Source organism: Cyprinus carpio, chromosome A7, assembly GCF_018340385.1.
Source record: "Cyprinus carpio isolate SPL01 chromosome A7, ASM1834038v1, whole genome shotgun sequence".
In the NCBI taxonomy this organism is placed as follows: Eukaryota; Metazoa; Chordata; class Actinopteri; order Cypriniformes; family Cyprinidae; genus Cyprinus; species Cyprinus carpio.
Genome location: NC_056578.1, coordinates 36928693 through 37000781, shown reverse-complemented (window position 1 = coordinate 37000781; position 72089 = coordinate 36928693). Strand labels below are relative to the sequence as shown.

At 36.2% G+C, this 72089-nt stretch overlaps 3 protein-coding genes across 5 annotated transcripts; 2 read left to right on the top strand and 1 right to left on the bottom strand.

Moving 5' to 3' along the window:
* Window positions 1-25831: 25831 nt before the first annotated feature.
* LOC122145687 (7-dehydrocholesterol reductase-like) lies at window positions 25832-31757 on the bottom strand. Its single transcript, XM_042761032.1, is given in 9 exon segments — window positions 25832-26768; window positions 26917-27049; window positions 27224-27427; window positions 28438-28651; window positions 28766-28856; window positions 28959-29091; window positions 29093-29179; window positions 30083-30194; window positions 31609-31757. Coding segments are annotated over 9 exon segments (1557 nt in total). The 5' UTR covers window positions 31727-31757; the 3' UTR covers window positions 25832-26303.
* A 633-nt stretch (window positions 31758-32390) lies between these two features.
* On the top strand, window positions 32391-45213 carry LOC109103435 (glutamine-dependent NAD(+) synthetase). 3 transcript variants are annotated; one of them, XR_006160511.1, is made up of 21 exons: window positions 32391-32558; window positions 32659-32719; window positions 32919-33035; window positions 33135-33188; window positions 33363-33452; window positions 33563-33614; window positions 34188-34276; window positions 34498-34615; window positions 34873-35004; window positions 35111-35185; window positions 35258-35382; window positions 36652-36700; window positions 36905-37007; window positions 37159-37327; window positions 39445-39580; window positions 40892-40998; window positions 41087-41218; window positions 41551-41620; window positions 43159-43287; window positions 43467-43614; window positions 44910-45213. XR_006160511.1 is itself a non-coding variant. In XM_019116849.2 (21 exons), the coding sequence occupies exons 1-21, from the start codon at window positions 32474-32476 to the stop codon at window positions 44925-44927; spliced, it is 2088 nt and encodes a 695-aa protein (XP_018972394.2). In that variant the 5' UTR covers window positions 32393-32473; the 3' UTR covers window positions 44928-45213. The 3 variants fall into 3 exon arrangements, 2 of the variants coding, with proteins under 2 accessions (XP_018972394.2, XP_042616965.1); XM_019116849.2 differs by having other exon boundaries at window positions 32393-32558; window positions 43438-43614; XM_042761031.1 differs by having other exon boundaries at window positions 32421-32558; window positions 32636-32719; window positions 43438-43614.
* A 1785-nt stretch (window positions 45214-46998) lies between these two features.
* On the top strand, window positions 46999-65185 carry LOC109069066 (two pore calcium channel protein 2). Its single transcript, XM_042761030.1, has 25 exons — window positions 46999-47421; window positions 48959-49017; window positions 49100-49177; window positions 53773-53949; window positions 54222-54338; window positions 55023-55129; window positions 55302-55374; window positions 57457-57556; window positions 57872-57937; window positions 58304-58368; window positions 58830-58939; window positions 59028-59109; window positions 59193-59279; window positions 60066-60185; window positions 60799-60858; window positions 61073-61201; window positions 61291-61340; window positions 61424-61523; window positions 61663-61734; window positions 61818-61891; window positions 62173-62281; window positions 62588-62670; window positions 62824-62905; window positions 63332-63423; window positions 64347-65185. Exons 1-25 carry the CDS (start codon window positions 47268-47270, stop codon window positions 64423-64425), a joined length of 2325 nt encoding a protein of 774 aa, XP_042616964.1. The 5' UTR covers window positions 46999-47267; the 3' UTR covers window positions 64426-65185.
* Window positions 65186-72089: the final 6904 nt, after the last annotated feature.

Sequence of the window (72089 nt, the reverse complement as noted above, 5' to 3'; positions counted from 1 at the left end):
TTTTTTTAATTAAAGTTGCCGGAACGCCCTGCTTGTCTTCAGGGAACTGTAATGAAGTATTAAAACTAAAGTTACACTATTGACCCTGTCACTGTTTTGTGACCTCATGTTTCACAGAGTAATTTTTCCCTGCTGGTCAGTAAGATTCAGCTTGACAGTGACAGACTGAGCAAAGTTTCAGGCTTTGATTAGATTTCCATGCTACAGTGACACCAGATGGCCTAAGTTTTACAGTTACTGAGTGTTTTCTATGCAAGTTTACAATGACATCAAAACGTCTAGCTCCATGTTACACATCTCATTCTGTCAGCAGCTGTGTAAATGCTGACCACCCTGTCTGCTTTTTTGGCTATGTAATATGGCAAAAGTTGTATGTATGACACTCTTTCTTCCATGGAACACAAACGCAGGTATTTTGAAGAACGTTCATGCTGTTGTTTTTGAAATTTTGAACAAAAAGGTTGAATCAGTTTTACTTTATTGGTGAGCTGTTTCTTTAAGACTTATTTCTGGTAACTCTCTGGTGTCTTGTCCAGCGTTTGACTTGTGTGGTATGTATCTGATGTGTGCATGTGTTTAGGAATAAACAGTATGTAGGAGTTCCAGATAGAAGAACAGAAAATGAATGGACTTCATTGCAGCCTGAGTCTCAGCTGGCTGTGGGGGTCCCTGGCATAGACCACAAAAGCCTCTCTTGTCTTACTGACAAAAACTCCAGTGGCGAGGAAATCAGCCTGATCGACTGAAGGGAACAAATATAAAGTAAAGGACAGTCTTACACACTGCTGGTGACTGATGAATGTGATCATTACTGAACTGAGGCTACTGTAGACATGGAGAGTAGTTGCATCTGATTTAGTCACTTGTCTCCCTAATATAACATTAATATTACATGAACACCGTTTTTACTATTATAAAAACTGATTTGTGAACTTTAGTGATGTTGGAATAAACATGAAACACAATCTGCGAAGTGCAAGTCGAACACATCTAATATTTCTGCAAAACTATCTGGTGACATTAGTGACAAAAAATACAGATATATAAGGTTTAATATATTTTATGTTAATATACAATTATTTTAATATATATTTAGGCATAATATATTTTCATATGTCCAGTGCATGAAAATGAAAATCTTTATTTATTTATTTAGCTTAGAAATGTTGAGAAAACCCTTTCTAGAGACTGTGTTATTCTAAGATAATCTAACAAATCAGTGGCACAGTGTCTGTTCTGTGTCTCCCCTGGTGGGCCACTAGAGGTCTCACTTCCCCCTGATTGTCACCCCTTCTGAACTAAATTTCCCACTAGCCTTATCTGTTCATCACTGTTCATTGTGTTCAGCTGTCACCACTTACCTTGTTTGCACCTGTCTTTAAATACCCTTGTTTGTTTCTGACATTGTTACGGAGTCCTTGTTGAATGTCACCCTGCGGTTTCCTGGTTCCCTGGTGGATGTTCGTGTTTCATGTTTTGGACTGTTTATGTTTGGTTTTGACCCCTGCCTGGACTGTTTATGATTTTGATTTCCCTAATAAAACATACTGCATTTGGATCTACCTGTCTGTGGGCGTTACGTGACAGAAGGACTCCGTCACACCTAGATCCAGCAGTATATTTTTTGAGGTTTCTCCCCCTGCCATCGAGCGGGAGAGAAGGAGTGGGTTCGAGGGAACCCGCCTGGTCGTTTTCCGTGGGACCCGGGGAGGTCGCAGAGGAGTGAGTGGTCGAGAGGAGGTCCGGCATCGCTCTCCACCAGGGCCCCCCTTCGACCCTGGGCTCATGAGGGACGGATCGGAACTGCCGTCTCTCCATCACGGACAGAGAAGGGGGAGGAAGCACACCGTCTGTCGTTCCTGAGACCGTTTCACGTTACGTCTGCCGAGCCTGTGTCTTCGGACAAGACGGCCGCGGAAACATTCTTGGACTATTTTTCTGTGCTGTCCAAGATCCTAGAGATTCCCAACAGTGTTCATGTCACGGCTGCTGAGCCAGCACCACAGTCCAGGATGGTAGCCAGCCCAGCGCCACAGCACAAGATGGCCGCCAGCCCAGCGCCACAGCACAAGATGGCCGCCAGCCCCCAGCGCCACAGCACAAGATGGCCGCCAGCCCAGCGCCACAGCACAAGATGGCCGCCAGCCCAGCGCCACAGCACAAGATGGCTGCCAGCCCAGCGCCACAGCACAAGATGGCCACCAGCCCAGCGCCACAGCCCAAGATGGCCGCGGAGACAGTATTAACTTACTTTTCCAGGATGTGCCAGATCCCAGAGTTTCCCAGGAGTGTTCACATCACGGCCGCTGAGCCAGCGCCAATGCCCAAGATGGCCACCAGTTCAGCACCACAGCACAAAATGGCCACCAGTGCAGCGCCACAGCACAAGATGGCCGCCAGCCCAGCACCACAAGCATGAGATGACCGCCAGCCCAGCACCACTGCACAAGATGGTCGAATCTACACCTGTGTTGGCAGACAAGATGGTTGACTCAACGCCTGAGTCTTCCGTCAAGGAGCCACCGGCACGCCATCATAGAGGCCGCAGGAGGAGGAGACAGGCGTCAGCTGTTCCTCGAAGCCCGGAGGATGTTCCCGAGCAGGCCGCTGCCGTCCAGGAGGACGTTCCCGATGCAATGTCCGATGCCGAGGCGGTGCCCGATGCCGAGGCGGTGCCCGAGGCCCCTCAGGCGGTGCCAGATGCCGAGGCGGTCCCCGATGCCGAGGCGGTGCCCGATGCCGAGGCGGTGCCCGAGGCGGTGGCCGAGGTGGTTCCCGATGCAATGTCCCATGCCGAGGCGGTGGTGCCGATGCCGAGGCGGTGCCCGAGGCGGTGCCTGATGCGGTGGCCGAGGCGGTTACCGATGCAATGTCCGATGCCGAGGCGGTGCCCCCGAGGCGGTGCCCGTTGCCGAGGCGGTGCCCGTTGCCAAGGCGGTGCCCGATGCCCGAGGCGGTGCCCCCGATGCCGAGGCGGTGCCCGCCGATGCCGAGGCGGTGCCTGATGCGGTGGCCGAGGTGGTTCCCGATGCAATGTCCGATGCCGAGGCGGTGCACGATGCCGAGGCGGTGCCTGATGCGGTGGCCAAGGCGGTTCCCGATGCAATGTCCGATGCCGAGGCGGTGCCCGATACCGAGGGCGTGCCCGATGCCGAGGCGGTGCCCGATGCGGTTCCCGAGGCGGTCCCCGATGCAATGACCGAGGCGGTGCCCGAGGCGGTGGTCGAGGCAGTTCCCGATGCAATGCCCGATGCCGAGGCGGTGCCCGATGCCGAGGCGGTGCCCGATGCCGAGACGGTGCCCGATGCCGAGACGGTGCCCGATGCGGTGCCAGAGACGGTGCCAGAGAGACGGTTCCCGATGTAATGCCCGAGACGGAGGCGGTGCCCGAGGTCGAGGGCGGTGCCCGATGCAATGCCCGAGGCGGTGCCCGATGCGGAGGCCATTCCCGATGCGGTGCCCGAGGCAGGGTCCAAGGCCATTCCCCGATGCGGTGCCCGAGGCGCTGTCCGTTGCGGTGGGCCCGAGATGGTTCCCGAGGTCGAGGTACTTCACGTCTCCACAGGCCGTCCAGAACACACCTTCACGTCTCCACAGGCCGTCCAGAACACCTTCACGTCTCCACAGGCCGTCCAGAGCACCTTAACGTCTCCACAGGCCTTCCAGAGCACCTTCACGTCTCCACTGGGACACCGAAGGGCAGGTTCCGCTCTGGTCGCTCAAGTGGCGAGTTCCTCCCCTGGCCGTCTGCACAACTAAGATGGACTGATCCTCCGTGGCCACCTGAAACTGCCGGGTCCCTCGTGGTCCCCTGAACTTTCGGGTCCACCCTGGCCACCTGAACTGCCTGGTCCCTCGTGGTCCCCTGAACTTTCGGGTCCACCCTGGCCACCTGAAGTGTCTGGTCCCTCGTGGTCCCCTGAACCTTTTGGGTCAACCCTGGCCCCCTGAACTGTCTGATCCACCTTGGCTGCCGGTGGAGCCATTACGGCCGGTCCCTGTTCTCCTACACGGGCCTGGCCCGCCATCCCTCCCCCTGTTCTACCTCCACCAGTCCACCTCCCTCCTGGTCTTTTTGATTTGTTTTTTTTTTGATCTGGGGAGCATCTGGAAGCTGCTCCTTAGAGGGGAGGCTAATGTCACAGTGTCTGTTCTGTGTCTCCCTGGGTGGCCACTAGAGGTCTCACTTCCCCTGATTGTCACCCCCTTCTGAACTACATTTCCCACTAGCCTTATCTGTTCATCACTGTTCATTGTGTTCAGCTGTCACCACTTACCTTGTTTGCACCTGTCTTTAAATACCCTGGTTGTTTCTGTCATTGTTACGGAGTCCTTGTTGAATGTCACCCTGCGTTTTCCTGGTTCCCTGGTGGATGTTCGTGTTTCCATGTTTTGGACTGTTTATGTTTGGTTTTGACCCCTGCCTGGACTGTTTATGATTTTGGATTGCCCTAATAAAACATACTGCATTTGGATCTACCTGTCTGTGTGCGTTACGTGACAATCAGTGGTTCCTGATTAGTTATAATGAAAGGGTCATAGGTCATGCACGTCCACCACCTTTTTCTTAGGCAACAGAACATTATCAAATCGCGACGTGCTTTTCAATGACCACTCTGATCTGGTATGCTGAAGTATGACGGTTATTTCAAGTTCTCTTCAGACTAGAAGGACCCTGAAACTCAATGAATAAATAAATGATTTGAAAACAAAGGTGTGTTCTGCATTTGTGCATACAGGCTTTGAGGGTGTCAGAGTTGGGTGGGTTCTTCTTGGTTAAACTTGGCTTGCTGACATCAATACTTTGGTTAGGGTAATTTGGCTTAAGTGTGTGAAGCACCCAGAACAATGGACTTCCTGTGCCTGCTCGAACGGTCACACATCTCATGCCCTCAAGAAAGGGGGGAAAGGAAAGGGGATTACAATTGACAGATTCGCATTTCCTTGTGGAAGACTTGTAGATGACATCACTTCTGGCATAGCAGGGTGTGAGAAGGTAATGTGACTGAGAGAAAGTTAGGGTCTGGATAGAAGGTGTGCTTTTTTCTGTTATGTAAAACGTTTGTTTTACTTTATTTTACTTTATTTTACTTTACTTTATTTTGATATTTATTTATTTTTTAAATTATTTTATTTTTGAGCATTCTTTTCTTTACACACACACACACACACACACACACAATGTTTTTCAAATGATGTTTATAGCATAGCCCAGATAAATTGGTCTTGGAAAGAAAGTGATGAGAATTGTTTGAATTCATATTTAACCCTATAAAGCCTAAGTGTCATATTTGAGTTCCATATTTCTAAATTATTAACATGAAAAACTTGTTGTACATAATCTACTGTACTACAAGCATTTTAGGTAGTCTGTTATACTGATATAAAAAACTACTACATGCATTTTATGGAGCTATAAATACCATATAAATACCAGTAACTGCTCCTATACAGTAATATCATATTTTTGCTTGATTTGAGCTTCTGAAGAAAACTCCTACACAGTAAGCGATAAAAACCTGATGTATCAAATATGATGATCAAAATAAATAAATAAACACAACGCGTTTTTTTTAATAATATTTTTGTGTAAAATTTAAACTCTTCCAAAAAAATATTATTTTATTATGACAACTATTTAATTTGTTTACAGGGTTAAGTCTCAGTTGTTAGTATTTATTTTGGAAAATGTGAGCAGAAAATAAAGGCATTTTAACTGTTACTGCTGGTCAAAATATGAGACCATAGTCCATGTCCATCCCCTGTTGTCTTCTTACATCAAAATCCACGGTTTATAAACTGTTTTGGAACATTTTGCTTGTAAAGGGTGGTGTACATCAACCATGAGAATCCCTCTTCTATAAAGCTGACATCTTCTTTCTTTTTCAAGTTAATGTTGTTAACTATAAAGAATGAGGTGAGAAGAACATTTTGTTTTTAATGTGAGTATTTTTGACCTTCGGCTTGCCAGCAATAACAGCTTGCGTGTAAGCACCAGTGTGCGGTGATTGAGCAATAACACAGATTCCATGCTTTGCCTATGAGGTCAGGACCATTGGAATAGATCTTCATTCAAGCCTGCTGTGTCCCTCTCTCTGATCCTGCCTTCAAAAACGTCAGTCCTCCCTGAGATCCCTATCGCTAGAAGCTAAAGCTAACCCACCCATTGTAAAACGCCCTTGATAAACCATGCTGAAACTAAAAAAATCACTTTGGTGTTTTAATGAATAACCCAAGAGCTTGGCTTGCTCTGTTTGCATGAACCGGCTCTGGTATTGTTTACATGCTTCTACGCATTTCGGTGACCATGAACGGGCAGGTTTTCCCATGGCGTACCATAAAATTAGGTTAAAGTATCAGAAGTGTGGGAGAGAGGTTCAAAGTTAGGTGACAGCTCTTAAAGGTCTGATCCCAATAAGTTACAGTACATGATGTCACCAACAACTTCTCGGTTGTCCTTGAATCTTGGATTTGAACATAGATATTGAGGACATTCTAAGGGGCTCAAGCAGGCTCTCCTTTAAGGATTGCATGTATGAGAAGATGAATAGCTTTTCTGGTGTGCACACCCAATTGTGAGATACAACGTATAAATCATTGATTGGCGCTCCCTCAGATTCATTAAGTCTCCCTTTTCAACAGTATTCCCAGGGAAGCTATATTGCTCAGTGGTTGCTCTGTCCATAGCTCAAGAGACTTAATCAAAAGTCTCATTTCATTTCAGTAACAACTTTGACTAAGCTTTTGACCCACGGGTTTATATAAATTAATATACTTTAAAAGAATACACAAGTGCAAACTGAATGTAATGATTCAATACACTTAAAATCAATATAATTGCAAATAAATGTAAATGTGGTAGCACTTTAGTTTGGGGACCAATTCTAACTCTTAAATAACTATTAACATCGATTTTTGCCTTATTAAACTGAGTTTAAGTCAAAGTAATTCCTAATTTTGCTGCTTATTACCTTGTTAGTAAGATGATACGTTTAGGTATGTGGGTTTGGTTTTAGGGATGTAAAATATGGTCATGAAGAATAAGGCATTAATATGTGCTTTATAAGTACTAATAAACAGCCAATATGCATTCTAATTAACAGCTAGTTAATAGTGAGAATTTGTTTCTATAAAGTGTTACCGAAAATGTATTATAGGTAAAATTTTATTAAAGGCAATTAGCTGAATTATAGAGTGCTTTTTTGGTAAAAAAAAAAAAAAAAAAAAAAAAAAAAAAAAAACTACATAAAAAAACTAAAAAAAAAGGCACTCTATAATTAATACCTTATAATATAATATACCTTATTATATACCATATTGTAATTTATACATGTATAATGATGAAGTTGCAATTTTATATGGTTAAAATATATTACCTTTAAATATTAATATTGAATAAAGTAAAAATTATGATCAAATACTTTACATGTGCTTTAGTATATAACAACAGATCAAAATAAATGTACTTCTTTCAAGCACAACAAAAGATTAATAAAACAATTATATAAAATGTATTTTAAAGTATGTTTAATTTGACATCATTGCAAAGTCCACATTTATATTATATTATATGCAAGTGCATTTTTTATTTTTATTTTCTATATATATATGGACCACAGACACCAACATCAGCTGTCCGTGAGCGAGGGTCTGATGTTATTCTTCCTGCTGCTGCTGCTTTGTTGTCTGATGATAAAGGAATAGTGGCATCCAAAAAAGGTCTGACATGCAGACTCACTTAATTCTCTCCTGAATTACACAGCCTTATAACAATAGGGGTAAATTCTTGTCAAAAATGTCCTGATTTACATGAGTAGCCTCTCTTCCACATTTTCAGAGTCCTTGTGTCTGAGCCAACTATTTTCTCTCAGATTAACTGTTTTCTCCTTTTTTTCTTGCTCTCTGTTTACAAAATGTTCATTATATTGGTTTTCCCAGTTGAGGAATCTCTTTACAAAATGGCACATATAAATAAGTGGACTGCGGTGTGGTGGTTCTTAAAAGCATTGCTGAGTATCTGTGCATGCATGAGTATGAAAGGGGTCTCATAAAAGCAGCCCACTCTCAGATTTCTTCTTGCACATTCAGTTGCGCAGTGGAATTGAAATAATAGTTTACTGTAGGCTATCTGCATATTGGACCTCTTTTGCCTACATAGTAGGAAAAAATAAAAATAAAATCTGTAGAAGAATGGAAAAGGTACTGTTAATTTTCTGCCAGAACAATTTTTGTTAATTTTAGGGATCCTAAAACACAACTCAATGAAGTGTTGCAGTGAAGACATATTTTTGTAGGCCAACCTCGAAGTTTGCATCAGCCAAACAACCCAACAGGATTTTTCCATTGGCTTTTGTATTATTAAGGAAAATAAGCTCCGTGACCGAGGTTTATGATTCTTACACATTTTATCAATAAAAAAAATCTTAACAAATGAACACAGATTAATTTTGAAGTGTAAATCCAATTGCAAGACGTAAACAGCAAATGTAGTCTATAAACAAACTACACCATGGTAGGATGAAGTTACGCTTAAGGCAACCTTTTCAGTATTTATTTAAAAATGTTCCTTTCCTTAAAAGTTTGAGTTAGAATAGCTTACATGGACATGGGAATAAAGACAATAAGGCTGTGAAAGTGAATAGTGAGTAGATGACCTGTACATCATAATGTCATTTAACATTGACTTCAGGACAATGGAATTGGAAATGCTAAATGCTAATTCCTTTTTTTTCCCCTACAAAAATATATCATGCCTGCAGCACTAAACAACCGTAAAAAAATCAGTACGGAAAATTATTTAAAATTAACACAGTATATTCAACCCTAATTTATGGAATGTTTTAAACTGTACTTTTATGTAAAAATGCTAAATGAAACAGTAGGCAACAGGCATTATTCAGCATTGAAAGATTCAGCCATTAAAGATTGTTTTGATTTTTTTTTTTTTTATTATACTTTTTTAAATCCACTTTTATATAAAAAAAAATGTCTTAACATTTGGAAGTCAGAGTAAAAAAACAAACAAACAAACAAAAAAATCTGGCTATAATGTTATGTATTACTGATAATGGAAGGTTGAGTATGTGTATTGCATTGTGGGATAAAATACCCAGTGCATTGTAGCAAATAATAGGTCTTTCAGATATTTTATGAATATAGAAAATGTGCATAATACAGTGAAAGTAGTATGTTAGTGTGCTATTCTGTACATAGTCAAACTCACAGCTCACACCTGCTGACAACAATATGGAGTTCAGAATGAATTCATCTAATTTAGAAATTCCTTTTGGCAGGCAGCAAACTGTAGCATGCTGTCGCTTTGCCACATGGCGATAAATTGCCGTCCTTGCCACCCATCCCTTCTACCCCTTCAGTGTTTTCTTCATCTCCTCTATATGTCCCTATTTATGAGACCTTGTTTTTTCTTGCTCATAGTGGACTGACCCGCCCCATCTGCTTTCGCAAATGAAATAAGGACTCTAATGTGATTGAGTGAGCTGCTCTCTCTCTCTCTCTCTCTCTCTCTTCTCACCAGCTCACCAGCTCTTCTCTCTTCTCTCTCTTTCTCACTCACTATCTCCCTCTCTCTTTGTGTCCTGGTGGAAGAGGAGGTATCTATAGACTGCCTTAGCTAATTTAATAAAAACCCCATCAGGCTAATGGAGTCATGTGGTCTGAGCACCTTCCCCTCCCCCTTCTCTCCACCTCACTCTACTAGCTCCAGTGCATTGTGGGAATCCATTCACATTTATCAGCCTTTACTCTCTGCAAACTTATCAAACATGCCAGAACAGAGAGGGATGGAGAGAGTAAGCTGAGAATAATCACACACAATGGCAATGTTTCATAAGCATAGTACCATACTACTCTGTTTAGTATACTATACAGTATACTGTGCATAGTATGTGAATTATCAGTATGCTGCCCACATGCCCAGAATGATCGTATTTATGAGATGGCCATACATGAATACCATCCGTTAGCATTCCCAATTCATCTCAATGGCAGTTGCTTGGCTGGTGCATGCAACTCTAGAATTATACATATGGTGCCCTCTGCTTCATGGACATTTAGTGGACATTAATTCCCAGACAACATTTTTTTAAGCCTGAACTGCAACTACCAATCTACCAAAAGCTTACCAGTCAAACATTCACTCTTAAAAATAAAGGTTCTTTATTGCTATCTGGTTCTATGAAGAACCTTAGATAACAGTGTAATAGTTAACCCATAAATAAAATATTTATAAAAAAATTTTTACTTATCCTCAGGCCACCCAAGATTTAGATGGGTTTGTTTATATATCAAAACAGATTTGCTGAAATGTAGTGTTACATCACTTGCTCACTTATGGATCCACTGAAGTGAATGGGTGCCATCAGACTCCAAACAGCTGATAAAAACATTACAATAACCTAGTAATCCACACCACTCCAGTCCATTAATTAACATTAGACTGTTAATTAACAGAATTGCTTTAGAATGATAGTATTAGTATTCCAAAAACAAAATAATAAAAGGGAACACTGTGTTACATGAGCTTTCGGAGTTAATTTATCCAACACAATTTAAAGAAAACAAACAAGTCTCACAAGAAACCATAGCTATTTCACATTTGGTGTATTGGTGTAGAATATGTATGATTCATATTATTCATTGCATTTGATTCATTGTATTTGATACACAAATCTTCTCTACTTCTGTACTTTCACAATCACATGGTAAAAAGATGTGGTGAAATTTGAGCAACTGCAAATTAAACTGTGAATTAAGGACATCTCGTTGAACAGCTTTATGCTGTTGTTTCAGGTTTCAGTTTTCCTCTTTAGCATCAGAGTCTCTCAACTCACAAGAATGTGTATCTTATTTTGGTTTCCTTCCTTGGTCTACACTTTGTACCCTGACAATTTTCTGCAGTTCTTTGCATGAAATTTTGCAATCTTTACTGTATCTAGGCTATGACAAATATGTGTGGAAAACAAAAAAAAAAAAACTTGTTGACTTTTGACCTTCCGCTGTTCAAATTTTTCCGTATATTCCAAAAATTGCCAAAACTACTCAGTGCCATTTTTGGATACAGCACCACTAACATGTACAGTTTCATTGAAACCACAATCAAAATGACCTTCCGCTGTCCCTGACATTTTGGAGTGACCAAATCCATACTCAGATTTTACACACACCTTGAAATAATTTCTTGTTGGTCTTATGGAATTAAACCCACTGTTTAAGATTATGTGGAAAGAGCTGAGTGAGCCATGCTTAACAAAGATTATATACAATGAGGAGAACACAAATCAACATGGAGAAAGTGAACGCCGGCCACACAGAGGTGACAGACAGACAGACTCCCCTGCTGCTTGTTACCAGAGCAACATCCAACTGTATCTCCACCCTGCAGTCCATTGCCTTTTTGTGCCTGAGAGTCTTAAGAGCCTCTTCACTGGTCATTATGGCACAGATGTGTTTGTTAGGATGTGAGTGACCCTGGGTAACAATCTGCCCTGGTCACAGCAAACTTGCTGCCAGGATTTGAGCAAACTAAGCAGCACACAGACAGTTGCTTAGCATATCATATGCTTTGCTCATGAAATGTCCTAGATTCTGTCTAGGATATACTGTACCTTAATCATACATCGATTTTTATTGTTTTATATACCCTTGCAAAAAAGAAGTACACTTTAGTATAGACTAAGAGTAATTATTAGGGAAATGATGAATGTGAATGGCGAAAGTGTGAACGGAATGTAATGTTTTCAGATGCATAATAGCATTTTAATTGCAATGTCTTATAGTTTGAATTATATTAGATTCAAAAAGCTGAACTTAAGAGTGCTTTTTTGACTTACATAAGTAGGTCTTAAGTGCATCCTTCATTATTTTAAATGCAATTTAATTATTTTATTGTCTTTGAAATATAGTTAAAGTGTACTTCTTAATGTGTTGACAAGCATTTACAGCGTATTCAACTAAATATACTTTAAACATTATTTTTTATATTTTTTCTATTTAAACTTGTATGTCATATATTTAAATATATTTGCAATTACAATTTAGTACACTTAAAATATATTAACTTTAAATGTAATATCAGATAACATACTATAGTTAAAATCATAATTTAGTGCTTTACATGCGCTTTAGTATTTTAGTCCACACATCAAAATAAGTGTACTTATTTAAAGCATTACAAAATATTGTTAAAACAATTATTTAAAATATACACTAAAAATCACCAAATAAGCGCCCTTATATCACAATATTATACTATAATATCCACATACACATTTTTAAAAAATATATATATATATTACAAAAAATAAATGAAGTACACTATAAGTGCACATTCAATATAATTAAGTAAACTTTTTTTAACAAGGGCAAAGCTATTATATTGTAATATGTAATTTCTATAGGCTAAAAGGGGGGAAAAATAAGATTTGTTTTTCCAAATGATCATTTAATTGAATTTCAAACAAAATATAAACAAACACATAACAAAAACAAACACACACACCTCCCTACCCTCCCTGCATGGCTTATTGTTGTTAATAGCGGTAACTAGTAAACAGACTGAGAGATGCCACAATAGCAACTGTCAGAGCCTCACGCGGATCACATTTTACAGCAATAAAAATACTCCATTGGAAGTCAGAGTGATGGAACATAAAACTTATAGCTCCCACACTGCCTGTCTCTCATAAGCAGTGATGAGAGGATGGGAAAGGAAAAAGTTATTCTAAAACTTTCCCGAGGTTAGGACATCATCCCAGAGCTTTTAGCTCCATACACACATAAGGGCTTTTAACACTGCACTTAACCACAGCTAAAAGGGATAGTTCACCCACAAATTAAAATTTTATGTTTATCTGCTTACCTCCAGGGCATCCAAGATGTAGGTGATTTTGTTTCTTCTGTAGAACACAAACAAATATTTTTAACACAAACCATTGTGGTCTGTCAGTCTTATAACGGATGTGGATGGTAATCACGGCTAAAAACGTACAAAGAATACATACACCTATCTTTCAAGTGGACCACTGACACTATCTACAATCTCAATTAGGAGCGTCAATGGTCCACTTGAGAGATAAGTGCCGGTAATGCACTTATAAGTCTGTGATCCGCCATAAAGCAAGAAGAAGACGCCTCACATGCCTGCTGCTGAGAACGCGTTCAGGAGGACACACTCAGGGGAACACACTCAGAAGAATGCACTCAAGAGATTACTATGTATGCTATACATGGATATCTATGATATCCATGTATCGTCACAAGCCGCAGGCTTTAATTTGGTTTTGTTTGTGTATGTTTGTTTTTTTTGTTTGTTTGTTTTTTTTTATTGTATGTTTTAGCCGTGATTCCCATCCATTCCATTATAAGACTGACAGACTGCAATGGTTTGTGTTAAAAATCTTTGTTTGTGTTCTACTGAAGAAACAAAGTCAATTACATTTGATGCCCTGGGGGTAAGCAGATAAACATCAAATTTTCATGTTTTTGGGTGAACTATCCCTATAATTTGTTGTTATACTCCATATAACTCCATATACAAGCCAGAAACTAAGCCTTTTTTGCACAGGCCTATCTAAAGGGTTAATGGTCCCACCTAGTGATCAACTGTAAAAAATAACAAATGTTACCTCTTCCCAACAGGGAAAACCACCAACAATCAAGAATCTCACTCACACACAAACACTATAATTTGCTGTTATACTCCATATAACTCCATATACAAGCCAGAAACTAAGCCTTTTTTTGCACAGGCCTATCTAAAGGGTAATGGTCCCACCTAGTGATCAACTGTAAAAATAACAAATTTTACCTCTTACCAAAAGGGAAAACCACAAACAATCAAGTATGCATGATTATATGGTGTCATGGCTTTGCAATCAAAAAATGTCATTATAATGGAAGTCACTGGGGCAAAAACACAGCCACGAACAACAAATGAGGGAGAAAAAAAAATAAAAATCTAATGCTGCACAAAAAACTAACAAACCAATGGGCAGTCAAAGAAAGATAAAGCATCAACGCCAAAGTTGTTACTAATCTTTGACATGCCCAAGACTGTGATAAAAGGTAAAAAAAATGGTATCCAGTCCACAATCACTTTTCTATTGAAAATATGTCATTTTGTGTGTTTTTTTTTCCCAAATCAGTGACATCATTTATGAACTTGGTAATTAAAGAGTTAAAATCTTGGATTATTTTTAAACATATGGTAGTTTTGATTAGGACTGAGGTTGATTAATAGATTTATGCAAAAAAAAAAAAAAAAAAATATTTATCTGATACATTTTACAGCAGTTTAATTTACTGGATGTTTTCATCCACGAACATAACGAAAGGGTAGTGAATTTGCCCACACAGTGTATTGTTAAGTTTTTGAAAATTTTCAAAGCATTTTCCCAAAATATGTGTCAAAATAAGATTTGTCACCAAAAATCATTCCATTAGCTGAAACACAGAGAAAGTTGTGGCCGAAATAAGACTCAACTTTACTCCCTAGTGGACGAAAACGTCCCCAACAACACATAAGGGTTAACATCACTCTAAGCCTCGCTTTTAAAGCTGGCTAAAGGTATGTTTCACACTTGTAGTTCAGTGGTGGGGTAGCACCGCTTTTTAGCTGGGGTTAGATACTTGGCAACTGACAGCCAGTCGTGTGCCTCACACTGTATTCACGTGATCTGGACAGTCACAGAAACAATGAGTGTTGTAAAAACAATTGTTTCAGCATTTTAAATATGTCAAATGGTGATGGAAAACACTTGAACTGGAGTGAAAAAGAGACTTCTTCTTAACCTTATAGTCCACCGAAAACTCATTCAGAAAAAAAACTTGATAGTACAATATGCAATATACATGTAGTCTATAATACGGTGATATGCAATGCTAGAGCTGTTATGTAAACAGGTTGCATACTGTGTTCGTCCAATCAGTGTCACGGACACTACAAATATGCAAATAAGAATGAAAACCCCAGTTAATTAAGAACAGTGTAAAAATTTAATCAAGATCACCCAGGATTCTGTACGACTCACGTTTAACTTATTGAAATGTGAAAAGCCCTATATATAGCCTTTTTTTCTATAGGATATTTTCTGTAGTTTCTATGGTGATTACTACGGGTGTAGAAAGGCAACAATAGATCAGAAATTCACCTTTATTTTCAGTTGTTGACAACTGACAGTCATTTTGGTTTTGTACCAAAATGATCGAATTAATTTGTACTGTAAATTTTACATTTCATTATACATGATTAAGACATAATCAGAATCATCACAGCAAATATTTACACCTCTAATATAAATAGTTACTTTCCTTAACCTCTTTTTATTTTCCATTCTGCACATTCTGAATGAATCTAACTTTTATTGGTCACTTTTTTTATCTGTGAAATTATTATATAATTTTAACTTTAGAGGATTCTAAGCATTTATTACTGTTGATCCAAACCAGAGTAAGGAGTGAGACCACTAAGCCAGTATTTTTGACTGCGTCATAATGTGATGAACACCAGCAAACACATCTACAAGTGAGTGTTGTAAATCCTCAGTTTCTGGTGTCAGTAATTCCATTCATAAACCAAGCTCACATCAGTGTTCCACATCATACACAAGCCGAGAGCGTAAGAGGTATTGAGGCGTGGTCCCTGAATCCACATTAATGCTTCCACTTAAAGGAGAACTTATGGGGTCTCAGGGGTCCAACAAAGCGTATATTCTTTATGGGGGCCACACCTTTCATGTGTCACTGAGATTCTCATCTGGCACATGGTTTGAATACTTGTTAACTGCTGTGAAGCTGGACTCTCCTCCATGATCTTAAAATTCTCTCAAGAAAAAAAACTCACTATATATCATGTGTGGCTCCCTTGAGTGCTCACATAGTGTTTGAATGAAGAACTCCAAATATGAATAATATTATGTAGCATATGTGTTAGCAGAAACTCATTTTAACCCATCATCAAGGCATCTTAATAGTATTAACAGACCGTTGACATTGTCAGTAAGATACATACAAAATACATACCTTGTGAAAAAGAAGTGCACCTAATTGTATTGAATGTGCACATGTAGTGTACTTTAAATCTTAAAAGTATATTGGAAAAAAAAAATCATGTAGATAATATAAAAAAAATAAAAGGACACTTAAATCTACTTAGAGTACACTTTCATGACTCTGTTTCTTAACACACTTAAGAAATACTGTAATACTATCAAATTAAAAGTTTCACTTTTTGTAATCTTTTGTTGTACTTTAGAGAAGTTCGCTTATTTTGGTTTGACTAACACACTAATGTACATATAAAGAGATATATATATACACACACATACACATTTTAACTGTAGTTTGTAATTCAATATTACCTAAGTATATTAAAGTTAATATACTTTAAAAGTACAAAACTTCACCATTACCTATATGAACGTACAAATTTATTTAAATAAATGGCATATTTAAATACATGAAAGTTTATTTTAGTTTGACATAAACGTTTGTTGGTACATTCATCAGTACACTTACAGATAGAAGTAAATATGAAACGTACTTAGGTTCCGCTTAAATTGGTCTAAAATTTAGCTATTTGTGTTCAATATAAATTTAAACTGATACATATTAATTTTTATTTCAGTTAATATGTAATTAAGTGCCCCAAAACTACATTCATTCATTTCAAACTTATTTAGAGTATGTTATTTCCATAAGAAGTACGCTGAAGTATGCTTTTTTTTTTAAAGTACTGGGAACCAATTCTGAAACAACACAGAATGTTTATACGTGCTATGTTACAGGGCACAGGATGACCTGAAGGTTACTTTTCCTGAGGCCTGGTGATGTGCAGACCCTGAGAGAGAAAGCCTGCAGGAAAGGGGCCTTATGAAAAAATGGACACCACTCATATTTAGAGCCACATTATGCATTTCAACCATAGTAAACCAGAGTGCAAACCACATGCAAAACATTTTGTGTCTTGATTACCATGCTCTACATTTTACATATTCAACAACTTACACCATGTTATACTATACATAAGAATGGTCCCTCTCATGGTAATTGCCATATTGAGGAGATCACATGACCAACTGAAAACCATTCACTTTATCCCCTGTTGCCAAACAGTTTTGGTTAACGATTAAATAAATAGTGGCGGTGAAGTATATCAATAAAAGAGTAGGCTATTTATGCCATGGCTTCCCACAGCCAAAAGGTTTGCTTTTGTGTGACGCTGCATCCACGTCTGTAGGTATCAGTAAAAACTCCAGGACCACAGTTTCTTTAACCAGCAAAAATTACTTCGTGTACCTTTAAAGTGGCGTCACTTGTTATACAGCAAACATTTCATTATTAGCCATTATTAGATAGAGTCGTTGGGTTGTGCTGGCTTGTTCTGGCTTGTGCGCGTCATTCAAAGCTGCGGCTGGCACTTGGCAGCCATCTCAAAGCCACTGGCATTCAGAGCGTCCAAAAACAGCAGAATTGTAAAGAGCACTGGCAGTGTCATATCTGAATGATTATGTATTAGAATGGGCTCACTTTTGCCAAACCCCTCCCCCGTCCACATCCTGCACCAATCACAGCCTGACTGATTGGTGTGATGCGTCACCAGCTGGAGGATGTTATATTTCTGTCTGACACTGAATAAATCTTCAGTACATCCTTTCTCTGGCTGTCCTTCAGAAGACCTTTACAGACGGAGCCAGTCTGGAATACTTACAAAGCCAAGCTCTGTGTTGTGGATGGGATTTCCCTTTTTCCTGAGCATCTCTCTAAGTATTATGTGGTTTTACTGCTGCTCTACAGCAATATGAAGACAGAGTGCAGTATATCAAAAACATTTTACATGCTGTTTACTCATAAGATGCATCATGTGCAAAATATCTTGGAGATACATAATATATATAGATTAAAAAATATATATATTAATCAGTTTGACTGCATCCCAAGTTGTACTAAAAATGCACTAAAACTGTATTTATTAAAACAGCATGACAGTATTAAAAAGTATATTTTTAAAAACTGTATTTGCAGATAATATAATATCAATGAAATACTGCAAAAGGCCACTTAAGTACTTAAAGAGAGTACACTTTCATAATTATGTTTCTTAACACTTAAGTACACTTTTAAAAAGTGCACTTTGTAATAATGTCAAAATTAAAAATTTTACTTTAAAGTACATTTAAATTAATTGTTTTAATAATTTTTGTTGTACATTAAAGTATACTTTAATGTGTGGACTAACATACTAAAGCGTACTTGACTATAATTTTAACTGTAGTGTGTTATTCAATATTGCATTTAAATGTAAACTTTTTTTTAAATGTACTAAATTGCAAATTCATCATGACAAATGTGTAATATTTAAATAAATGCTTTTCAGTATATTGGGTAGTACAATTTAAAGGGTTGGTTCACCCCAAAATTAAAATAACATCATTAATTACTCACCCTCATGTGGTTCCAAACCTGTAAGACCTCCGTTCATCTTCAGAAGACAAATTAAGATATTACTGATGAAATCGGAGAGCCATCTGACCCTCCATAGACAGCAACACATCTAAAATGTTCCCATGTCCAGAAACGTAGTAAATACATCAGTAAAACAGTACATGTGACATCAGTGGCTCAACTTCAGTTTTGTGATGCTACGAGAATACTTTCTTTGCGCAAAGAAAACAAAAATAACATAATTTCCACCATTCTCCTCCACCAAGTTACATCTTCCACCATTTTAGAGAGTATTACAATGCATATGCATGCTTTCTCCTAAGCAAAAAAAAATGCTTATTACGCAAATTACGTTCATGTGCACGCTTTCCCTCTGAACGTAATCAACGCTGATAATGTCCAATACGTTCTTGGGTACTCTCTAAAATGATGGAAGATATAACTCGGTGGGAGAAGAATGGCTGAGCAAATTATGTTATTTTAGTTTACGCAAAAAAAAAAAAAGTATTCTCGTAGCATTGCAAAACTGAAGTTGAGCCACTGATGTCACATGGACTGTTTTACTGATGTATTTAATACGTTTCTGGACCTGGGAACATTTCAGTTGCGTTGCTATCTATTAAGGGTCAGATAGTTCTCTGATTTCATCAAAAATATCTTAATTTGTATTACAAAGATGAACAAAGGTCTTATGGGTTTGGAACGGCATGAGGGTGAGTAATTAATGACATCATTTTCATTCTGGGGTGAACTAACCCTTTAACCATATTTCAAAGATAAGAGAAGTGATTATGAAATCACATTTAAAGATGTTCTTAAGCCCCATTAAAGTGTATTTAAAAAATCACTCTAAATTTCAGCTAATTGCATTTACTACACATTTAAACTACAACATATTTTCATTTAGTTTTCATTTAATTTCAATTAACATGGAATTAAGAGTCTGAAAACATTACATTCAGTTTGGACTTAAGTATATTAAGTATATATTAAGTACTCTTTTAAAAAGTATGCTAAAATGCATACTCACAAGGGCTTTTCCATAGCAAGTTGTGGGCAATATTAACATGCTTGAATGAAAACAGTATCACCCAGGAACTTTGACATAACTTTTGTATGTGACACAATTCTAATTTTACATATTATTTATGACAGTTAGTACATAGAGTTTCTTATTTTCCAGCAAAAATATCTAAAACAAACTTTTTTTTTTTATTCTTTACATAAGTGAAAATACCTGCCAAATGAAGACAAAATAAACTTACATGATCAGCACGTTTTACACAGCTCTTTCGGATTTCTTGATTCTGAACAACAACCAATAGACATTCTCTTTCTATTTCACAAAATGAAATCTTAGCTGTATAATAATCATAATGTACAGTACACTTTTTTTGCAATAATAAACTGATTGTACTGTTTGTTATCTCTTAAATATATTCATACAGAATAATTAAGCTGTATCAATTTGCAAGTAACTTAAGTAAATTTTTATCCCATTATTCTTTTCTTCTCAGTTTATTTATACTGCTCCCTGCCTCTCCATCTATCTTTGCTCAGCAGTCTATTTAGATCCTCTAACTACTTTCCCTCAGTTTATTTCCTTCCCTCACTCAAAAATGTAAACCCAGCTCTCCCAGGATGACCGGGTCTCTCACATACTCACTCACTCACTCCTGTAGGAAGAGTGGATACAAAAAAGGCCTCAGAATAGGTACTGAGCTCACTCAGTTAAGAGTCACCATGGCAATTGAAGAGGATGCCAGACCTGTAAAAGCACTGATGACGGTGATGATGACAATGGTGAGGAAGGTTTGTATGCACAGAGAAGGCTGAGTCAGGAGAATAACGCTGGGGTGGGATGAAGGGTTTAGTCTGGGTTATAGATTTGTAATGGGCGCCTAGCATGTAAGTTTTAATGGTTTGGCTCAAGTCAAAGAGCGTTGAGCAAATGGGACTTTACAGCATGAACATCATTGTTTTAACAACATTTTCTCTTATAGTACTCTCTGGCTAATGGGCAGACATGATTAGGTTTGCAAATATTGAAGCTGATTGTGCAAATCTTTCTGCGGTGCATTTAAGTTTATTTGATTGTTAACTTGGATTCCGTTTATGTTTTATGCACTTTTTCTTTTATATTGCTCTGGTGGACTTTACCTCTGGTTGGGAATAGGTCTTATTCAGGAAGAAAAAGTTAGGTTTCTGTTAATGGTTTTGGCATGTGTTTTCTTCAACCAAAATTATTTGCTGACAGAACATCCTATTAAAATACTCAGAACACTGTTATAGTACAACATGACCAGAATAAATGATTCTTATGAACTGGAGTGTCATTTGGTGTCATTTGGACTCTTTTTAGTGAATAAAAAACTAGTGACTCTTGTGAGTTGGTTTGTTTCAGTTAATTAAAACAAATGGTTGCAAGGGCATTTCTAAGTGATTTCGAAGTTTAATTTACCACTAGGCTTTCCATAATGATCAAACATCACTAAATATTCTGATTCAACTGAAATTTGAAAGAGTCAGAGACATCAGAGAACCTTCCCTTTTATGCTATGCTTTGTTAACACTATTATGGACTGCTCTGTTTTCCTACGCACACAGTTTGGATCACAGCCAAAGTTTGCTATTCTGGGATGTGAGGTGTAAAGACAAGCCCAACTGACCTTTCTGCCTGCTTCCCTTGCCAACCTCGACAAGCGGTTGGCCTCAGTCTGAGCTACATTTTCTCTCACCAGCCCATGTGGACAGCTGACCATTACACCCACACAACCCATCCCAACAGCCCCTTTCATTCCTGTGCAAACATGTCTATCAGTCACCATCGCAACTGCCAGTCGATGTCCCTCAGGAATCTCTCCACCTGTTCCCATCAAAGAGAGAAAGAGCGATGGAAGGAGGGGTGAGATATAGAAGGAGTGATAAAGTGTGTGCGGTATGGAAAAAGACAGAAATACTCCAACTCCCACTGACCGCACCCTGAACGTGACCCTCTGTTCAATGCAAAAATTAATGTAAAGAGTCACTCCTCCATATCCAGACATCCCTCACATATATTTCCATATGAGAATCAGCTGTGCTTGAATGTGCTATTTACAAAGGGTTACAGAGGGAACATTTTATATGAACATACATGTATGTTATGGAATGTGTGTGGTGTAAATGTCAATTACAATATGTACCATTATGTTTTTAGGACATAACAACATGGTAATACCAGTTTGGACAGAACCATGATGGTAAAACTATAGTATTTGTTGAATAACTACAACAATAAATAAAAAATACTACAAAATACCTCAACATATGTATTTATTTGTTATTATGATAGCCATATGGAAGTAATTTTTATTTATTTATTTATTTATTTTTTATAATAGATTAGTGTTTTGTTGTGCTGCTTAAAGTGATAGTTCACCCAAAACTAAAAATTTGGTCATCAATTACTCACCACGAAGGTGAATTTATTTCTTAATCTAAAAAACAATATTTTGAAGAATGTTGGTAACCTAAAAGCTGCCGGAAACAACTATGATGTTTTACTGCAACCATGGTGACAGAAGCTTAAGCTCACCTGTTTGCACGATTTATTTCCAAAGAAGAGCGTGACAGTGCGTCAGCTGACAGCTGAGTGTGATCCACTGTATCCTACAATCCTTGAAGATAGAGGCAGCAGAGTCTTAATCCAAGGCCTGCTCAACACATTCCACATTCCTCACAGATACCATCTATTATCATCTGACATCATCTCTAGTTTACTGACCCACTAACATTCCATGCTAAATGCTTCCTACATAAAACACTTGACTAGTTACTGGCTATCTAGCAGATGCTTTTTCCATGCAGAATGGTTTTCAGTGCACTAATTGTAGGGACAGTCTGCCTGGAGCAACTCAGGGGCTTAAGAGCCTCGCTCATTACACATAACTGAGGTCTCAGGAACTCTCCTATTCTTGGGAAGCACCAGATTTAATGAGCAATCAAGATATATAATGTAATATAGTAAACCCGAAATCAAATTTATAAGATGTCCTATACCAGATGTAGAACTGGTAGCATGACAAAACAAATATAAAATGAATGTGGTTCATACATTGAAATAAAATACAATTTCATGTCCTCAAAATACTTTTACCATAGAGTATAATTTGTAGACTAATGCATTTTGATGTACTTCACATAACCAGCTCCATATAACTTGCTCAGTAGCTCACCTGGTACAGAATTGCACTTGTACTGCAGGTTCCATATGAATCAATTAAGTAACACAAACATAATTTGTTCACATAACTTCAGCATCATCATATTAAGTTATTTTGGCTTTACCAAATTAAGTAGCCTCAAAGTGATTTTGCCCGGATCCCAGGATTTAATTCATTAAATTTTGTATATGTTTTGTCACATCGCTGAATTATAATACTAGCTAACAAACTGTTAGTGAGCAACAGTACATACAGTATTAGCATGCTAAACGCTAAGTCTGCTCCCTAAGTATAGCAGCAAAACACCAGTCCTCCACCAATGCAATACAAGTCCTCACTCTACCCAAAAGCTCCACTCATCATCACAACAGTATGGGAACTATAGGGAACTATAATTTCAGGGAACTAGTAAGAGATAGATTTAGAGCTAGAGCTAGTTGCTTAGGGCCAGCTTAGGACCAGTACATGCTGTGCGACATACAGTACAACTAATGTAATAAAATGTTGCAAGATTCAAGTTCATCTGTTTCAGTTGAAATTGAAAATACTTTTAATGCCACTCACTGGACATTTCAATTTGAAAATGTCATGAAATGTGCAAAGCAATGTAAAATTATTTTACATTTACATTTAGTCATTTAGCAGACGCTTTTATCCAAAGCGACTTACAAATGAGGACAATGGAAGCAATCAAAAACAACAAAAGAGCAATGATATATAAGTGCTATAACAAGTCTCAGTTAGCCTAAACGCAGTACACGTAGCAAGGGCTTTTAAATAATATAATAAAAAGAAAACAGATAGAATAGAAAAAGAATAGAGCAAGCTAGTGTTAGAGGTCTTTTTTATAATTGTATAATAAAAAAAAAATAAAATAAAAAAAAGAAATCAAACAATTTGATGAGGTATGTTTGAGTTCATATTAAAATATCTGATCTATGATGCCAGACTTTAGTATCTTTAATTTCATAGCCATCAATGAGAAACAGTCCACTGCTGTCCATAAGGCCTGTAGGGTCTCATTCTCATGTGTGTTATTGTTTAACACAGGGAGTAGTCTGGTGACCATGGGGTCAGGGTGTCAGGTTTGTTTAGTCTGCCTTTTTTCTGATCATCCCTCAAGAGACAGACACAGAACCCGCACCTGACAAAAGCACAGAGAGAGGGAGGACAAAGCATGATGGAAAAGTGGGAGCATCTAAATGCCACTTTTCAGCCTTCGAGTAAGGCTTTGTCACACATGAATACTGCAAAGGTGAAATTTTTGTGTATATTCAGTGGATTCAGGGGGGTTTGTGTATATTCAGTGATGTGTTTGACATCTCAAGGTTACATAAAAGCAACCACACAATATATATATCTGTATATAACACCAGCTATATCTGTGTGGGAAAATTTCTAAAGCTTGTACACGAAACTATTTTTATTGATCACTTCTCTCTTCTATTTGTCTCTGAAATTAAGCCAGCCCACTATCAAGGAAACTCCCACACACCGAAAACCCAACCCTAGTTTCTCCCTTTTCTTTATTTGCTTTCTAAAAGATAACTTTGCAAAGTTATTTGTAGGTCAGATAAAACAAGGAAATAAAGTTGTAAAAAAAAAACAACAGCTGAGGACTTTGAACCTTCTGTAGTATTGATGGTAACTGCATTCTCATTGGTCAGTTGTATATTTATTGCATTTCATCAGAAAATGTCTATGGTAGTACAATTCCAGAATCCAGATACAAGGGGTTGTTATGGTGTTGTGGCTGGTTGACAAGGCATTGCTGTGGAGTTACTAAGGTGTTCTAAGTGGTTTTCTGTGTGTTGCTATGTAGTTGGATGTTGTGTGGGTGTTTGTTTGTTTTTCTTCAGGGTGTTGCTATACAGTAACCAAGGTGTTAAAAGTGGATTTGTAGTGTGTTGCTATGCAGTTGCCTATGGCCCAAGAGGATGGGATAGGCTCCAGAATCTCTGCAAGTGTTTGCAAAGTGGATGGATGGTTGGATAAATGAATGTTATGTAGTTGATAATGTGTTGTGGGTGTTTGCCAATACGTAGCTATGCAGTTAATAAGGCTAAGTTTTTCTTATTGTGTTGCTATGTGGTTGTTAAAGTGTTTTGGGTGTTTGTTTATGGCTCAGGTCAAAAAAGCCAAGTTCTTATAATATTCTGGACTCTATGAATCGGGAACCTCCTTCAAAGGTAATAGGGCATCTGTCAAGAAGGTTCGAAGTTGTTCAAATCCTTAAAGATGAAGCTTTCATTAGACAGCACCACTCAGTGCTCAGTTAGGTGTGTTTTTGTCCATGTACACTAATGTCCTCTGCTCATTAAAGACATTTAGCAATCACCACAAGCAATACAAACATGAAGATCTACTTCACTGAACAGTTTCTGTCTTCCCTTCTCTCCAAAGCCCATTCATTAACCTCTGGACAGCCATTTTGCATACTGTAATGGCTTCTTTATTGTTCTGCATTAGCTTTGTAAGAAAAAAAGTGGGAAATCAATGCAAATCTGATTACTATAACTTGGTTATGTCCATTATAGTCAGTGTGAAGAATCTCATTATGTGGTTTAGCCTTTTAATATTCCACAAGTGAACATTAAAACATTGAATTTATGAAATGTACCACAGCTCAGTATTTGGATATGCCCAGCCTATGTGATTTCTTGTCACATATACATTAGGACATTAACATGTAGTTCAATGTTTATATGGACATTATTAGAGTAACTGTGCTGTACTGCTCACACTGTTCTTAATTGAAAGAGAAAGCTTTATGTAAGAACAATATGCATTAAAATACTTGTGTCTTTGTGTGTTCTTGTGCTAGGCTTGTTGCTGTTCTATGAAAAACTCTGACTCCACCTGCTGCTAGTGGTGTATCATTATCCTTAAACTTAAGCTTAAACTGAGGATGTGTACTTTAACACACAGTATTACTTTCGGAAAAAAAAAAGAAAAGAAAAAAAAACACATTTCCTTCATAATTAAATAATTCACTTGAATTATATTATAAAAGTTATTTTATTTACGTGAAATTAATGTCCAAAAGAGCTTTTTATTTATTTTTTTTTTTTTTAAACTGCTTTAACCACAAAAAAAGTTTTTCTTGCACTACAAATATTTTAACGATTTTCAGCTTTACATTCATTAATATCACCAGGAAAACAAGCAAAGACAAATTGGGAAACTTTTATTTCAGTGGTTTGGCTGGTAGAAAAATATCAATAGAAATATGATAAACTGTAGTCTGAGCAATTCTGGATTTTATAGACTTTTGTCTGTTTACATCCTGAACAATAATGAATGATATTCTCTATACAATAAGTTTTCCTGCCTATTTAAAAAAACAACAACAAACAAACAGACAAACAGATAAAGGCAGGAACATTAAGACTTGAGTTCATCACAGTATCTTAGCTTTTTTTTTAATGTCATTCTGTAATGCTGTACACTGTGTCACCTTGATAATCTTCCACTCTCACACTCACTAAACGGGCAAGATAATCTTTGTAATTCTGCCATTCACACACCCATAAAAGATTAAAAAGCCAATTGTTTAAAATATGTAAGAGCAGCCACATAAAATATCAAGCTAAACTGCTTTTCTATATAATGTTTGAATCTGGAATATGGTGGAAAGCTCTAGAAGATGTTAGGTAGCAAACGGTAGGGCACAGCCGCAGTGTAGCGCTCCCAGTCCTTGCTGTACTTGTTGCTACAGCGGTGCTCATCACGAATGCAGCGGTGCACCAGTAGGATGGTCATGTAGACGATGTAAAAATAAGGCAGCAAGTGCTTGCCACCACAGGCCAAGCAGTACGCCAGTGAGCCCATCAGGTCGCCCGTGTAGTTCATATGACGAGCCACCCCCCAAAACCCAGAGGTCATCAGTTTGCTCTTGTGAATCCCGCCATCGGCCGATCGGTATGAACACTCGATGAAGGTGGGCTTCTTACCCCAGATTTTGCAGTTACCCTCAGTGCGACGGAAAAGGTCTTTCTGGTGGTTGGTTGAGCGGAAAATGTAGTATCCCACCAGGCCCAAGATGAGGACACCTGCAGCATGGGGTGTAGAGAGCTGGATGGGGTTGTAGACCAGGTAAAGTCCCTAAAGAACAAGAACATGAACATGACATAAAAAACACTACTCCTACTGAAATCAATGAAGCTGTGTATGAGGTAAAATAGTGAGTCCAGTATTGTAAACGCCATATCCAACACAAATCAAGCCCAGGAAATACTGCTCAGATACACACCTGTAGTGTGTAGAGGAAAGGAAGCCACACGCAGTCTCCCCAGCCCAGGTACCACCCAAAGTGATCATGGCAGATGTCAATAGTCTTGAGGTACCAGGCTTCGTTCCAGAAGAAGTCTAACACATAGATGGCTAGAGAAGAAACAGGTCAAAGTTGTGATTAGAGGTTGTGATGGTAATAATATGAATGAAATGAAAAACACTATATGAATCAATACAGAAAGAAATATGTTGTTGAATCTAGCCAGTATGAGCAATAGCACTACTAAGCTGTTTTATAGTGCCACCTAGTGGCTACATGACTCACTTGCAAAACATTGACCAGGATCATAGAGTTTGTCACATAACCATACAGCTCCTGCTGTTTAGCAGCGTAGGATAAGTTAATCAACGTCCACGCCACGATACCCGGCCGGCCATTGAAGAAAAGCTTAAAGTCAAACCATTTTCCTATACGAGGGTTGAACTCAATTCCCATCATGTAGTTGTAGAAGATGTTGCCTGTGAATTTGCTGCAAATCAAACAAGAGCAAGACAGAACCTATTTAGTGTGTACATGTTTTTGTTTTGTACATGTACATGCCTTTTCTGTGACCAATGGGAAACTAAGAAACACACACACACACACACACACACACACACACACACACACACACACACACACACACACACACACACACACACACACACACACACACACACACACACACACACACACAGTCTGTGATTGATGAAGAAAGAACAAAACTGGTAAAAATTTAAAGTAAAAATAATTAAGTGATTCATATTAATAAAAATACTTATTATTATTATTGTTTTGTTTCGTTATTATTATTTACATTACTTATTATATTAGGCATTTAAAATGTTCAAATGAAAGCAAGACAGTTTACACTTTCATTTATAGTTTTACAACACACCTCTTCTGATTCAAAACCAAGTTTCAGACGTAAATTTAATGGGCCTAATCACTGTTGTTAATACAGTGGGTATATAAAGTCAACATACTCCTATTACAATTAAAGCATTTTGAGATGTAAAAAAATTATCTTGTCATATATTTTTCCACATTTAATGTAACATTGAAACCAGAAAAAAATAATGTAATAAACAGATAGAAACATTTAAGGGAAAAAAAGAAAAAGAAAATAAAAACCTAAAATTACCTGGTTGCAAAAGTGTTCATGGGGCATGGTACTCTGTTTTTGAATTAACCAATCACATTCAAACTCTTACTGTAAAGTAATTGTAATCCTGTGGTCATCATTTAAGTGATGCTGATCAACCCTGAATAAAAATACTGTTTCTGTAGAATTTTCTTAACATCTCTTGATCACATTTTGTTTTGCTGAAGCCATGGGCTGCAAAGAGCTTACAAAGGATATGTGTGTTGTTCTTACTTGAATTCTGTTGGTTTCAGTATTACATGCAATATTAGATCTCAAAGCTTCAGCTTAACAGAGATGTGTAGACTTTTTTTATACCCATATGCACAGTAAATAATCAAAATATGTTTTCGTACCAGTCCTCTGGGTTGGTAGGGAAAAGATAAGCCTTAATAAAAGCCAAAGTGGACACAGCATAGCCAAGGATGTTGGTGCACCATAAGAGAGGGATCCAGTTGTCAATGATGATGGTTGGTGAAAACCAGTGGAAGTACTGAGCATTAGCCACCCATAAAACATGAGTGATTATCCAGCACTGCAGACCGTTGACTTCATACTTATTAATAAGACCTGAGAGAAAGCAACACGTTTATATTAGATGAATTAAATATGGTACATTTTACAACACAAACCAACAGCGAAGCGATTCAAATGAGTACAAATGACATAAGTACATATGCATACCTGCTGGTGTTCGTGCACCCTCCTGCACTCCTCCCACGTAACCTGGAAGAATCTTATGCATGAAATCTGGAACGCACATGTACAGCACCACCTAGTGTAGACACAACAAATCTCACAATTCTAGTCCAAAACCATTCAAATATTTCTCACTACAAATGTCATTTCGTATTTATTCTTATGTAGTTCTGCACACCTGAAATGTGACCCAGATTGCGTAGATCTTGGCAGCAGCCCATGTGAAGGAAGGGGCAAGGTTCCAGATGGTGAGCAGGGTGGCGTCGCCGTTGTAGAGGTCCAGTAACGGATGGCTGATGGAGCACTGGTACATCACATGCCATGATGAAGAAAAAGACGATGAAGGGGGCAAAGCACAGCAGCAGGATCACACCTGATAGAGAGAACCAATCCACCTCCCTACAGAGATCAGCAGATTGGTAATATGAGTCAGAATAGGATATTTGAAGTTTCTGGATTTTTAGAACTGCAAATGACTGTTGTCAGTCTAAATTGTCATTATTCCACACAACTTTGTAACATAATTTATGCATCTTATTTCTGTTTTTTAATTATTACAACATTACTGATAATAAATAAAAATTAGAAACACCATTTATAAATACAATTAACAAATATTCTTGCACTATTCATTAGTTTACAAATGATTATACAGTTAATTAATTACTTTATATATAATTTGTCATGAAATTTTGATTCATATAATTTTGTATTTGAATCTACAGTTCATGTGTGTCTGGTCTGTTTAGCAATAGCGCATAAAAAAAAAATAATAATAATTTACAAATGTCATTTAAAATCTGTACAACTTTGCTCCCTCTTTGCAACACAAAAGGATGTATTTATAGCAGAATGTCCAAGGAGCTTTTTTGTCGATACAATAACAGTGAATGATGAGAACAGCTGTCAGTCAAGATTTTTCGTGAATACTGTCTTAGTTTCTGTTTATTCATCACACAAAGCTATTGTATAGCTTTAGACGACTTGGAATAATGTCATATGGACTACTTTCTACTTTCACTACTTTTTCTTTTATATATATATATATATATATATATATATATATATATATATATATATATAATATATTTTTTTTTTTTTTATTTTTTTTTTTTACTGCAAGCAGAGTGGTTGGAGTGGGGGCTTCTTGCTGATGTTGTACATCACTTTATTTTAAAATGTCGTCAGCATGACCCATTTCAGATGTGGTCAAAAAATAACAACAGTGGTTATATATAAACAGATTCTGAATGTATAATCAAAATTATTGTTAGTGGCTGTACAGTCAGAGCAGTGTCTTACCATGCTCTTCCCCACTGTACCGGCTCCTCTGCACGGTCTTTCACCCCTGCCTGGGCTCCACTGGAGCTGCCCTTATGGCGCTTTCTCACAGCGTCGGCTGTCGTCATGATGTCTGAGGGAGTGAGATTTAAAAAGCACAGAGAAAGAGAAAAAGAGCATAAAAATAACCTCGGAGTTTCTAGCATGAGCGTATAAGAGGAGAACAAAGTGCACTGGAGATAACAGATAACAAACAGAAGATCTAGGTGTTATGTATGTGCTAAATATGATAAAGTTCAAGGTTTTAAATAATGATTATAACATAACTTATCACATATAATCTCAGAACCAGGCCAGGGTTATTTCCTTTAGTGTGTTGACATGTAATGTTAACTTTCCAACTGATATGAGGTTTTTAATTGTGTGCTTATGTTATGCAAGCAAAGACAGATGCTCTGCATGAATCTATTTTCAGTTTATGGATTTCCAGTCCACTGAAAACTCTTCTTGTCTTTTATTATAGGCACATTAACAAATATGCATATGAATAACACCAAGAGAAATGCTCCACTCAGCGTTATATGGTTTAAAATATGCAATAGCATAATTTATGCAACAAAAAGAGCATACAGTATAACAGCATCAGTAATAAGGTGCATAGAACAATACTAAACATGCTGAATTCTATGATAATCTAAACAAAATCACTTTCAGTTACGGCATCATTTCCACTACAACTAAGACAAATTGCCCTAATGTTTCTTTTAAAAAAATGTGTCATTGTTTACCAAGAGGACAACATTTTCACTAAAGACCATGTTTGAGATGAAATAGAAGGCAAGGCAAATATTCTTATTGTACTTCATTTACAATCAAGCTGTAATTTTATCAAATCAAATAAAAATATTATTTGAGTGTATTTAGGATACATTAAATGCTAGTTAGTTATGTCATATATATCTACGAGATATGCATCATCATCATTAATAAAAACAATACATTGTTTGAAAAAAAAAGTGTCCAAACCCACCAAATCATGATGTCACGCTGATATAACGTCAGGTGTACGTGACACCTGTGCGTCATTCTTCTGCCAAAGTAAATGTGCACATTGAACTAAATGCGACATAAACCAGTTTAAAGCGAAATATGACTCCAGTCGTAACATATTTCCTGGAGTGTAAGATTATAGTCATATCATTGCCATTCTCCAGTGTGACAGTTGTAATCCAATACGATCATTAAGCATGCAGACACTAAAAAGTATTTTGAAAAGGTGTGTGTACATACAGTGCTCGAAAAGAAAAAAACTGTATAGTTTACAATGCAGTCATGCCACACGTCAAATCATCATTGTATTCTGTTGATAAAGTTGCATATTGTAGTTGGATTAGAAAGGGAAGGGCTGCATAATAAACACATAGATTTTAATAAGCTGTACATGCAATGTATAATGGAAATATTGACTTAAAATAAATTCTAATAAGTGGCAAAACGTAATGCATAAAAGCAACTGAGTAAAAAGTGAAATATCACAAAACGCTTACAGTTATAGGGGCTGATGCTGCGCCACTTCACGCTGCCTAGATGTTCACAGTGATGTAACGAGCAAAGGGGCGTCTCTGGCCGAGTTCTGACTCCACCCACAAGCGACGTAATGACCATACATCCAATCAGAGACAGAGGAAATACATACTCGTGTCAGTGATTGGTTAACCGAGACCTGAAGCCATGAGCGCCTGATGAGCTCAGCCCACGGATCTTCGTCAAGAGCATCCATCTGCACCACATTTACGCAGTTACATCAGAGCATCAGAAATAAAAAAGTGCACGATAAATCGCCAGAACAGAACACGAATTTATAAAATAATTAATTGGAAGGAAACTATCAACCTTTTCATAAACACACGAAAAACCTTTACTTAGTCCACATGCAAATTTGTAGATAAAACATCTCACTTATTTTTAAAAGCTAATAATCAGTGTATAATAGCCATCAAAACAATTAAAAGAAATACCATCTTATGAAGAAATTGATTATTACATTTATTATGTAATACAGTTCGACTCAAAATTTTAAAATTTTAAATATGTTGAAAAAAAATGTTTTAGGGTGTTGGTAGTTTAGTTTAATAATTATGGGTCTGGATAGAACAGATTGCACGTTGTTTGTCAAAGAATGTTTAACCTCAATATTTGTTCCAAAGTACCGCCTTTGCTATTAGTTTAATGCAAATATGTTTCAACTACAGTATATTCGGAGTTTTAAATAGTTTTCCTTACGCTAAACTAGTACTTTTACTTTGAAGTGCAGATTTGTACAGACCGGAAATAGAACTACAGTAAATAAAAGTTCTGTGTAACTTACTGGAGTTGTTTTGATACATTTGAAATCATTTGTAGCTGTGCAAAATGGGTCGCAAGGTTACATTAGCGACTTGCAGCTTGAATCAGTGGGCACTGGATTTTGAAGGCAACTTGACAAGAATACTTAAAAGTAAGTTCTAACAATAGTAGTAGTAACTAACATTACTAAAGGTCTCATGATCTTAAAGTGACCTCGTATCATTTTAGTTCTACTTTATTCTCCAAAACAGGCATTGAGATTGCCAAACAGAGAGGAGCCAAGTACAGACTGGGACCAGAGCTAGAAATCTGGTAATCTGGTAATATTGTCACTCACAGACTAGATATTTAACGAATATGAGATGCATTTCATTGTACAATTGAGAATCCACGCAGTGTGTGTGTGTGTGTGTGTGTGTGTGTGTGTGTGTGTGTGTGTGTATATGTTAAAAATGAGAAAACTGATGATACTGTATTCTGTGGTCCTTTACAAATCTTTCATATACATCAGTGGGTACGGCTGTGCAGACCATTTCTACGAGTCCGACACCCTGCTCCATTGTTTCCAGGTTCTGAAGTCGCTCATGGAATCTCCTTTGACCCAAGACATCATCTGTGATGTGGGAATGTGGGTGATATTGTTTAAAACATTAGGAAATAGAAAAAATTTAAAAAAGTATATGGTTTCTAATGCATTTAACTTTACTTACATTTGCTCTTTCCACAGGCCTGTTATGCATCACAATGTTCGATACAACTGCAGAGTCATTTTCTTGAACAAGTAAGATATTACTGTAGTACAGCATTAAAAAGCATTTGCATTACTGCTTAATGATCAGATAATTACAATAATGCATATATATATATATATATATATGTATGTATGTATGTATGTATGTATGTATGTATATAATAATAATACATCTAATAGTATGTCTATTTTTATATTTGACAGAAAGATACTTTTAATTCGTCCTAAAATGCTCTTGGCTAATTATGGCAACAACAGGGAATTTCGATGGTTTTCACCTTGGAGTCGACCCAGGTATATTACACGATATATTGGTTAAATCTTGGGGTCATTTGCCTAGCAAAGTCTTTAATAGTCAGTGATAAATGATAGATCACATAATAAAGAAATAAACTGCGTTGCAGATATGTTGAGGAGTACTTTTTACCCAGGATGATACAAGATCTGACAGGGCAGGTAAAATAATATTATCTTGTATTATCTTGCATTATCTAATTATTAAGCTCAATTATTAGTGGTATTTAATTATTAATAATGGTTCTCATTATTAATTTGCTGATTTGGTACTCATGAAGCCAGCTCAAAAAACGATTTCACAAAAAAAAAATAAAAAAAAATAAACCATAATATTTTGGTGGAAACCATGACATACAGCCATTCAAAAGTTTGGTATAAATGAGATAAAAATAAATAAATAAATAATTAAATAAATGACTACTTATATTCAGAAAGGATGCATTTAATTGATCAAAAGTAACAGTAAAGACATTTATAATGTTAGAAAAGAGTTCTATTTCATATCAATTTTGTTCTTTTGAAGTTCTGTTCATGAAAGAATCCTGACAGAGAAAGAATCCAGAAATATTTAGCAGCAAAAACTGTTTTCAACACTGATAAAAATAAGAAGCATTATTAATAATTAAGTACCAAAAATAATTATACTCTTAATTATTCTTATTCTATATATGTATATTTGCAATGACACATCATTTGGCATGAAATAATAATCTCAGCTGTCCTCATTGATAGACCACAGTGCCGTTTGGAGACGGGGTGCTGTCCACCAAGGACACCTGCTTAGGGAGTGAGATTTGTGCTGAGCTGTGGAACCCCAGGAGGTAAAGCTCTGCAAACAATGATCTCATCTGTACTGTACGAATGTCAAATTATTGTTTTTTTTTACTATGCTGTTTCTTAAATCCTTTCCTAATCTCCTGCAGAGAACATTTAGACATGTTTTTTTATGTTATGTTATAATCTGGTAAAATAAAACATGAAAATAGTTCCATAATTGCTTGTCTTTGACAAAATGTAAACTAACTTTTACTTCTCTCTTTAGTCCACATGTTGACATGGGTTTAGATGGTATTGAGATCTTTACCAATTCCTCTGCAAGCTACCATGAGCTACGTAAGGCTGACCACAGGGTGAACTTGATCAAATCTGCCACCACTAAGGTATATACATTATATTAATATATTTAAAATAGAAATAGGAAACCGTTATTTTAAATTGTGATAACATTTTACAATATCACTGTAAGCACTGTATTTGTGATCAAATAAATAGGCTACAGCCTTGGTGAGAATAAGAGACTTTTTTCAAAAAAATATTTCAACAACTTCAGTACATATTAATGAATCCAATTATAAGTGGCCTTTGGAAAGATAGTGTTGACAATGAGCCTTATATATATAGAATATGTTTGTTTCAGAGTGGAGGGATCTATCTATTTGCCAATCAGAAGGGCTGTGATGGAGACCGTCTGTACTATGATGGGTGTGCTATGATTGCCATCAATGGAGATATTGTTGCCAGAGGAGCGCAGTTCTCACTTGAGGATGTAGTATGTGCCAGTTCACACTTATCTGAATAATGAAACTCACCCCAGTGACTGTGATTAACATGCTGACGATTTCAGTTTGATCAGTCAGGTTTCTTCTGACTTGCAGGAGGTTGTGGTCACAGCCACTCTTGATCTGGAAGATGTTCGCAGCTATCGAGGAGAGAGGTGTCACCCACACATGGTGAGCAACATTAAAAGACACCAGACTCTAAAGTGACAAAAACATGCTTTAAGTATTTTTCTGACTGCACAGGAATATGAGCACAAACCTTATACAAGGATCAAAACGGACTTCTCTCTGTCTGACTGTGATGACAGGTGTCTGCCCACACACCAGCCTGTGGAGTGGATTTTCCACACGCCAGAAGAAGAGATCAGGTAACTTAAATGTATACATTTAAAGGAATAGTTCACCCAAAAATACAAATTTGTTGACAAGTTACTCTCCCTCAGGAAACACAATAATCAGATGAGTTTGTTTCTTCATGGAAACAAATTTGGATACATTTAGCATTACATCACTTGCTCACAATGGATCTTCTGCAGTGAATGGGAGCCATCAGAATGAGAGTCCAAACAGCTGATAACAACATCACAATAATCCACAAGTAATCATCACCACTCCAGTCCATCATTTAATATCTTATGAAGAGAAAAGCTGCATGTTTGTAATAAACAAATCCACCATTAAGGCGTTTTAACTTTCAACCATTTTAACTTTAAACCGACTCCATGATAACACTTCCTCCAATTAAAAAAGTCTGTTACACTTCGTATTTGTATGCTGACTCTCATTAATACAACACACAACAATTTCAAACAATCCACTCTTAAACACATGATTCAATGCTAAATTTCTCCAAATCTGTTCTGATGAAGAATCAAACTTATCTTCGATGCCCTGAGAGTGAGTAAAATGATGAAGACCACACTGAAAATCCCCCCCCCCAGATATAAACAGAACGTTTAATGATTTTTGAATGCTTTAAAACATTTATAATATATAGATATAAAAAGAAGATTTTTTTAAGACTCTATTAATACTCTAGCAATATTTTAATTTCAATTTCACATTTGCTTTTCTTTCAAATTGTTATGCAAATAATATAATTTGCTATTAGTTTTTGAAAATATATATATTTTTAATAACAATTACTTTTTAAATAAAAAAGCATTTTCACTTGTGGATGACTCTTTATTTTCATATTGAAGCAACAGACATGTTTTGCTGCTCTCTAGTGGAGCTGTACAGTAATACACACTCAAACGCCCGTTTGTGTAAACATTAATCCCATAAACCCAATTATGACTTAAAGAGCAGCCAGTTATTAAAACCAAGTGATTTCAATTTTCTTGCAACATGCCAAATTAGTGTTCTGGTCCAGTGAGACTATGTTTGTTACTTTATAGGTTTATAACTACCTTGTGGCACTAATTTATTCCTGGCTGTATCATCTCTGTTTGCAAATAAATATTCTGACGTAAGGAGGAGAAACTGTGTGAAGGGAAAAGCGTAATACCCACAAAATAGTCTTTACAACTGCATACAGTAAACCAGTCTGCAAATATTGGTATTGAAAATTATATTTTATTGGTGCAGCATTTATAAAATCAGTTATTACATGTTTATTTCGGGTGTTCTTTCAGTCTTGGTCCTGCCTGTTGGTTATGGGACTACTTAAGGAGGAGTGGACAGGTGTGTTTTTTTTTTTATTCTATTTTGCATGTAAATATCAGTGTTTATATTGTGCCAAATGTATGCAATTTAATAAAACTTGGTGCTTGTTTTCTTACCAGTCTTCTTAGCTAATATCTTTGTTTGCATGTTTATGCTTATGGTCATGAATGTGAAGATATAGGACATCTTTAGCTAATGAGATTTGTGTTTTGTTGTTTTCAGGCTGGCTTCCTTCTTCCTCTTAGTGGTGGTGTGGACAGTTCATCCACTGCCTGCATTGTGTACTCCATGTGTGTGCAAATCTGCCAAGCTATCAAAGATGGAAGTAAGTCCAAAACACACACACACACACACACACACACACACACACACACACACACACACACACACACACACACACACACACCAGCTCTTCAGAACATAAGAACCAGCGTATTTAAAGCTTATCCTCTAAACATGTTTCCCATTCTTCTCAGATTCTCAGGTGCTGGAGGATGTGCAGCGAGTGGTCAACGATTCATCCTACAGGCCTGAGGACCCACGTGAGCTGTGTGGACACCTCTTTACCACATGCTACATGGCTAGTGAAAACTCATCTGAGGACACCCGCAACAGAGCTAAAGATCTTGCTGCACAGATCGGCAGGTCAGTGGATGACATGCTATCTAGTCAAAAGTCAATTAAGATTAGTTTAATTTGTCTTTAAGTCTCTGGTGCTCACCAAGGCTGTATTTATTTGATGGAAATTACAGTAAAAAGAGTAATATTGTATTGCAGTTCAAAAGAGACTCACTTAAAGGATTATTAGGAACACCATACATATATATATACTCACTTAAAGGATTATTAGGAACACCATACTAATACTGTTTGACCCCCTTTCACCTTCAGAACTGCCTTAATTCTACGTGGCATTGATACAACAAGGTGCTGAAAGCATTCTTTAGAAATGTTGGCCCATATTGATAGGATAGCATCTTGCAGTTGATGGAGATTTGTGGGATGCACATCCAGGGCACGAAGCTCCCGTTCCACCACATCCCAAAGATGCTCTATTGGGTTGAGATCTGGTGACTGTGGGGGCCATTTTAGTACAGTGAACTCATTGTCATGTTCAAGAAACCAAGTTGAAATGATTTGAGCTTTGTGACATGGTGCATTATCCTGCTGGAAGTAGCATCAGAGGATGGGTACATGGTGGTCATAAAGGGATGGACATGGTCAGAAACAATGCTCAGGTAGGCCGTGGCATTTAAACGATGCCCAATTGGCACTAAGGGGCCTAAAGTGTGCCAAGAAAACATCCCCACACCATTACACCACCACCATCACCAGCCTGCACAGTGGTAACAAGGCATGATGGATCCATGTTCTCATTCTGTTTACGCCAAATTCTGACGCTACCATCTGAATGTCTCAACAGAAATCGAGACTCATCAGACCAGGCAACATTTTTCCAGTCTTCAACTGTCCAATTTTGGTGAGCTCGTGCAAATTGTAGCCTCTTTTTCCTATTTGTAGTGGAGATGAGTGGTACCCGGTGGGGTCTTCTGCTGTTGTAGCCCATCCGCCTCAAGGTTGTGCGTGGTTGTGGCTTCACAAATGCTTTGCTGCATACCTCGGTTGTAATGAGTGGTTATTTCAGTCAAAGTTGCTCTTCTATAAGCTTGAATCAGTCGGCCCATTCTCCTCTGACCTCTAGCATCAACAAGGCATTTTCGCCCACAGGACTGCTGCATACTGGATGTTTTTCACCTTTTCACACCATTCTTTGTAAAAGTACTGCAAATAAAGTTTAATTATAATTTTTACATTTATACAAGTATGGATTGATACGTCAGCAAATCTGGCACCAACAACCATGCCACGCTCAAAATTGCTTAAATCACCTTTCTTTCCCATTCTGACATTCAGTTTGGAGTTCAGGAGATTGTCTTGACCAGGACCACACCCCTAAATGCATTGAAGCAACTGCCATGTGATTGGTTGATTAGATAATTGCAAAATGTATATCAATCTGTGTGTAATGAAATAATACAATATACAAGTGTATATATATATATATATATATTATGTAATTTACTTCTGTGATGGCAAAACTTAATTTTTTAGCATCATTACTCTAGCATTCAGTGTCACATGATCCTTCAGAAATAATTCTAATAGGCTGATTTGGTGCACAAGACACGTTTCTTCTTATTAGTGCTGAAAAGTTTTGCTGCTTAATGTTATTGTGGAAACATGTTATATACAGTATACTACCATTCAAAAATTTGGATTAAAAAATGAAATGAATACTTCTGTTCAGCAAGGATTCATTAAACGTGATATTAAAGACATTTATAATATCACAAAAGATTTCTGTTTCAAATAAATGTTTTCTTTTGAACTGTTCATCAAAGAATCCTGCAAAAGATTTATCAAAGTTTCCAAAAAGATATTAAGCAGCAAAAACTGTTTACAACACTGATTATAATAAGAACCATTATTAATAATTGCGCACCAATAATTGATAACTGAGCACCAAATCAGCATATTAGAATGATTTCTGAATGATCATGTGTCACTGAAGACTGGAGTAATGGCTGCTGAAAATTCAGTTTTGCCAACACATTAATAATATTAATAATTATAATATAATTATTCCAATTATAAATGAATTGTAATAATTTTACAGTATTATTTTATTATTATAAAAAGTAATAAATATATATTAAAAAACTAACATTTTAAATAAAAAATTTTATCTGTTCTCTGCTCAGCAATCACCTTAATATCAATATTGACATGGCAGTAAAAGGCATGCTGGGAATTTTCTCTATGGTCACAGGGAAGTGGCCTCAGTTCTGTGCTAATGGAGGAAGTGCCAGAGAGAACCTGGCACTGCAGAACGTCCAGGTACAGCACCCATCATAGACACTGATTCTATGAAGAAATGTATGATTTTTTTATTAGTGACTCGTAGCATATTTTTCTGCAGAGAATACATAGTTAAATTTTTCAGCAAAAATTTTTATATGACTTTTGTTTTATATGGCTCTTATATGATCCATGACATCACAAAAGCGCGGGCTTGACTAAGCAGTTTCTGTCGAAGTGATGCTAATTTGCTGACTTTTTAATATGCAATTTGCTTGCACTGTAACACAACCACCACGATTTTCACAGAAAAATATTGCAGTTAGTCACCCCAAGCGTCAAACCACCTGCAAATTTGCTGAGTTTGGGTTCTACCTTCTATTATGTCCCTATTTCTTAAACATAACTAACATAGTAACATTATCCAACTCTTTCCGGGAAATGCTTTGTGCTTTAGATTGGCAAAGTATTGCTTGATTAGAACCTGTTTAAGACGATTAGATATACTGTGGATGATGTCACAGCTTTGAAAGCGCTATAATGTGCTCTTAAATGTAATGCAATCACTTAAAAGTAAATAGCAGTTTGACTGCTATGATAATGTAAACCCACACAAGATGGAGACCCAATTTTTTCTGAATAGTGCTTTTCACAGCAAATACTGTAATTGTTCCTTAACAGCATAATTGCCCTAAGACAGTGGTAAGCAGAAACTAGGGGCAACTAAAAAAAAAAAGGATCCTCAAATTATATGTGCATATCTTTGTTTTATTTTATTTTATTTTATTTTATTTTAACTAGGCCCATCAAAAGAACCAAATAATCATGTTTAGTCTTGGGATTTCCAACTTGTCTTTATAAAGCAAAATTAAATGGTAATAATATAAAATGTTATAAATGTATTAAAAATTGAACATTAAACATTTAATATCTTAACATGATATTTTTGACAAGACATTACGATTTTTGTTTAAATAATAATTATCTTTTTTTTTTTTCACAAAAATTTTTGCTGACCACCTAACGCACCCTTGCAAACTCCAGTTTGATTACTAAAACCTATACTGTAGAATATGTGCTAACACAGTTTTAATTTGTCAACATACGTTAACTACATTAGTTAACATGAACAATTAACTAAAATTAGTTAATGCATTGTGAACTAATATGAACATTATAATTTTTTTTGACTAACATTAATAAAGGTTAATAAATGCTTAAATAAATAACTACTGTAGTTCATTTTAGTAGTAGTATGCATTAACTAATGTCAACAAATGAGATCCTTTTGAATCTGCAAGTCTGATGTATGTGCATGATGCATGTGTGTGTATGTTTTCTCCAATACAGGCTCGTATCAGGATGATTTTGGCCTACCTCTTTGCCCAGCTGTGTCTGTGGGCTCAGGGAAAACCTGGTGGTCTCTTAGTTCTTGGTTCAGCAAACGTGGATGAGAGGTGTGTCTTTATGCTGTTTTTTCTTTTAGTATCCAACTGTCAATAATAATAGAGGTTGCTTACAAGAAAGTATCATTTGTCTTTTCAGCTTGACTGGATACTTCACAAAGTACGACTGCTCCAGTGCTGATATCAATCCCATTGGAGGTGTTAGTAAGATGGACCTGAAGTGCTTTTTGCAGTACTGTGTTAAAAGCTTCCAGCTCACTGCCCTCATAGGGTGTGTAGCCTTTCCTTTTGTAACACATTTGTTGATCAAATCACTGGTGTAGTTACATAATCTTGATTGTTTAGCCAAAAAAATTACATTGAGTGAAATTTAACAGATGGACAGTTTAGGGGGACACACCACTCATAGAAATATTAATAGGAGAATGTTACAAAATATTATAATTTGAAATAACTGTTTTCTATGTGTATACATTTTAACATGCTATTTAATTTTGTGATGGCAACACTGATTTGTCAGTAGCCATTACTCCAGTCTTCAGTGTCACATGATCCTTCATAAATCATTTTAATATGCTGATTGCATTCCCATCTTCTGTACAGCATTTTGGATGCTCCACCTACTGCAGAGCTTGAGCCACTGACTGATGGCAAGGTTGTCCAGACTGATGAGGTAAACATAGTCAACCTCATTCAGTGATAAAAATGAGGTCTTGAATACTACTGCATTTACAAGTCATTGTGATTGAAGCAGGACGCACAATGGACAACTGTGTGCCAGTGGTTGTACGGTACTGTCTGAAATATATTTAAAGGGGTCATATGATGCGATTTCAAATTTTCCTTTATCTTTGGAGTGTTACAAGCTCTTGGTGAATAAAGAAGATCTGTGAACTTGCAAAGACTAAAGTCTCAAATCCAAATAGATATTCTTTATAAAATTTGAGACTCGTCCACGCCCCCCGAAACTCGTTCTAACACACCCCCACATATCTACTACAGTATGTGGGAAGATTTGCATAATGCCACCCAGATGTTCATGCAAAGAATGAAGGCGTACCATTTATTCTCGTTGTAGTATTGTTGTTGCCGCCGCTGCCATGTCGTATATGTGTTTCACTGTGAGAGCGAAACCACTTTGTTTGGCCTCCCAAAAGAGGACGATATCCGCTTCGTCATGCCTGGGGCTGATCCATGAAGGTTGCTGAGGAAATACATCAACTTTGCACTGTGGATCGCCAAATCGGCTTTCACCGTGAATGAAATGGCATCCAGCCCGGGTCCAGCCACTCTAGACCGCGGCTCACTCAAGGCCGCGGTGTGTGATGCTGTTTCGTTGAGAAAGCAAAACTACTTTGTTTTTGCCTTCCAAAAGAAAACACATAAATTATATATTTTTTATTTTTATATCACGTTTATAATGGGTTTTATGTTTTTGTCTCGTCGCTCAGGCCGGACAAGGCATCACAATATGTTAAGAGGCTTAACATTTCCGTCATATGCTTGAGGCATTCGGCCAATCACAACGCGCTGGATAGCTGGCCAATCACAGCACACCTTGCATTTCAGAGCGATGAGCCTTGTAAAAATCGACGCGTTTCAGAAGGCGGGGCATAGAGGAGAAACTAGAATGTACAGTATGTGGAAAATAATGTTGTTGTTTTTTTACCTTAAACCGCATAAACATATTTCATTACACCAAATACACAAAATAATGTTCTTTTTAGCAGCATCATATGACCCCTTTAAACTGGCAAATGTAACGTTTGACAGCCATATGACTCCTGCAGTGTAGGCTATATATTTATGTATGCATTCAAACTATTCAGTTTTAGGTGGAATGAAAATATAAAGCACATTATATTTATACATTAATTATTCTATACATATAATGTATAATATCTTGTAGTAAATAAACCAGTGTTGGATTTGTAACTGAGTGAAATGAGAACCTATTTGATGTCTTATATTTTTGCAAAGTACTGTGCACAATTATGTTTTAAAATGTATTTAGACATTAAAATTTTTCTTTCTTTCTTTCTTTTTTATTTTAAAGTTAAATATGTATATGTTATAAGTTATCCTTATTTTTATAGGGCATGTTTACTTTGCTGCTGTGCCCTTGCATACTTTTTCCATCACTTTGTGCATGGAGACAGATTTTACAGCTCTGAGACCTAATGCACGTGTCTCTGTGCCCCCCTCCCACAGGCTGACATGGGAATGACCTACTCAGAGCTGTCTGTGATTGGCAGACTCAGAAAGATCTCCAAGTGTGGCCCATACAGCATGTTTTGCAAGCTCATTCACTCATGGAAAGAGACCTTCTCTCCCTCACAGGTCAAACATGCCCTAAACTTTTCAGTACTCATAGTGCCTGATACTTTTAAAAGCGGTAAAAATACTAATATTTGACCACCATTATTTTATGACCAGTAGGGTAACTTTGTCCCATGCTTTGTGCAAATGCAATTTTTTGGGGTTTTGCAGGTGGCTACTAAAGTGAAACATTTCTTTAGGATGTACTCAATCAACAGACATAAGATGACAACAGTAACACCCTCGTATCATGCTGAAAACTACAGTCCTGATGACAACCGCTTTGACCTCCGTCCTTTCCTTTACAACACACAGTGGGCCTGGCAATTCCGCTGCATCGACAATGAGGTCAGCAGTTCTACAGAACAATGTGATTTCGGGCTGTATAATACAAGCTTTTTAATATTGAAACTTTACACATGCAGAAAAAAAAAAAAAAAAAAAAAAATATATATATATATATATATATATATATATATATATATATATATATATATATATATATATATATATATATATATATATATATACAGTACAGGTCAAAAGTTTGGAAACATTGCTCTTTTTAATGTTTTTGAAAGAAGTTTCTTCTGCTCATCAATCCTGCATTTATTTGATCAAAATAATTATTATAATTATAAATAATTATTATTACAACTTAAAATAATAGTTTTCTATTTGAATATACTTTAAAAAAATAATTTATTCCTGTGATGCAAAGCTGAATTTTCAGCATCATTACTCCAGCCTTCAGTGTCACATGTAACATCCAGTCTATCACATGATCATTTAGAAATCATTCTAATATTCTGATTTATTATGAGTGTTGGAAACAGTTATGCTGTCTAATATATTTGATGAATAAAAGGTTAAAAAGAACTGCATTTATTCAAAATAAAAAAAAATTCTAATAATATATATTCTAATAATATATTTTCTTTACTATCACTTTTTATCAATTTAACACATCCTTGCTGAATAAAAGTATTGATTTTATTTAAAAAAAAGAAAGAAAAAAAAATACTGACCCCAAATTTACTGACCAGTAGTGTATATTGTTATTACAAAATATTTATATTTTAAAAAACATAGCTTCTTCTTCTTTTTTTTCTTTTTTTTTACTTTTTATTCATCAAAGTATCCTAAAAAAGTATCACATGTTCTGAAAAAACATTAAGCAGCAGAACTGTTTCCAACTTTGATAATGAATCATCATATTAGAATGATTTCTTAAGGATCATTGATAATGATCCTAAAAATTCAGCTTTGCATCACAAAAATAAATGAAAATTTAAAGTATAATAAATTTAAAAACAATTATTTTAAATTGTAATAATATATCACAATATTAAATTTTTTTTCTGTATTTTTGATCAAATAAATGCAGGCTTGATGAGCAGAAGAAAAACTTCTTTCAAAAACATTAAAAATAGTAATGTTTACAAAATTTTGGCCTGTACTGTATATATATATATATATATATATATATATATATATATATATATATATATATATATATATATATATATACATACATACATACATACTGTATATTTATATATGTATGTGTAAATGTTTGTTTGAAGATGTCTGTATATAGTTTTTCTATTTGTATGAAATCTGTTCTGTTTTCTGTTGTATAGGTGGCTATGATGGAGTGATATGGAAGGTGTAATCACAGCTGTTATCAGAAGCCATTGATCCTTGGTCCAAAGATTCGTCTCGGCCGCTGATGTGATATTAGTCGCTCAGCAGTTCTCTACACTGCACATGCACTGCAACTTGTTCCACTTACTAATATTCTTGTTTTTATTAGGATGTATAAATCCTAAACAATGTCTTCAGTTATGTATATTCACATTATAATGCAAATATTCAAGTTTATGATTATTGATATACTGTATGGTAATGGTTGTTTGAAAATAAAACAATACATATGAAAATGTTCGTATGGAATAACTGTAAAATTATGAAATAATCTTAGTGTCAGATATCCTGTACTGTAACTTCGACCTTTATAATCTTTTATTGAAGAATTTGCCAAGAAACAACCATATTAGTCCAGATCAGCTTAAGTGTGTAGGATAAATGACTCTATAACCAAGCAAACTAAATGACTGCAGCATTTTTATCAAGAACACAGGCATGCCAATGCAATAACGGTGATTACTGGGCCATTCCTTGCAGTATCTCTTGAACTCTGTATTATAATTAATATTTCTACAGAAATTAATATGGCACTTAAGGTTTCTAAATAGTAGCTTGATTATCTGCAAAGTCACAAGAAAACAGGAATGGATAGTTCACCCCAAAATGAAAAATCTATTATTATGTTCCAAACCTGTATGAATTTCTTTCTTCTGTGGAGCACAAAATACATATTTTTGTTTTAAAGAATCTTGGTAACCAAACTTTTGGTTACCATTGACTTTCTTCTTATAGACATAGGTGTTCTTGAAAATATCTCTCTCTCTCTCTCTCTCTCTCTCTCTCTCTTTTTTTTTTTTTTTTTTTTTTTACTGCCACAGAAGAAAGAATAACAAGCAGGTTTGGAATGACAGGAGAGTGATTTAATAATGACAGGATTTTCACTTTAGGATGAACTGTGCTTCTAACTTGAGGGTAATTTTTGAAATTATCAAAATAATTAAAAAAAAATGCTTTAATGAAAAACAGAATGGAACGTTTTAAAGCGAGACAAACCAACTTATGCAGCAAATCATCAGAAAGTTTAAGCTTAATTCTTTGCTAATGCTACTGTTGTCAGTGTTATTGCAAAGCTGCTGGTTATGGTTTTCCCGCCAAACATGCCACTTCCCGGAGCATGATTATGGAAGTGGCTTTTTGTTTAAATTATAGTTTCAAAAGACTAAAAGGAGAATGCAATGTTGAGGACAAAAAGGCTATTAGAGTACAAATAAAAAAAATTAAGTGCGATTTTCATATTTTATTCAATATAGCCTATGGCAAACAATTCTTTGAAAGAGATTCTTAAGGCAGAAAGCACGAGGGCGAATGTGGACGAGTTGGGTGTTAGAGAACGGACTTCCTCATTCTATGTGTGAAACGGTCTGAACACACACACACACACACACACACACACACACACACACACACACACACACACACACGTTGGTAGCCTACACTATCATACACGCGCGCGCGCGCGCACATAAGTTTTATATACATATTAATGAAAAGAAAATAGCTTTTTTCAGGGCGATTCATTAATCTATTATTTAACTGTTAATATAACCCGTATTAAGAGTGTCGCCAGTAAATTCCCACGCTTCCTCAATCCGTTTGCAGCTCTTGACGCAAATGAACTCGAAGGAAATTTTAGAGCAAACTGAACACTAGGCTCATAATTCTCCACCATTCACCTAGATTAAAATGACCTTACGTTAAAAACAAGACGGGTCTATTTTTGAACGACTGCTAGATGACACCTGAGCATTGGATATTGCACTTCTTTCGAATGAGTTACTTTTGAGTGATTCTTTTGAACCGATTCGCATAGTGTTTTAACCACTTGCCTCAAAAACCATAATCTTCGGCCTGTGACGAAATCTGTATAGTCTTTAAAATGGTAAACATCAGAATTTAACTAAAACGTATTTTGGCTGACTCTTGATGATGACTGAACGAGTGAATTTTTGGAGAGCGAACTGGTTCATTGTAAAGAATCATTCGAACCGATTCGCCAAAACGAAACTTACCTAGTACAGGAGTGAGCGGAAAGTTTCATCATTTGAGTGAGTGGAGGATATGGGAGGAGTTGACGGCTCCTGAAAACACTTCGAGCACTGTTGCTCTCTCTGAAATGTTACTTACTGTAACACCGACTGAGTGCGGTGGGAATGTTTATTAGCGAGACTGTCACTTTATTTACAAACATGGGCAGAAGACTAGTTTAGGTTTGTCCTTCCTCACTGCCGATATCTTTAACGCCCTGTTTGGGATTTATTTGGAATATTTTCAGACTTGAAGCCATTGTCTAGATGGAAGAAGAGGAGCCGCTACTGACTAGCAGCATTAAACGGGGCTCAGGTGATTATGGATCTCAAGATAATGGTCAACATGATCAACCCGAAGAAGAAGAATCAAGACGACTGTCCTATTCAGCGACTGACGATTCGTTCCGTGTGCACGAGGGTACGTAATCAGACTGTCCTGAGACAAGTGTCCTCCTGACTCACTTTTCCATAAACTTGTTCTGCTCTCTTGTAGTTTATGCTGTTTCTTTTTCCTCACTTTTATTTAATAAAAGTGTTAAAGGTCTTTCTGGTATCATATTCACCTCTGTTTGGTTTCTGTCTTTGCTGTCAGACAAACACATTGTCTTCTTATTGGCTCTGCAGGTCATCTACTTAACTTCATAGGCTATGTTGTTGTTACTGCTTTCTTGCATTATGTATCAAATTACAAGTGGAGATATTTAGACATACCGAAAATTAATTTTTATTGTTTAATGTTAATTTAATACTTGTCAAATAATATTTTTCACATTTTTAGCAGAAATTTGGTGCAGCTAAATGTGTTTGGTCAACGTGATTTTGCCAAGTAAGACATGTCCCTGGATCAACATAACTGCCCAAAAATATAGACTTAACCCAGTCCCTGCCCCTAAACCTAACCCTACCCATAATTTATTCCTAAAACCAGAGTGAAATGATAGCTGATTAATAAGGGTGTGGAATCACCTAACCCTGATTGTAAAACTAAAACAGATATTTCCTGAAAAGTTATCCCTCAATTCTGATTGGATGATAGGAATGTTGTTCCAGGAACATGTTGTACTTGGTGAAATCATGCTCACCAGGAAAATCTTGTCCATACTTGTTATAAAAATACAAAATACAGTTTGAACATTATGTCAAGGTAATGTGAATGTTAAGTGGATAAGTTTGTTTTAGTCTGTGACTTTGGCATATCTAGAAAGAAAAAAAAATGGTACCATTAGTTAGCTAAATTAGTTATCATTAACTAACAATTAACAGTACTTCTACCACATTTATTAATCTTAGTTCATTATAATCTAAACATTTATGAAAACAGATTCACTGTGAACTTACATGAAAATCATTTTTTTTAAATTAACATCAATAAAGGGTAATAAATGCTGTGAAGGTATGTTGCTGTTAGTTATTATATAAAGTAATATGGTAAAATATATTCATGTTATTTTATATCTCCAGTACGAGGTCAAATGAAAGTTTCAGTGGCTCTTTGTTCTTCTACTTATCACTCAAGAATGGTTTGGATTTGCTGGCTCATATCCTGTTGAGAAGTTTAGGTTTGGCATCTCCTGAATATCCTGTAACACTTAAAATTTGCTGCTGTTGGAGCCTGAAACATATGCCTGCACACAGTTTTACAATCCCAGTAGAGGTACAGGTCATAGAATGATCCAGTAAATTTTGCACCAGATTTTGCTCTGCGAGTGATTAAATTAAGTGCAATATGAGTATGGTTTTTGTGGCACAAAAAAAAAAAAATACCTTCACTATATTTTTGTTTAGATTACAGAGAATGTAATAGTTTAACTTTGTTTAATATTATGGGATCTCCCATGCAAAATCTTTTAGGGACCTTTTTGCAAAATAAAATTAAAACATTTGGAAGTAAAACTCATGAACAAAATTCACAACAAAAAAAAGTATTGTTTATCTTTTTGTTTCATTTGACACAGATGCAGACGCAGACCTCTATATCCAGCAGGCAGTTGTATTTATTGAAGATGCAATTCAGGTTATTTTTTTTTTCAACATTTCTGTATTTTTATATTGATTCAATGAATATCTAATTTCCCTGTTTGTGCCCTTTCCCACAGTATCGATCCATCAATCACAGGGTTGATTCTGGGTCCTTACGGCTATATAGATGGTATTATTCCAAAATATGTCAGTGGTAAGTAAGCAGAAATTTATGCTTTTTATTTAAGGACTTTTTTTTTTAGCCATGTGCCATACAAAAGCCAGAGCCATTGAGAAACAGAGTTACGATACTCACATAGGCTTCCATACGGAACTGAGGAGTGCTGAAGTAAAGCGTGTCATGTAAATCGTGTTTTACATAATTGTAAAATGTAGTCAGCGTAGTTATCAATACACAATCAATGCACATGATGTGTTAATAGTCGCTAGAAATTGCTGCAAATTAGGCATGGGCCGATTACCGGTTTTAAGGTATACCGCGGTTTTAAAATGTCACAGTTTCAAAACCACTAATATTTTTCATTATACCGTTCCTGCGGTATGCGCTTTTCTCCATGTCTCCTCAATGACTGAAAGAGTAGGAATCCCTCAGGCTGAGTGCAGTGTAGAGAGTAACACTGACCCCTCCTCCTCCTGTTGGTGCAAGCGAGCGGTCAGTCACGTGTGTGTAGGACGGCCAAACTTAAGGTCTGGGTACACTTCACATTCAGCGTTCCTTTCCGTCTCGCGCACAGCCACGTCCGCACAGCTTTCAAAAGTATACTCTGCAGATGAGTGCGGACGGATGAGCTTGACACATGTGCAGTACCACAGGGTGCGTGGCTGTCTGTGAGCCCTCTTGATGATGAAAATAACGTAATGCAGACGGTGCGCGGACGGACGAAATATACTCTGGCCTTTACGCGATCGGCAACCGGCCATTTTTTGCCATATTGCAACTCTCTATTCTGGCCTTGCACAAACTGCGCTGCAATGCAATCATTATCCAAAATGTAATTTATGTGAAAATATGAAGTCTGTTAACGGCCGTTAACACAGGCCAGAGACGCTGAAGATGGACACACAGAGAAAAATACTGTAACAGGCAGATCACTCACTGTTCATGATGCACGAACTATTGGAAGAAAATCCTCAATATTGATTTGGGGGTTTATATGAATGTGTTTCTGAGGGGAGGTGACTGTCTTCTGAAAAGTTTACGTGGTATAATTTCACAAAGCTTGTCAGAACATTCTGTTTTTGCTTCAAATTGGGTTATTATTAAATCAAATTATGTGTAGGATTATTATTATATAACTAAATGATATGAAATGTTATTAATAATATGTATATGAATCATATAACTAAAATTTAATAACTGTAATTACATATTTAGGTTAAATAAAGATGCCAGTTTTTATTTTTTTATTTTTAGGAAACAAATCAAAGAAAAAAAAACATTCTACTGTTTCTTATATTCTGTATGTTGCTCAAAAACAAAATATATTGTGTCCAGCTGGAATTTTTATATATTTTTTAACCCAGTCATTTAAAAATAACACATTTCAGAGCTGTAACAACAATACCGTGATACCGCGAAACTGTAATATTTTTGCTTAAGATTATCATACCGTCACAATCTCATACCGGCCCATGCCTACTGCAAATATAGTGAAACTGCTGTTTATCCTACTTAAATCCATTCAAATATATTGACAGCACAGAGTTGTTTGGAACTATTGAGTGAATCACGTGACCGCGTGGCGGCAAGACCAAAGTGTGTCACAACCACTGATCAGTGGTCGCAACTCTGTTTCTCAATGGCTCTGACAAAAGCAATACACAGTAACTACGGCAATACTGGAATTGTGAACAATTGCTTCATAGATTTGTATAGATACTTGTAATTGAATTTCAGTTGGTTTGATATCAGTGCTGAAGTAAAGCATGTCATGGAGCAACCAATAGTTCCAAATAACCAATAGTTTAAGTATTGAAGCCCATTCATTTCAGTGCTTCTCAAGCACACTCGCCTTGAAAGTTAAGGAAATTACAGCAGTTTTGGCATTTTAACACATTAGTTTACCTCTCGGAAATCTGGCCAGTGGTTGTACAGTATTTTATGAAACGCATTATAGTTAATGTTTAGTTTTAGATAATAGGGAGTTATGCTATATTTGCAGTTGGATAACATGAGAAACACCTTAATAGAGTTTTTAGTCTCCCTGCAATCTTTCTCTCTCTGTAGGAAGTTGAATGAGTTTCAGTGAAGACTGCCCATTAAAGGAATGCAAGAAAGAGTTTCCCTGAATGCAGTTGGTTGCCTTGTGTTTTTTATTTTATACATTATTTAATTTTTTTTTTTATTGGGTTAAACTCTGTATTTGCTGGTCTTTTTTAACATTCACTTATATTGTCTTATTGTCATAAAATAATACTTGGATGTGAGTAATTAAACTTTTTAAATTCAACATTAAAAAAAAAGAGCAAAACTAATAAACATTGAGTGATTGATAATGTCTAAATATACAATGCAAAACATAAAATAAATAAATAAGCTATTATGACTGGTAAAACTCTTTACAGCAACTAGAGTAGAGCTAAATATATGTAGGCTATATTTATTAAACAGCCATACGGGCATCTAGTGGTTAAACCATGGCATTGTATAGGAATATTATTTTTCTGGCCACCTTGCTAATTTGTGTCTTTGCACTGGAATTTAAAAACATTTTCTCTATTTTAACCCTAAATACTACGCTAATTGTAATATAAATAATAAGCATATTAGAAATAAATATTAATGCTGTCTCTTCATCACTCCCCAGAATAAAATGCTATTGTAAAACGTAGTCATCGTAGAATCAATGCACATAACAATTCAATTGATGTGTTAATAATCGCTAAAAATTGCTGCAAATATAGTGAAACTGCTGTCCATCATACTTAAACCCATTCAAACATATTGACAGCGCAGAGTTGTTTGGAACTATTGAGAGCTCCATGAATCACGTGCCAAATTGTGTCGCAACTCTGTTTCTCAACGGCTCTGACAAAAGCAAAACACAGTAACTACGGCAACACTGGAATTATGAAAAAATGCTTCATAGATTTGTGTAGATATTTGTAATTGAATTTCAGTTGGTTTGATATCAATATTTTTTTTTCTAAATCTTAGTATTGTTGATCAAACCCAACAGTAGCAGGACAAATCATAGTTTAAGAGCCTTGATTTCAGTCATTACGCAATTTTGACAAAATGTGTACAGGTAGTTACTTTGTTTTTCCTTTTTATTGCGTAATTGAGTAATGACTGAAAATCAAGGCCCTTAAATTATGATCTGTCCTGTTACTGCTGGGTGTATACTGTACTACAATATACTGTAGTTTCATTGTTTTTTAACTGGTGAAAACTATATCTGTTAGGTTGTGGACAGATGGTCTGACAACCATATATATCTATATATATACAGAAAGGTTAGACTTGTCTCTTAATTTGTCAAATCTAAAAAAATTTACATTCTAGAGGGTTTAAACGCAGAAGTATTCCTTGTGTTTGTATTCATTTTTCTTAAAAAAAGGTTTGTTTTTGGAGCTGTTAAGTTGTCCATGTCATCCTTGTGTGGTGTGATTACTGTTCTAGGCAGAAGAACTGCTACAGTAATTATGCATTACCAGAATAGTTCCTGTTGTTGAAATGTAAACAGTACTTACAGTTACATCATGTCCCTTTCTGGTATCCTTGCAGGGTTAAAAAAAACCTGCCAAATGTGGGTGAAAATCACTCATGCTGGGTATAACGCATATCAACTTTCTATTTATCATTTTACATGCTATCATTATCAGAACCCTTCCCATAAAAGCAGCCTCCAATACTATCAAAACAAAGTGAAAGAGGGTTGCACACTGAATGAGACCAGCATCCTGCAGTGACAGTGAGCCACTCACATACTGTAGATTCCCATTGAATTACATTACATTTTTTTTTGTCTTGAATAATGTCTTCATATAGATAATTATATCAGAGAAACCTGTTTCTTTCCAGTAGCCATTTGTGTGAGCAGTTTACTGTCTTACGGAGCACTTGGAGACATGAGGCCACTTTTTCAACCCGTTCTCACTTCCTAGGGGTCCGATAAAGGCCACATGTCCAAGATTTTGTGTGTCATTATATAAATACCAAAGCGTGTTTTTTTCAATGCGCCATAATGGTTTAATTTAAAAACATTTGTCATCAATATACTGATACGAATTTGACATTTGTTAAATAATTTTCAGATGCCTTGGGAGTGAAAACAGGTTGCCATTTTTTTTTATGGAGATCAATGGAAGAAAGGCTTTGATACTTTTGTGAGAAAACATTTGATCAGTTTCTGAAATGACATCCTGTCCGCTAATCTTCAGTGTGGTTAACATTTAACATTGATTTTGGAGTAAGCTGTATTTGGAAATTAAATGCTGTCACAGATTTTGATAATCCAGTTTATGTGCAATATATGTTCTAAATGGCCAATAACATAGTGAGTGAAAAAGTTCATTTAAAACCCTGTGTGTTTGTATGTATCATGCAGAAGTACTGTGTTTACTGACTTTATGTGTTCATGACAAGACACACGTCACATGTATTGTGACAGTTATTTTCTTGACAGCATGATACATATTGTATTACACTGACTGGACAGACAACATTCCTGTAATTATATTGACCTGCGTATAGCCTCTAGCTGCTTATGTGGTATGTTTCTCTCTGTCAATATCAGTTACACACAGATTTGTTATTTGATCTGCTTTCCCACACTCTCTTTCTTGAGGTCTGGGGTTCACTATTGCTGTTGTACTGGCACTGGCTTTCATTGAGACACCCTCCTCTCTGACCTACACCTCGGACATTCGTTTCAAACCCAAACCCTGGGAGCCACCCTGTGGCTTGACGGAGGGGATTGAGATGGTCTGCCTTTGTATCTTCATCCTAGATTTCACTGTGAAGGTATGAATATAAAAATATGTACAGTTGACTGTTTGGATGGCATTAACCATAATCTTCGCCCAAGACTTCTGTCATTATTTGTCATTCAGACCTGTATGACTTTCTTTCTTGTGTGGAATACAATGTCCAAGCTGTTCTTTTCCATTTTTGGTGAACTATCCCTTTAACAGTTAAACTGACCTCTTACCTTAACAGTTACCGTTTGTTTTGTAATGTTTAAGTTGCTTAATATTATATTAAGAAATATATTGGATATATTGTTTGTTTTGCAGAGTTATCTGATAGGATGGGAGGAGTTTCGTATGAACAAATGGCTGATTGGTTATATAGTAGTGATTGCAGCATCAGTTATTGATTGGATGTTGAGTGTTAGCATGGTGTGCAATGAGGTGAGTTCATGAAAACTGTATTACAGATCTGCTTATTTATTGTGCCACTTTACACTATAACAATATGTACACTATACAAAATGGTGTATAACGTTTTCACTGAGAAATTGCTAGTAAATTTCACAATTACAAAGAAATGGCAAGTAATGCATTAAATTAAACTGAAGATTGAAATAGTGACAATTAAAGTAATAAATAAGCAAACCATTCTTCAATGAATATACCTCTTTATGTAGTTTCTTGAAATTAAAAATCGTCCCCACATGTGATCTGCCCAACATAAACTGTAGAATAAACTTTATTAAAGTGCAGTTAAAATTTGTAATTTTTTTTTGTTTAACTACATTTTAAACATGATTAATACACACACACACACACACATATATATATATCAGCCTGTTGTGTGATTTATTACATTTTTATATTTGAATCGATACATTGATAATTGATTTCTTTATTTTATTTTTAATTAGCTCTTACAGTCTTCCATACACTTAAAAGGCATAGTTAACCCATGTATGAAAACTCATAATTTACCTTCCCTCATTTGAAGAAAAGACCAAAATTTAAGTTGTATTTTAAATCTTGGCCTCCATTGTCACTCAAATCTCTTTTGCATAGGCACATCAAATATAACCTTCAGGTCCGTTGACTGTAATGTTGCCCTGTCATTCTGTCCCACAGAATTTAAGAGTCAGGAGACTAATTCGACCATTTTTCCTCTTGCAAAACTCCTCCCTTATGAAGAAAACTCTAAAATGTATCAAAAGGACTCTTCCAGAAATAGCAAGGTAATAACATAATCTCTGTAGAAAAGGGGGTTTCCCGTAACAGTCTGCATTGAATTCCTTATTTTCACTTCACAATTTGTGTGCAGTTCCATTCTAATATTATAATTTAAATATGATGACAATAAACATTGACCAGAAGTGTTCTCTCTGTTTCTCTCTCTTTCTGTTTCAGTGTTATCCTGCTTTTGGCGTTACACCTCTGCTTATTCACCATGATTGGAATGCTGATCTTTTCCAAATCAGATGTAAGAAGTGATCACATCTCTATTATATAATTTCTATCAGTGCTTATATGGGCCCACTTTTGATTTAAAAAAAAAAACCTTATCCCCAAGTACTACATTTTGTCACATAACTCATCCCTAGAATTTGGGCTTTGGACATGAATAATACCTCAGTACAGTTTGCTGTTAATTTTCTAAGCAATTAGACTTAGATATTCACTGGACAGACAATGGGGAAATGGGGTATAACTCCTAAAGACTTGTGTTAAAGGAGGAACCTGAGTCATATCTACAGACCACAATATAGAGTCTTGGGTGTGGGATCTTGTGACATGGGCCAGTTTAGAGGACACATAGCAACCATGCAAATCACCCTAGTAGAACACAGTTGCAACCACAGAGTTACATGCTGAATACCTCAGCAGCCACACAGCATCCATCCACAGCTCTCTAGCATGCTGGCAATGATTTTTGCATGGGCAAGCAAAACTTACATTTAAATATATATATATATATATATATATATATATATATATATATATATATATATATATATATAATATATATATATATATATATATATATATATATATATATATATATATATATAATATATTATAGTAATCAGGGTTTGTATGGGTATTTAAAAGTCTTAATTTGCCACAATTGAATTCTTAAAGAAGAGCTGAAAGTCTAAAATCGATAAAGTCATGGCATTAAATGTTACATGCATTGCAAAAGTGAATATCTTCCTCAGTATATTTGTTTTCCAATACAAATATCTAAACATCCTCAAAATCAAGATTGAAATATGTAACAAAATTGAGTGAGTTTATACTTAAAACAAGAACAAATATCTGTCAGTGGGGTACGAAAACTTGTTTCCCTTTGAATTAAGTAGAGTTTTTTTCTGAGCCCTTGGGCAGATATTGTTCATGTTTTAATCAAACTCACTTAATTTTGATCAATTTTGGGTTTCTTATGTCGTTTTGCTCCTCTAGTAAATGTATCTTGACTTAAGAGTCTTTTGACTTTTTACACAAAATTACTGTTGAAGAAAATCACTTTTTTTGAAGTGTGATCAGAAGGTAAAGTAAACGTTTTTTTTCCTCCATATACTAGTGGTTGGAAGGAGAGCTATTCAAGCCATAAGTGTGTGTGTGTGTGTGTGTGTGTGTGTACATTTGACATTAAAATTCACAACCATACTGAAACAAACATTTACTAATACAACTCATTGTGTGCTCTCTAGACATTTACATTAAGAGAGCATATTGACTTATTGTCTTCTCTTTAGTTTGTTCCTTAAATTTTCTTTACTTGTTCTTAAAACGGTCTTAAATGTACCATCATAAAACCTGCAGAAACCCTTAGTAATGTAAAGGCCAGATTTACTAAACAAGTCAAATTAGTGCGAGAGCGCAGTTCCAAAAAATTTCACTAAAGATGGGAGTGGAAAGTTCCGCGGGTGATTTACTGACAATGTGTAATTTAAAGAACACAGATGCAACATCTCTTTTATATAATGACCAATGCAATCTACTAAGGTCAGCACATATTAGCGTAAGGTTGCAAACAAGCAGAGCAAATTAAAAATAATGTGGCTTGGCATGCAATATGTTCTGATATTGTCTTCCTCTGGCATTCCAAATTAATTAATATGAGTGGAAAAAATTATCTACTTTCTACCATGTGCTCTCTGTTTTCTGCTATGCTTTCTCCTGCCAGCAGCAATCACAGTGCAAAACAGGTTAAAACATGCTTTTTTGGGTGGTAAATAATGACACAAATACCAGTAAATTGACTACTGCAAACCTTAGTAAATCATCTTGAGTCATTCATTTAAATATTCTTCTCCCATAATTTTTTTTCTAAATTTTCACTGCGCACCATTAGTAAATCCCTAAAACACTTTAACTTAAAGACAACGTTAGCAAAACATATTTTAATCAGCTAGTAAAACACTCCCTTAATGTACAATCTGTCATCTGGCTGATGAAGGAACAAATATAATCCAACCTTTACATTTACACTGAATCATTTAGCGGGCACTTTTATCCAAAGTGAATTGCTACAGTTGACTGAATAGATGTGTTTCTGTAGGACCCTAAGAAGAATGGAGAATGGGAAACCTACTTCAAAAACCTGCCAAAGTCCCTGTCTTCTCTGCTAGTGCTGCTAACAACTGCCAATAACCCTGACGGTACGTCTTCATTTGACTGTAAATTTTGTTAAAGTCTCTCATGAGGTGCAAATCTCTGAATGACTCAGTAAAGTCAATGACACAAATCACATTTTGGCTCTGCTGTGTCCAATTCTCAGTCATCTCTGGCTAATTGTAGTAGAGGGTATGAGTCATTGGTATTAACCACATGACATGTTGTCTTGTGACTTGTCACAACGTTCTGTTAAACTTTCAAAGGTATCTGTAATTGTTTCAAATGTACAACTGCCTACAATGGCCTACACCGTCTCTTGTAGTCTGTGTTCATTACAACATGTCTTGCTCTCTCAACAGTCATGATTCCAGCATACTCTCTGAACCGTGGCTATTCTATATTCTTTATACTCTTTAGTGTGTTTGGTAAGTTTTGATGGCAGATCACATCAGTCGCACACACACATAAACATGCATGCATACATACACTACTGGTCAAAACTTTGAAATAATATAAGATTTGTTAATATTTCAGAAGGAAGTCTCTGAAAACTGAAAACTCAACTTTTCTATTACAGGAATAAATTGCATCAAATTTGCATTAAATTTAAATCCATTTAAAATATTTACTGAATTTTTTATCAGCTTTGGTGAGCATAAGAGCCTTCTTTTCAAAAATGTTTGACTCGTAGTGTATATTTACACACATTGCAGTTAATATTATTTGCAGTCAAAACTTTCCACCTGCATTGACATGCACTGACATGTTTGTTTTTATTTTTTTTCTGTCAGGAACGTATTTGTTAATGAATCTAATGACAGCTATTATTTATAACCAGTTCAGGGGATATTTACTGGTGAGTGACAGTTACGTGACTTACATTAGACATTGTTTTAGGAATTTGGTGCTTGTTTGCTAAAGGAATAATTTAGTAGTCTATATTCTGTTATTATTTCCAAATCATATGACTGTTTTTTTTTCCCTCCATGGAGCAGAGAATGCCTTTTATAATTTCCAAGCTTCTCTTTTCCATACAACAAAACTGACCAGGGGCCATCAAGCTCCAAAAAGAACAAAAAAAAAAAAAAAAATCACAATTAATGTTTTGTATGACTCCATATGATGCACTGTTTTTCAAGTCTTCTTAAGACATACCATTTTTTTTATTGTATGGAAAAGAGTCACATGAACATTATTTAAAAATTCCTCTTGTGTTTTGTGAAGTCATACATGTCTGTGACCAAACAAGGGTCACTAAATTGTGATTTTTAGGTAAACTGTTCCTTTAATTATGGATGTTATCATGTGTGTGTTTAGATGTCGGTTCAGACGTCTATAATCAGGAGGCGTCTGGGTATTCGGGCTGCATTCGAGGTACTGTGCTGTCCAGGCCGAGGGCACACTAGCACCCAGTCTGAAGGCCATGTGTAAGATCCAGTCCTCTCCAACATTGAAGTCTTTCTTCCTTATAGCAAGCATTCACTCTTATTCATGACTTTTCCTGTTGCTGCTCAGGGAGCGAGTGGCGGTGAACATGTTTCTTCAGGTCTTGGGTAGAGTCCACATGAAGTCTCACTGCAGACAGGCTATCATTAAGGTCAATACAGATTGCAGAATAGTTTCTTAAAGTAAATAGTGTGTGCCATGGTTGATTGTTTACCTGTCTTTTGTTTTCTCCAGGCTGCTCAGCAGTTCCCAGATGGCTTCATTAATGGTGAGGCCTTCCAGAGGCTTTTTATTGAGCTGGATAAGGATTTTATGAAAGAGGTTTGATCATCTACATTTGTGGATCAGTTTATATTACAGTCTCAATTCAGGAAGTCACTCTTTTTGAACATTTTGTAGAAGTCGGATAAAATAGTATTAGAATTATTAGAATATGGTGCATAGTTGGGTTGGGCAAGTTGAGATTTGGTTCCATTTCATTTTATGAGTAAGAATTTGAATCAGAATGACACAGAGAATTAGCTGTATGGCAGTTCACAGAAACTCAACACAGTCACAAAATAAGGAACTTGATACAACAACAAAACAGGCAAGAATAGGTAACTGTTTAAAGTTTGCATCTTGGAAGTTTGCTGCATTTTGTTTAGCTCCTTTTAAATCAATACAATTAATAGAGCATTGAAAATTTTGTTGAAAATAAAACTTGAAAATAATGTGTTCTTCAACCATGGTCCAAACAAATTAGTTAAATTATTTAACTAAATAAAAGTAATGTATAATAATACGTAATATCATAAATTGATAAATTATTGTTACATTTATTTATTATTGAATATAATACGTATAATTAAATTAATATAAATTGTGTAGAAAATTCTTGTATAAACATTGAATATTTATACTCTATTATTTTTTAGGAAATGACCCATGTTTTGTGTGTCATCATGTTAATGGGTAGTTCATCTTGAAAATGGAGTTTAATATTAAACCAGACTTACAGCAGACTTTCTTTGAATTTCATTTACATTTTTTGATTCAAATTGAAGGAGTTGAACTGGAATTTTAAACAGACACATTGACTGTTCTGTTTTTGTCCTTTCCCTGCAGCATCCACCAAAACCAGAGTACAGTTCTCCTGTCCTACAGCACATCCAGTATATGTACAGTCACTTTTATATTGTTGTACTGGGGAACGTTGTCGCTCTTGCAAATGTCATCTGTATTTGTGTAAGAAACAGCTTTTCCTTTGACTTGCTTTGATTATCACATACATCACCCTACATGAAGAACATTACATACATTTCCAGAATTCAGTAGATTAAAACAGGGTTTTCCAAATTGGTTGTTCACCACCTAGTGGTTCATGATGGAGCTGCAAGGGGCTCTTGAGAGAGAAATACCAAATTAAATAGAATTCAGTTGAAATATATGTTTAATTATTATATAATCAAGTGTAATACAAACAAGTCATTAAATGTAAATTTAAATTTAAACACTGACCACAGATTACTTTATACAAAACAGTGAAATCTACAAATGTAAAAGAGCTCATACCATAAAAACTTACAATTTTTACAAGTTTAATAATTGTACTATTATTTTTTATATATATAAAAAGCAGAGCATTATTTGAAATCAAATCAGAAAATTATTTGAATAATTTTGTTAACAAAAATAGATTGCAAAGTCATAGAGAGCATTTTTCTAGTTTTATTGCCAAATGGTGCCATCTTGTGGAAAGCATATGCAAAAAAAAACAACAACAACAAAAAAAAACACATTATTTTGAATCTTTGACTCTTGGAAGTTCATCTTGATATCTGTTACTGTTTTTCTGCAGACTGTCTTGGTTCTGAATTCAGAGAAATCTGCCTCAGAGAAAAATAACTTCTATATGGAGGTGACTGTTTCATGCATCAAAAACAATTTATGTTGCTGTAATAATATAATTTCATATAGAAATATTAGTGGTTGGGTTGTTTGTCAAAGTCCTTTGGCTAGATTTAAAAAAAAAATGCCCTTGTGTTTTTTCCAGCAAAAGCTAAGATATATGTTTTCTGAATTTTAAGTGTGGTCCTATAAACATTAATGTAAATATATTTTCTGTCTTTTAGATCCTCAACTGTATTTTCATCCTGTACTATTTAATAGAGATGCTGCTGAAAATAGTGGCTTTTGGTTGGAGAGGTTACCTGTCTTACAGGAATAACATTTTTGATGGATTCTTCACTGTTCTTCTTCTGGTAACATTTGCTAGGTTTTTTTTTTTTTTTTTTTTTAAGGTGCTGAAGGCAATAATTGGAGACATGTGTTTTTATTTTATTTTCAACAGACAATTCAGATCGCCATATTGATCACGTACAGTATTCCAAATAAGGATGTGTGAGTGTGCTCAATTTGAAGATCAAATCATCTGATCTCTTCTCCAAATGCTTTAATGTGAAGTTTTACTCTTTTGTTAACAGGGATCCGGTTCCAGGACGTGTGATGCCTTTGTGGGAGATGGTGCGACTGGTCAACATGTTGATTGTTTTCCGTTTCCTCAGGATAATTCCAGAAATCAAGGTTGGTGACGGGCTCCTAACATTAATCACTACATTAATCTCCTAAATGCACACAAGGTGCATCGATACGACAGCTGTGATAAACATACTGGCACCATTTACATAGATTTATTTTTTTTATTTTTTTGTGCACGCTTTAGTTGATGGCCGTGGTGGCTAGCACTCTTGTGGACCTGGTGAAAAACTTACGGGCATTTGCTGGCATTCTATTGGTGAGTGAACAGACTCCTTTAACTAGCAGTTTTGTCATTGATGATGAGGTTGGTCTCTTCACTTGTACATTTCTCTGATGCAGGTGGTGTACTATGTGTTTGCAGTTCTTGGTATCTGGCTTTTCCAGGGAGCTATAACACCTCCATCAAACATGAGGTACTGTTTATCAACTGCACATTTAACATGAAACATAAAAATGCAGTAAAATCTGTATTGTGAGATAATCTTATAATTTAAAAGAACTGTTTTCTTTTTTTTTATATATCATTTAAAATGTAATTTATTCCTGTGATTCCATTACTCCAGTCTTCAGTCTCACATGATCCTTCAGAAATCAAATCATTATTATCATATGATGATTATGCTCAAGAAACATTTCTTATTATTTTCATAGTTTTTACATCTGAGCCTCGTCTTTCCCTATGCTCTCCTTTTAGTCTAATCTCCAACTCCAGCATAGAGAACAAAACGGATGGTCCCTTCAGCATGGATTGTGGCACTTTTGAACAGCTGGAGTACTGGCCAAACAACTTTGATGATTTTGCTGTAAGTTGCACAGAAGTCTCTGGGAGCTTGGTTTTCAACAAGTTCCCAGAATACTATAATAAGCACGTATGAGGAATAAGTAGTCAGTGGATTTGACCAAATTTGCTAGGTTTATAGTATTAAATTGTGTTTTCAGATTTGTTTTTATTTCAATACTATTTTCACATTTGAAAGTGGCAGTTTAAATTTTATTAATGACTATATTTCTGTTTTGTTTGATATATTTTAGGTTTAAGCCTACTGTACATGAAATTAAGGAAAAATGCTTATTGGAATAAATGTATTCTTCCTGTCATATTTTTCCAGTCCTCTCTGGTTCTGCTCTATAACATCATGGTAGTGAATAACTGGCACGTTTTCACGGACGCATACACCAGATACACTACAGAGTAAGCTAGACACCCCACACACACACACACACACACACACACACACACACACACACACACACACACACACACACACCCTGTGTCTGTCTTTAACACTTTTGCTTTAACTGAACAGAGTTTTGTAAATTTGTACCCATAATTCTTCCATGTCAGGTGGTCCTTGGTGTACTTTGTGGCCTGGTGGTTGACCTCTTCAGTCATGTGGGTCAACCTATTTGTGGCACTCATTTTGGAGGTATGTACTGTATATGGTTTGGTGAAAATAATTCAAGACTGACCATATTTAAATTTTTAATTCACATCCTAGTCTTAATGTGAATTACACAGCGCACATTATTCCAAAAGGAAAAAAAACTAGTTTTTATGACTGAAATCTGATGAACTACTGAACAAATTATCAGTAGCATAATTTTTTTTTTCCACAAACCAATAAAGCACACACCCTGCCCCACAGCTGGTCACAGTGCTGATTGCCTATACAACACTGAAACCAATACTAACCCCTAAACCTAACCTTAATTACAGTAGTAGCACATCCTGTTAGATAGCACTGCTGTTTGTTTTACTGTTACTGTTTGTAAGACCTTTTCTTGACAGAGCAGTAAATTTGTTTCTTAGCATGCTAGTTTTTTTTTCTCTCTCTCTTCTCTCCTTTGTTCAGAACTTCACCTATAAGTGGGACCGCAGTAATGCTCTCTCTGTGGAGGATGTTGAGAGAATTGCCTATCAAAGCACTGTACAGCTTATTTTCAGGTATGATTAAAACTATTTTTAGATTTTACTGGCCATTAGTTCTAAAAATACACATAGCAAAAATTTCCACTTTAATATGAATCGGTGCGAATCAATAGAATAGGATCAATAGAACTGTTTCAGATTTGATTGTTAAATATTTTGTTAAATATTTGTTAAATATTTTGTGAACACCATCAAGTTCAAGTTTTTTTTTTTTTTTTTTTTTTTTGCACTTTGCAGTCCTATAGCCTGTCAGTGATTTGTAGTTGTATTTTCAATGTAATGTGATGTCTTGTATGTGATTTTATGGGCACAAGTGAGTATACCTTAGCTCCAATACTTGACAGAATTTGCCTGAGGCTCCTCTGCTCAGTATTTCAGGCTGTGTTCTGCTCTTTCCTCACAGCTTTCCCTCACATTCCTCTCTGATTATGAAAGAGTAATGATTTAATTTAGTGGAATGTGGTGTGGTTTATCCTGCTGTTTATCACTCCTAACCATTGACTACAAATCTTCATTTCCTAATATACAGTATTTCTGCAATAGATTTATTTGCCTGGATCAACATCCTTTGTTGGTCCTGGAACAACATTCCTATCCAACAATCATGTGCCAAACTATGGGTGAACGATATGGCAAAAATATCATATCCAGGGTATCTGCTGAATTTATCTATCAGTCAAATTTAAGACTTTTTAAGACCTGCACATAATAATAGTAAAAAATATAATAATGTCTATACAGAACAAACACATATTATCTCAAAATAAATAATAAATCTCAGATTATTTTACTTAATTAAATAGGTTGCAGCACACATTCCCTTAAAGACATTGAACAAGTGGAAAGTGAGTAAATGATGAGAGAGAAATTATAGCTTGGTTGTTTAAATATCTGATTTTTTTTTTTTTTCTGTTCTTTTGCCCATCCTGCATCTTCAGAGAGCACATCCAAGAGCCGACAGAAGAAGAGTTACTTGCTCAACTACAACAACATCCTCATCTGCACCTCTCCTGGTGACCCTAAACTCATCACCCCTCACCTCCACCTCACGGGACGCCTTTAATCTATAATTACACCAAAACACCCAGAATCCTTCAGGACTCCATCATGTCTGTGTAGGCCTTATGTTTACATATCCATCCATTTTGGAGGGCCTGTTTCCCATTATAGGATCTGTGTTGCTTCAGGTCAGCCTGGGAAAGGATGTATGTGTTTTAACAGAGCGTCACACAGTTAATGTTTGGAGGAACTTTGGTTTATAAAGAGGCTTTGTAAGTCACTCCTGCTGCTGGAGTCCCAGAGTCTTTGTTGTATGTTCAAGAAAACCTGTAAATTTCAGAAGTGTTCATGATGTGGTATCAGTACCACAGTTTTTGATTTAACCTAATGTCTGGAAGGAATTCATTCTTTGAGTTTGAAAGTCTTTGATTTTTTTTTTTTTTTTTTTTTTGAGAAACCAAACACATTTTTGTCCTGCATTTTATGATATCAATATTTGTATTTATTTTTGTAAGCCTGTTACAATCCAAAAAAAAAAAAAAAAAACTATCTATAGATTGTTTTAAAAATAATGGAAACAAAGGGACATAACTCATTACTGTGTTAAATATTTTGTGTTTTATTAATTTGTAGATTCTGTATTTTTGACTGTGCCATTACGTTTGCTCAGTGCTTTTATTTATGTTAGATTTTACTGTATATTTTACAGAAGTCTTTATGGGTAAATCTCTCAGAAACTCTCAAGAAATGTTTTCAGATCGTATCTGCCCCCCCCCCACCCCCAAAAAAAAAGATAAAAAAAAAAAAAAAATAGGAAAGAAAATTGATTCCTGTTACTGTAATGTTAAATATATGCAATTAATATACAACACAGTTTAATTAAATCAGTCATTGCCTCAGGATTGATAAGAGTTTTATATTATAGTAAATACAATGGAGAAAATATTTATTTGATCCCCCGCTGATTTTGTAAGTTTGCCCACTTTGCCCACAGAAATGAAGGGTCTGAAATTTTTATGGTACAATAAGTATTTGAAATAAGTATTTGATCCCCTACCAACCAGCAAGAATTCTGGCTCTGACAGAAGCCCATGTGGAACACAGATTAGTCCTGCCACTTTAAGAAGTTACTCCTAATGTCAGCTCATTAGGCGTATAAAAGACACCTGTCCACACAATCTTTATCTTTCATTCCAACCTCTCCCACCAGCATGGGCCAAAAGACCAAAGAGCTGTCCAAGGATGTCAGAGACAAGACTGTAGATCTGCACAAGACTGGAATGGGCTACAAGAATTATTTGGAAATGGAAGAAATACAAATCTGCCTCGGTCTGGAGCTCCGTGCAAGATCTCGCCTCATGGGGTAAGGATGATCATGAGAAAGGTGAGGGATCAGCCCAGAACTACACGGGAGGAGCTTGTTAATGATCTTAAGGCAGTTGGGACCACAGTCACCAAGCAAAGCATTGGTAACACACTACGCGGCAATGGACTGAAATCCTGCAGCGTCCACAAGGTCCCCCTGCTCAAGAAGGCACATGTACAGGCCCGTTTAAAGTTTGCCAATAGACATCTAAATGATTCAGAGAAGGCTTGGGAGAAAGTGCTGTGGTCAGATGAGACAAATTGAGCTCTTTGCCATTAACTCGACTCGCCGTGTTTGGAGGGAGAGAAATGCTGACTTTGACCCCAAGAACACCATTCCTACAGACAAGCAAGGGGCAAGTGAACAGGGCCATGTTCTGTAAAATCTTGGATGAGAACCTCCTTCCCTCAGCCTGAAAACTGAATAATGGATAAGTCTTCATGGATTACAATGACCCAAAACATACCGCCAAGGCAAGGAGTGCCATTCTCCAGACCTCAATCCTATAGAAATTCTGTGGAGGGAGCTGAAACTTCAAGTTAAAAAAATGACAGCAAAGAATCCTTAAGTATTCAGAGAGAATCTGTAAAGAGGAGTGGACCAAAATCCCTCCTGAGATGTGTGCAAACCTGGTGACCAACTACAAAAAACGTCTTACTGTACCTCTGTGGTTGCCATCAAGGGTTTCTGTACAAGTACTAAGTCATGTTTTGCTAGGGATCAAATACTTATTTTACTCACTGAAATGCAAATCAGTTTCTAACCTTTATATAAGGTTTTTTTCCTTCAGTTTTTTTTTTTTGTTCTCTGGATCCTTTGGTTGGTATTCGGTCTCTATACATTAAAATAAACCTACCATAAAAATTAGACTTTTTTTTTTTTTTTTTTTTTTTTTTTGTAAGTGGACAAACTTACAAAATCAGCAGGGGATCAAATAAATATTTTCCCCACTGTATAGTAATATATATATATATATATATATATATTCAAAACTTTTCACATAGTGTATGTATCATGTTGGTCATTCGGGAAAAATATATATTTATATTATTATTATTATTATTTTATTTTTTTTATCAGTTATTAGATTTTATTTTGTGTGTATCTGTGTGTGCCAGATGCTTCAGGGTAAGCTGTGTCAGTGGCTAAATGGGTAGTGGTAAGCTAAATTCAAATTCAGAAACTACCGTTACAAAATGTTGAAAATCACTTTACAACATTAACATATTTTTAATTTAAAAATAAATATTTTTCACATATTCATCATTTTAACAACATTTATGACTTGACACAACTTACCCCTAACATAGGGCAAGTTGTGTCACTGCACTGGATCAGTCATATTTCTAAGGCCCTGTGTTATAGGCGCTTCCTTTTAAGGGTCAGTTGTATTTGTTTTCCAAACTCTCTTTGCCTATAGAGGACAACTTGAAAAGTGGCACAGCTTACCTCATTCTGCCCTGTATAACATTAAGGTATATGGTTTGTAAATTATTTAACATGTTTACTCAATATTATTCATCCATCTTCTATTTCAGTTACAATATCAAACTTAAATCAGGACTGTCGTGGTCAGAATTGCTCAGCAGCGCTTTCATAAATAGCTTTAAACATTCAAATCTAGATTATTGATCTTTTTAAATTGTAGTTTACACAGCCTGATTGTGAAGGCTTTAAATAATAAACAAGCTGTTCTTTTGGGAAATGCCTTTTTCAGCTGTGAGGAGATCCATATTGCTCTGGAATGTGTGGAGCTGCCAAAGAGATTTTAAACTTAGTTGTCAAATAACTTTTTATTTTTATTTATTTATTTTTATGGTGTGTGTGTGTGTGTGTGTGACAGAACTTTTTGCCTAAGTACTAAATTCAGTTTTAAATGAACCCCTAAAGTAAGAAAAGTACTTCTGTCAAATATATTTGTTATGCAAGATAAAGACTTACAAGTGGTCTAAGCTATTTTTCCATTTAGGTGACAAATATTGTGAATTACCCCTAACTTTTGACATACATACACAAATGTGTTTGTCTCACGCTGAATGCGTGACATTAGAGAGCTTTTGAAGAAAATATTACAGGATTTTTCACCATATAGTGGACATACATGGGTGGCCAAAGGGTTGAAGGTCCACACTGCAGTTTCAATGCAGTTTCAAAGGGCTTTACATGTTCCCAGCTGAGGAATAGGGGTCTTATCTAGTGAAACGATCTGTCATTTTCTAAAAAAAAAAAAGTTTTATAAAAATTAACCACAAATGCACGTCAGCGATGCACGTCTGCAAATTCACGCATTACTTAATCCCGTTGGATAGGTCACATGTGGTTAGCTCATTTTCTATGTACTCAAAAGGTAGGGTAGGGCAAAAACCTCCATCTCATTTTCTCCTCCAACTTCAAAAATCGTCCATCATTGTTGTTTTATCTTCTTTTGGAAATAGCATTTGGCTTTCTTTCCACGTTCGCTTTGTAAACTCTGGGTCTGTATTTCCGCCTACATCACACGACCCTTCCAACGTGACTACGCAATGCGTGAAGTTGAGCTGGTGCAGGACGAGCATTTTTGGTTAACAATTATATACATTTTTATTTTATTTTTTAAAGAAAATGACAGATCGTTTCGCTAGATAAAACCTCTATTCCTCGGCTGGAATTGTGTAGAGCCCTTTGAATCTGCACTGAAAGTCAAAGTTAATTTATAAAGCACTTTCCTAAAACAAGAAGTGTTTACTTGTAATAACACCCAAGGTTTTTTTTTACAAAGGGCTTCACAAGTGGTTTCAAAGCACCTAGATTCAAATCAGGGGACTCACAAAATGACTTCCATTTTATCTTTATTAAAATATATATATATATATATTTTTTAAATAATGCCATCCAGGCCTTAATTTCCTGAGGCACTGCAACAGTGGCACTATGGAGTTTGGATCTCTCCATTTTAAAGGCAGATAAATTTGGGTATCATCTGCATAACAGTGAAACAAAATGTCATACTTTCTAAGTATAATACCCTAAAGGAAGTATTTAAAGAAAAGAAAATAGGCCCCAAAATGGAGCCCTGGGGAGCCCCCCACGAGAGAGAAGCAGATGAGGACACAAAATCCCTAAGGTTGACGGAAAAGCTCCTTTCAGACAAAAAGGATGCAAACCATTGCAACACAGTGCCCTTAATGCCAACACATTGCTCCAAACGTGTAATCTAGATATTATGGTCTACAGCAGGGGTGTCAAACTCAATTCCTGAAGGGCTGGAGCCCTGCATAGTTTAGATTCAACCCTAATTAAACACACCTGATCCAACTAATCAAGTCCTTCAGTCTTATTTGAAAGCTACATGGTATGTGTGTTGAAGCAGGGTTGGAACAAAACTCTGCAGGGCTTCAGCCCTCCAGGAATTGAGTTTGACCCCCCGGTCTACAGTGTCAATTGCAGCCGTAAGGTCTAAGAGCATGAGAGCAGCATAGTTGCCTGAATCAGTGGCAAGTAACAGATAAATAAAAACTTTCAACAGGGCTGTTTCTGCACTGTGACGGTATTTAAAACCAAATTTAAACAGTTTTTGATAACCATGTAAATCTAAAAAAGAATACAATTGTGTGAATACAACTTTCTTCAGTATCTATGTATACAAATTCAGTTTCTTAATCACTGGTTCCACTATTGCATATGTAAAAGACTAAGGTACAACTCAAAAAGCATTTCAAAGCATTTTTTAAAAGATGTGGAGGGACAACATCTATACAACAAGAGGATGATTTCATTTTACTAATAATTTCTCTCAAAGACGCAGAAGACACAGGATCAAACTGGTTAAAGACAGCAGAGCACACAGTGGTGATAGATGGAGCAGCAGAAGGAAGAAAGATGTTTGCTCTGACAGCTTTGATCTTATAAAAAAATAAAAAGTAAAACGTTTTCACACATCTCAGCTGAAAACTCCAAGCAAGTAGATTGAGGAGTGTGCAAAACAGCATTAATGGTACTGAACAGGACACAAGGTTTATGGGAGTTATTATAGATAATATCTGAGAGATACTTAGACTTTTCAGATCTAACAGTTTTCTGGTATTTATGCGAGCTCTCTTTTAAGATGTCAAAAGATATCAGCAATTTAGAGCTTCAGCCCGCTGGCCACCATTGAAGTCCATTATATGGAAAAAAATCCTGGAATGTTTTCCTTAAAAACCTTGATTTCTTTGCGACTGAAGAAAAAACGACATGAACATCTTGGATGACATGGGGGTGAGTAAATTATCAGGAAATTTTTATTCTGGAAGGGATAAACTAGAATATAAGTTTTTACATAAAATTTGATTACAAATTTAATATAATCTGTTTTGTTTTCTAAATGGTAATTTGACCCCACTCACATGCAATATGACATTATAGCAATCAATGTAGCATAATGTACTACTGTTTGAAATGAATTCTGTTTTACTGTTCCGTGTAGGCAGTATGTGGTATAAAGTATATACTACATAGTATCTAGGAAACAGTATGGAGTGTGTCCATTCTGAACATAATAGGCCTTGTCAGACTTAGCAACATTTAGAACAGGTTTTAGCTAAGGATCAGTGTGATTTTTTTAATCCAGCTATTCTGTACTATCAGCATCGTACATAAAATAAGTATAGACTACCATTCGTTCCAGGCAACAGGTGGGTGGTATTTTATTCAGGTAGCAGTGTTGTCTTGTGCTTTATTTTTCACTTGTTCGATTCAGTGTATCTCTCAAACAGAGCCACAGGTTTGGGTTCTCCATCAAATGCTGGAATACAGGTCCGAACAATGTTGACAGCTGTAAAAAGTGATGTCAGGCACACTGGAATGTGAGCAATGCCACTGTCTGTTAGTTCTCCCATGCTTATCTTGTCTCTGCAACCTGCTTGTTTGATGATTGAGATTTTTCCCATTACTACTTCTTCTGAGGGTTTTACATGTGGAATTTGCAGCTTGTAAGGCCTTGCCTCCCACTGCATTCTTTACTTACTCACACACAGAGATATCATTACGCAGCGCTGTATTTCAAGTGTCCTGTCAGTGTCAGAAACAGTTCTCACCACGGTTTGGAACTGGTGTTCAGAGGAAGCGAACACGTCTTCCTCTGATAGTGGTACGGCATGCCTGAAGTGATCACAAAACCACTCAGTTTATCCATAAATCTGTGTCATTGTCAGAAAGATACTGAAGCGGGGCTTGGGCATGTGTTGATCTCATAAGGTTGAATGCTTTAAACTTTCAGTTGTCAGATAGCCTTGCTGGCATTCCGTTAACTTAACTTTACCCTGTGGCTGCTGATGTTAGCTAGGTCAACAGATCTATAGATGGTTTCAACAGCAACAACATACACAAACGTTACTGCGCATGCGTGCTTTTGTGGCTCAAACTTAACTTCCCGGTAGACTTCCAAATAGAATCAATAACAACAGCTAAGTAGTCCCTCTAGAGTAGATTATTTTTGATAACAAGCAAAATATGTTTGCTGCATAAATCAGACTTTCTGAAAATGCAAATTCATTCTCTGCCAGCAGGAGGTGCTTTAAAGCGGGAGAAACAGAGGTTTCCCAGGTATTTGCTGTAACTTACACAAAGCAGCGCTGAGCTCACAAACGCTGCTTTATCAGGCTTATAACAAGCAAGGATAAGTGAAAATGACACTTTTGATTTTTAAACGTGCAGTAGGCCTACGTGCTCATGTTTATTCAACGAAGCCTTTTGAAAAATCGGTCAGTTTATTGTGAGTGTCACAAATAAATAAATGTATGGGAAACACATCCCACAGCACAACCACCTAAGCCCAACTATAGTTTGTAGACGGCGCCATAGCAAGACTGATAAATTAACACAGACCGGAAGTTAACTTAGGGTCAGGCCCAATGAAACCGTCTATATTGGGCCTTCAGCAGGAATATCTCACCTTCTTCTGAGTACAGTGAAGGGTCATCAATTTTTCTTTTATGTGTGTGTGTGTAAAAATATATAAAAATACATATAAAAAAAGACATAGAAAAAACTCCAAACAAAGACAAAAAAAAAACTATCCCACCCAGCAAAAACTCGTTGAAAAGACGTCGAAAAGACGTCATTGGCAGACGTCGAAACAACGTTAAAATTTAGTTGAAAAGTGAAAGGTGAAAAGACGTCTTTTTCAGGTCGTGGAAAAGACGTCTATAAAAAGACGTCGATATTACATCTAAATGTGGTTGTAAAGCGAAATAACAAAAGACGTCTATAAAAAGACATCAAAATTACGTCTAAATGTGGTTGTAAAGTTAAATTTGAAAAGACGTCTTTTCAGGCCTAATTACAACCGTTAATTATT

Coding starts and splice junctions, on each gene's coding strand:
- LOC109103435 (XM_019116849.2), top strand. CDS start 32,474: ATGGGTCGCAAGGTTACATTAGCGACTTGCAGCTTGAATCAGTGGGCA. Junction 32,559..32,658: donor CTTGACAAGAATACTTAAAA/GTAAGTTCTAAC, acceptor TCTCCAAAACAG/GCATTGAGATTGCCAAACAG. Junction 35,186..35,257: donor AGAGGTGTCACCCACACATG/GTGAGCAACATT, acceptor CTGACTGCACAG/GAATATGAGCACAAACCTTA.
- LOC109069066 (XM_042761030.1), top strand. CDS start 47,268: ATGGAAGAAGAGGAGCCGCTACTGACTAGCAGCATTAAACGGGGCTCA. Junction 58,369..58,829: donor AGTTCAGGGGATATTTACTG/GTGAGTGACAGT, acceptor GTGTGTGTTTAG/ATGTCGGTTCAGACGTCTAT. Junction 61,892..62,172: donor ACACCTCCATCAAACATGAG/GTACTGTTTATC, acceptor CTCTCCTTTTAG/TCTAATCTCCAACTCCAGCA.